Raw genomic sequence first — 63118 nt, forward strand, 5'->3', positions numbered from 1 at the left:
TTTAATACAGTGACTGTCCTCAGGCAGGATACATTATTGTTATATAATCCTTGTAAAGACCAGGTCTACTCCCATAATTTACATTTTAGGATAACAGAATTAGCCAGAAGGTTTAATCCAGAGACTGTCCTTAATCCAGAGACTGTCCTCAGGCAGGATACATTATTGTTATATAATCCTAAGGAATGTAGAGAAGGAAAAAAAGTTTGTCCTTTCTTCCTCCTTGAGAATTCCAGACCCCTCTCTCCTTTGGGGACCCCTAGATTCCTTATCAACCTGCCTAGGAAATGACTCTCTCAGTCCATACAGTCAAAGCTATGGTTTTTCCAGTAGTCATAAATGGATGTGAAAGTTGGACCATAAAGAAGGCTGAGCACCAAAGAATTGGTGCTTTCGATGCTGCAAAGACTCTTGGGAGTCCCTTGAATAGCAAGGAGATGAAACCAATCAATACTAAAGGAAATCAACCCTGAATATTCATTGGAATGAATGATGCTGAAGCTCTAATATTTTGGCCACCTGATGTGAAGAGATGACTCATTGGAAAAGACCCTGGTGCTAGGAAAGATTGAGGGCAGGAAGAAAGGGGTGACAGACGCCAAGATGGTTGGATGGCATCACCAACTCAATGGACATGAGTTTGAGCACATTCCGTGAGACAGCATGCCAGGGAAGCCCGGTATGCTGTAGTTCATGGGGTCACAAAGAGTCAGACACAACTTAGTAACTGAACAACCAGAGCATTTACCACATGTACTACAATGACTGGCTTCTCTCCCAGACTTTTACGTATTTGAACGTAGAACTGTCTAGTTCTTGTTAGCATTTCCAATATCTGATACAGTGTAGGCTCTCCATATGCATGTAAAATGTTTCTTCTAGTAAAACAAAGTTTTACTGAAGGGATTACAGATCAAGACTTTAATGAATGATATAATCTCTGGGTTATCATACAGGATTTATTTTTTATTTGGGGAGGGGCAGTTTATATTCACACATAGTTCAATATTCAAGGGGTACAAAAGGGCATGCAATGCAGAAATCTCTCCCCAGATCCTGCCCTCAGCCACCTAGTTTACCCAGAGAGGGACAATCAAAGGTATCAATTTTTAAAGTAAGCCTCAAAAGGTATTTTACATTTATGTTAATATAAATTCATTTTCTTCCTCATTCCTTTCTACAAAAATGTAGCACACGAGTCCAGCTGCTCTGGAACTTGAGTTGATCCCTAAACAAAGCATCTCAAAGTGATTCCTATGACTATGAGTTGTCTCAGTTGTTATGCTTTTTTTTCTGCGTTTTATTTTTAAAAGTTATATCACTTTCTAATGTAAAGATGTTTCATTGTTTATTTACACGGTCTCTACCATGGACATGAGAGTGTTTCTAACAAAGCTGCCTATTCTTTCTAGTAAAACTTACTGTTTGGGAGCAGATTTTAGAGGCCATTTTATTAACACTATTATGTAATATTTAGGTTGTATCCTTACTAAAATTGTACATACATATAATTAAAAAGCAACATTATTCCAGAAGGTTTCTTTTAATAAGAATTATAAATATGACAGAAATCAACATCAAAGTTACAGCTGTTCTCACAAAAGGAATCTAAGTCTTTTGAAAAAGAAACAATCCAATATATTTAAGGTTGGCATAAGGTTTCCTAAAGTACAAAAGTCCAGAGATGACAGAAGAAAAATGGTCAATATATTCCAGAGTAAATGATATTTAAACACATTCTGTCAAAATTTTTGAATTACCATAAAACATTTAAATCTAGGAAGAAAATATGTTCATAATAAAAGAAAAACCCAACCTAGACTTATAAGTCCCTGTGATATAAAATAGAAGTCATGAAAGCAGCATTTGAGAGCCAAAAGGCAAATTTTAATGGTATTAGAAATTGATTTTTATGAAATATAATGATTAAAAAAATGCAAAACTAATAACATATACTTTGGTGGCAGAAAACAGAAATCATTCTAGCTACCTTTAAGTAAAAAGAACTTCAATATAAGGAAATAGAGTCTTAAAAATCATTTCAAGAAATGCAGGTATGGGTTCCGTTGTCTGTAGTCTAAGAACAACACTCAGAATAAGCCTCTGTGGCAGGTAGAAACTTCATGTCCCTTCAGGACAGTTGTTACTAGGAAATGACTGTCCAGTAACCACATTTTCCAACTTCCTTGAGTGTAGATAAAGCCAGGTCACTTAATAGCCCTCACCAATGGAATACAGTCAGAAGGGATGTGTGTCATTCCAGGGCCAGAGATTTTAAGAGGAAAATGTACTTTTTCCACAAGTCCTTTTTCTTTCTGCTATTTGGACACAAAAGATGAGAAGACTAGAGGATTCCAGAGCCACAGAATGGAAGAAAAGTGTCAGCCAACCAGGAATACTGGCACTGAACTATTTGAAAACTATTAAAGTGTGTTAAAAAAAATTAGGTATAAAATAAACTACAAGGATATATTGGATGATGTGGGAAATATGGTTAATATTTTAGATTAACTATAAATGAACTATAACCTTTAAGATGTTTGAATCACTACATTAAACACCTGTAACATATAATATTGCACAGCAACTACACTTCAATTTAAAATTTTTAAAGTAATAATTTTTTAAAAACATAAGAAAGTGTTAAAACAGTGAAATTTTATTGTTTATTTGTTGCAATAACTGAATCATTTTAATTAATAAAAGAGCCAAATTTGTTTGACTACAGACTTAAAATAAGCATCACAACTGGGAAGCTGAAGAATCAAGAGAGTCTCTAGAATCACTGACATCCAAGGTTTTAGATGCTGTTGCTATCACTAAATTGCCCCAAGACACCCATGAAGCAAGCATGTGGACCCTGGAACGCAACTGCAGCAAAAACAGACAAGTCATCCCAGTAGCTGTGTTTCCTAATGGCAGGAGCAAAATACAAGAAAGAAAAGTACTGCCCAACTTAACCCCTGTAAAACTCACAAGAAGCATCTCATTGCCAAAACCTACTTACGTCCAGAATTTCTTCTACAAGAGCATCTAGAAAAATACACTCTTCTGTAGTAAAGCACACTGGAAGGAGGTGAGATCAGCTGCTGACTGACAATCCACCACAACCATCACTGCACTACGACTCCGATGTTTTTGCACAGAAAACACACATAGGTACGTGTAGGTCTAGAAGAAAATACACTAAAATGTTAAGAATACTTTCCCATGAAACAGGACAATATGGACAAATTTTATGTTTTTTTCCCCTTATCTTCCAAATTTTCTACAATGAATATGCATTACTTTTATCATGAAAACTTAAAAATAATTTTTAAAGTATAATGTACTGTTGCTGATAAAATATAATTTATTGTTAATGATACAATTCATCTCATTTTATTTTTAAAATGTAATATAATTCCATTCTTTACTTCGACCACCCAAAATTAGCCTCACACAAAGGTCTAGAAAAGTATTTAAAAAAAGAATTTCTGATAAATGTTAACCATTGTACACATTTTTCTTTTGCTATGATAGATGTCTGTATATGATTCATTTTCATAACTAAATTGGAAACTACCTTAAATACAGGAACCATTTTTTTACACACAAATAATCAAGTTAAGAAATGGATTATTGATTAAGCTAAGTAGATTTCCCCATGATTAGTAATGATATGAAAAGAACTTGTCAACAAAGGTTATTTAAGAAAAAAAAACAAAAAACTAAAGAATTAAGAAAATACGATGTTATTCTGATAACTCGTATAGGAGCAAAAAGAAAGAGAAACCAAAAAAATTATAGGACTTTGTCTGTGTATATCTCATTCACCTTAGAAAAGGGATTGGTTTAAACAGAAAATTCCAAAAGGGTAATAGTCTTACTGTTTTCTATTCAGTGGGCCAGAAGGGAAAAACATAAAAAATGAACAGCTGATGAGTAAGTGTGGCCAATTCTAGACTCTCAATTCAGTGAAGGGAATTGTGGTTTTTCAAGCAACATTCAGAATCCATTTTTCTGCCACCATTTGTCTCTATTCCATATCGAATGTTCTTTCTTTCTAGCCAGCCACTCTGATACAATGTAAGTAAAGAACCACCAGTGATGTTATAAATGAAGTACTTAGAAACTTGCAGTAATAGGAGATATTAGTAATAACCTTAATGAAAATTTGTAGCAACTCAATTCATCATTTGAAAAACTAGCAACAAATGGTAATTCGTGCTTTGTCAAGAGCTCAGGAAAAAAAAATCTATTAATTAAAAATGTGTAAGTACAAAGCTGCAGTACTGTAATCTCCGCTTAGTTGTATGAGTATTCTGTAAATTACCTCTCAGTGTTCCTAACCATTAATATTTCCTTAAATTTTCTTTTCCTAGGAATAGACACCTGTAAGACACTGTTTTTACTAAAAACCCTCCCAAACTGCCAGCAGCTACAACAACCAAGGCAGACTGTATTTCCCCAAATCTGCCATCTTCTGTTTTCTATAGTGTGACTTACTCCTCCTCCTCAAGCTATGGAGTTAATCCCCATGCCCTGGAACCTGGAAGGGCAGAGCCTGCTTCAACCAGTATCCTATGCATACTACAGAAGAAGTGACCACGTGGCTTCCTCAGGTTATTTTAAAAAGAGAAAAAAAGAAATTCTATTTCTGCTTTGGTCTCTTGGAATGCTTGCCCTACGGAATCTCTCTTGGGATTGTCATGCTTGAAACCCAGGTGCCATGAATAAAGAGGTCCAAACCAAAGTGAGACTGCTTATAGTATGATGGGTAACAGTTCCAGCTGAGCCAGGTCTTAGCCAGCTGAATCGAATCCTCATCTTTTACTATACATAAAAATCAACTCAAAATAAAGACTTAAAAATAACACCTGAAACCATAAAGAGAAGAAAGCTTAGTGGAAAATTTCCTTGACGTTAACCTTGGCAATTATTTTTAGGATATGCTACCAAAAGCTCAAGCAACAAAAGGAAAAGCCTCTACAAAGCAAAGTTAACAATCAACAAACTAAAAAGGCAACCTATGGAATGGGAGGAAATATTTGCAAGCCATACGTTGGACAAAGGGCTTCTTATATTATTATATATATTCAAATTATATAAGGAACTCATACAACTCAAGATCAAAAAAACCCAATATTTTTCCAGAGAAGATATACAGCTGACCAACAGATAAGTGAAAAGCTACTCAGCATCACTAACCATCAGGAAAATACAAATCAAAACCACAGTAAGGTATCACTTTACACCTGTTTGGGTGTCTATTATATAAAAAAACAATGTTATTAATAAAAAAACATTATTTTTTTAAAGCCTATTATTAAAAAAAAAGTGTGACCGAAGATGTGGAGAAAAAGGAACACTTGTACACTGTTAGTGCGAATGTAAATTGGTACAGCCATTATGGAAAATAGTATGACAGTTGCTCAAAAAACTGCAAATAGAACTACCATATGATCCAGCGATCTCTATTTTGGGTAGATACCAATCTCTCTCTTGAGTATATTTCTTCAGTACCTTTAAGAAATGTCTGCACTCCCATATTCATTGTGGTATTATCCACAATAGCCAAGATACAGAAAAACCTAGGTATCCATCAACAGATGAATGTATAAAGTAATCATGATATATATACATATACAATGGAACATCATTCAGCCTTAAAAAAGAAACTCCTTCCTTTTAAAACAATATGGATGAACCTGGAAGACATCATGCTAAGTAAGTCAGACAAAGAAAAAAAGCTACATGATCTCACTTATACATGGAACCTAAAAAGTCATATGTATCGAAGAAGAGAGTAGAATGGTAGTTAGCAGGGACAGGGAGGTAGGGAAAACAAGGAGATGTTGGCCAAAATGTACCAAGTTGCAGTTATGTAGAATGAATAAGTCCAGAGATCTAATATACAGAAATGTGACTACAGTTAATAATACTGTATTGAATACTGGAAATTTTCTAAGAAAGTAAACTGCAGGTGTTCTCATCACACAAAAAAATGTGTAACTCTGCATGAGGATAAGATATGCTAATTAGCTTGACTATAATAAGTTCTTTGCTAGGATAAGATACGTCAGTTAGCTGGACTGCAGTCAGCACTTCACTATGTACATGTGTGTCAAATGATGTCATATACCTTAAATATGATCAAACTTTTTTTTTTTTAAATAAAACAACCTTTTCACAAAGTCTCACATTCTTTGGATTGGTATACACTGTTCATGACTCCTTCAGCCTTCAGTTCAGTTCAGTCGCTCAGTTGTGTCCGACTCTTTGCGACCCCATGAATTGCAGCACGCCAGGCCTCCCTGTCCATCAACAACTCCCAGAGTTTACCCAAACTCATGTCCATCGAGTCAGTGATGCCATCCAGCCATCTCATCCTCTGTCATCCCCTTCTCCTCCTGCCCCCAATTCCTCCCAGCATCAGGGTCTTTTCCAATAAGTTGACTCTTTGCATGAGGTGGCCAAAATATAGGAGTTTCAGCTTTAGCATCAGTCCTTCCAATGAACACCCAGGACCAATCTCCTTTAGGATGGACTAGTTGGATCTCCTTGCAGTCCAAGGGACTCTCAAGAGTCTTCTCCAGCACCACAGTTCAAAAGCATCAGTGCTTCAGCGCTCAGCTTTCTTCAGCCTTATATCCTACCTCTTTCCACATTATACTTCATGCTCTTGTAGCACCAAATCTCACAGATTCACTGTCTCTCACCAACATTCACAACTTTGCACATATTGCCTTTGTCTCAATGTTCTCCTTTCACTTTTCCAGTCATTAAACATTCCTAATCCTTCAAGCAGCCACCCAGGTGGAGTGTCTCTCAACTTCCTTGATAAATTATGTCTATATTCACACCATATCTGACATATGTCTTTTTAACTCAAAAGCTTATCACAACATCTAGCACATAAAACTATGGACTCTGTGGATACTTGCTGGGTTACTGGATAAAGAACTGGATTAATGCGTGAACACATGGCTGGACAGAAGGATAATTGAATGGACTTTGGAAGATGATCAGAAAAGTTTTCTGAGAAGATATATTTTACTCTCAAAGACTGAAAGCACTGTAGTGAAGAAAGGAATACATTCCAGTTGGGTAGACTAATCAGAAAAAGAATGAAAGGAAGGTGAGAGAAAGCTTTGTGGAGACAGTGAGCTCATCTGGAGCAAAGTCCTTATATGCGAGAGTAGTAAAAGATAAGCTGGATACTAAAGTTGATGAAGTAACAAGGAGAGAAAAACACTAATGTCATATTTTAATACATTCAGGAAGAGGTGATGGAGCTCAGGGGAGAATAGCATTACACTGCAGGCAAAGTATGTCAAGAATGCAGAGGCATTTAATGGGTTTTATTTGCCTTTAAATTTGTATGGCCCAATTTATGGTCAACTTTGCCAAAGGCATGGGAAACTACTACACCTCCAGTTTTAAATACCAATGTAAAAACATTAAGTATTTAGTTTTGTTATTAAAAAAATCAGATCCAGTAGTGTATCCACTTCAAATGGATAAGTAAGGCAATATATTTAGGCAGGAATATAGATATATTTTACATAAATCTTCCGGAAGATCATTATTCATAATCCATTAAACTACAACATTATTTTGAAACACAAGGTAAGACAAAGTTTCAAATAAAAGTCTAAGAGGTTTCTGCAGACAACTAGAATAGCAACCAAACAAAAAGAACTATGAGCATCCTTCACTCTCACCTTTCACTTAGGGAGTGAATCTATTCAGTTCTGAAGGCTGAATTTTTTTATTCCCTTTGAATAGTGCAGTAAGTTTTTGAAGTTAGGCAACAGGGAAGCTGTTAGAGTGACAAGAACAAAAATGGCAAATTCTAAGTTTTTCAGAGCCATAAGGAAAACGAGAATTGAGATTGTTAACACACATTCAAGCAGCAGCAAGTAGTAGGAATATGAGACATTTAATAAATTCAAGAAGTTTGGAAGCAAGGTAGTAATGAAAGTTATCTAAGAATCTCCTAAGTATTAAAATTTGTGGCAGATTATAATTTCAATACAATTGCTGTTGTTCCAGAGACGGCAATGGCACCCCACTCCAGTACTTTGCCTGGAAAATCCCATGGATGGAGGAGCCTGGTAGGCTGCAGTCCATGGGGTCGCCAAGAGTCAGACACGACTGAGCGACTTCACTCTCACTTTCACTTTCATGCATTGGAGAAGGAAATGGCAACCCACTCCAGTGTTCTTGCCTGGAGAATCCCAGGGACGGGGGAGCCTGGTGGCTGCCGTCTATGGGGTCACACAGAGTCGGACACGACTAAAGTGACTTAGCAGCAGCAGCAGCTTTTGTTCAGTTGCTAAGTTGTGTCCAACTCTTTGCAACCCCCTGAACTGTAGCTCACCTGCCTCTTCTGTCCATTGGATTCTCCACAAGAAGTGCATTGCCATTTCCTTCTCTAGGGGATCTTCCCGACCCAGGGATCAAATCCAAGTCTCCTGCATTGGCAGGTGAGTTCTTTACCACTGTACCATCTAGGCAGCTCACCCAGTAAAATATTTTCCACTGGGCCTGGATATAAGGAGTATTGATGGGGATAAATGGGGACTAAATTACTTATAGTTGTAATTCACTAGTTACAGTTGTCACAGGGGCAATCTAGAGATTGGATTGGGACCAATCTTGAAAATAATAATGCAAATTACAACATACAGAACTTGATTCCAGGACAGTAAATATATAAGGGAGGTGATGACTTCAGCAGGTTTTGTCTGAAAGATAACCATGTCAATTTACAGTATTTTCAGGAAAAGATTCATGCTTTAAATGTGTTGGCTCTTTAAAATGTTTTCATTATTACTACTATAGCTTCAACACAAAAGAGAAAGCAAAAAGTTTTATCTATATAGATTAACAAAAAATGAACTCTGACATAATCCTCACAACCCAAAAATTAACTCAAAATGGATCACTTTTAAGTATAAGCCTATAAAATTTTTAGAAAAAAAAATCAGAAAATGTTCATGATTTAGGACTAGGCAAGAAGTTCTTAGATTTGACACCAAAACTTAATCCATGAAAGGAAAAATTGCTAAATTAGACTTCATCAAAATTTAAGATGTTTCCTTTCAAAAATACACTCTTAAAATGATGAAAAGACAAGCAATAGACTGGAAGAAAATATTTGCAAAACACATATCCACCAAAACATTAATATCTTGTCCTAGTATCTAGAACTCTAAAACTCACAGGATAAAAAGCAATCTAATCACCAAATGGGCTAAAGATATAAACAGACATTTCACCAAAGAGGATAAACAGATGGCAAATAAGCACATGGAAAGATGTTCAGTGCCATTATTAGTCAAATACAAATTAAAGCCCCAATGTAATATCCCTTACAAGTGTCAGAAGGGCTGAAATAGTGACATCATCAAATGCTGGAGAGGATGCTGAGAAACTAGACGGCTCCTATGTTACATGTGCAAATACAAAAGAGCAAAGCCACTCCAGAAAATAGTTGGCAGTTTCTTATAACTGACAGGCAATTATCAGACTACCCAGCAATACATTCTTCAGCATTTATCCTAGAAAAAGGAAAACTTACGTTCATGTAAAAATCTTACGTGAAAGTTCATAGCAGCTTTACTTAGAATAGCTAAAAACTGGAACCACCTCACATGCCCCTAAATAGATGAATGGTTAGACAAAGCGTCGTACCTCCAAACCAAGGAACAGTGCTCAGTAATAAAAAGAAATGAACTACTGAGGCACACAGCTTGGATCAATTGGCAGGAAATGGTGCTGAGTGAAAAAAGTCAATCCCCAAAGGTCAGAATATCATTCCATTTATATGATGTTTTGAAAAGACAAATTATACAACTGAAGAACAGATTCATGATTGATTACTGGGCGTGTGTGGGGTGGGTGAAGAAGCAAGAGGTTATTAGAAATTAGGAATGGATTGAAGGGGATGAAGGAAGAAAGGGGTACAGTCATCAAAGGAGAGCAATTAGAGATTCTTATTGTAATAGAATTATTCAGTAACTTGAAGGTGGTGAATATATGGACTCACGTATGTGATAAAATTGCACAGAACTTAAATACACACACGAGTAAAACCAGAGAAATAAGACTGACATTGGTATATTATAGTTTTGCAGGATTTTACCATTGGTGATACTGGGTAGAGTGTACACAGGACCTTTCTGTATTAGTTCCTACAACTCTACATGAATATAAAATTATCTCAAAATAAAAAATTAAAAAACTCTGACCTGTGAATTTAATGAATGCCTTTAGTTAGTAGGTTTTAAGATAAAAAGAACTCTAAATTCAGTTCAGTTGCTCAGTCATGTCCGATTCTTTGCGACCCCATAAATTGCAGCACGCCAGGCCTCCCTGTCCATCACCAACTCCCGGAGTCCACCCAAACTCATGTCCATTGAGTCGGTGATGCCATCCAACCATCTCATCCTCTGTCATCCCCTTCTCTTGTCCTCAATCTTTCCAAGCATCAGGGTCTTTTCAAATGAGTCAGCTCTTTGCATCAGGTGGCCAAAGTACTGGAGTTTTAGCTTCAACATCAGTCCTTCCAATGAACACTCAGGACTGATTTCCTTTAGGATGGACTGGATGGATCTCCTTGCAGTCCAAGGGACTCTCAAGAGTCTTCTCCAACACCACAGTTCAAAAGCATCAATTCTTTGGCACTCAGCTTTCTTCACAGTCCAATTCTCATATCCATACATGACCACTGGAAAAACCATAGCCTTGACTAGACAGACCTTTGTTGGCAAAGTAATGTCTCTGCTTTTGAATATGCTATCTAGTTTGGTCATAACTTTCCTTCCAAGGAGTAAGCATCTTTTAATTTCATGGCTGCAATCACCATCTGCAGTGATTTTGGAGCCCCCCAAAATAAAGTCAGACACTGTTTCCACTGTTTCCCCATCTATTTCCCATAAAGTGATGGGACTTAGAAAATCACAAAATTTTGTTTTCAACTAAATTAATTACTAATAATGCCTTAAAAGAGATCAACACAGGGTTTCTGAGGAGAAGTTAGTTGTAATTCTTATCTTTGTTCCTCTATAAGTAAGGTGTATTTTTCTTCTCGCTTGTTTTGTGATTTTTTTTCTGTTTTTACTTATAAACAAAATACAGAAAGACAAGTTGTAACTTTTTGGCATTTTTTCTGTTTGGTGTTCAAAGTTTCCTAGATCTGTAATTTGGTATCTGGAGGGAATTCTCAGTCACTATTGTTTCCAATATTCCTTCTGTTCCTTTTTCCCTTCCTTTTGTTATTCACATCACACAATGTCATATACCTTTTGTAACTATCCTACAGTTCTTGAGTATTCTGGGTTTTTTTAGTCTCTGTTTACTTCAGTTCTGGTTGTTTTTACCAAGATAGGACCTCTGAACGTGAGACTTTCCTCAGTCATGACCATTTGCTGAATATTTCAGATAACCTGGACTCCCCAGCAAAAAGAAGCCTGTCCCTCTTTTCTAAGCAGATGTTGAAACTGTGTTTTGACCTTTGTGAATATAAAAATCATGTCACAAAGTTGCCGCTTTCTACTTTGAACAGATTGATCTGAACTCAGAAATCTTCCTAATTTCATGAGGTATTTTCTTTTTAAAGACTCAGCATCATGCTATTTGAGAACTAGTCTTTTGTAGCTCAACTTTTTGTTTCTTTTTCTAGACGTTCATAACTTTGAGTTTCCCTTTGACAAACCAAAGAGTAGGACACGACTGAGCGGCTGAACTGAACTGATGTTGGTAGAGAGCCAGGCAAACAAATATACATGTTTAGTGTCACAAATTGAGTCACTATTGCTGGAGAGCAATCTGAAAATATACAGTAAACAGCAAAATCAGTTTCTTAAAAAAAATTAAATGCAGTATGAAATTACATACCAAATAAGTGGTTTCAAAATTAAAAGCAAGAGGACATCCAAAAGGCTAAATCAGTCGGGGGTGGCGGGGGTGACGCAGCAACTCTGAGAAGCAGTCATGTTGTTGCTAGGTATACTTAAGGTGTGTGGTGAAGAGACCTTGAAATGGGAGAAAAACATGAGGGCAGGCACAGAATAAAAAAGCACTAACTTTTCTCCCTGTGAACTTAAGATTTTCCTTGACTGTTCCGGCACAAATCTTTCATCATACTTAAGAATTTCACATGAGAAGATAATTCTTGTCATGAGAAAAAATTGAGGGGTCAAAAAACAAAAAAAGTCATACTACCTCCTGGAATTTTGCAGGTAGTGAAGTTTTGAGGAACTTGGAAAAAGTTTTCATTTATTATTAAAGTAAAGCTAAATTCATTACTGCCTCTCTAGAAATGCTAAAAACATTTTCAATATTTTCTAAGCAAAAATTATACATTCCCAAATGTAAAACAAATAATCAGAATGTTATCTTCTACTAAGACCAGAGAGACTCGGTGAACTCTGTGAAGGTCCCCCCTTTGATCTTTATTCTGCTATCGACCTTTCTTTGAGATAGTTTTGCTTTGGATGCTCCACTGCCAGGGGATTGGTGGCAGAACCTGAGTTCATATTGTTTCCCTATATTTTTAATTTTTAATGACAAGTCTCTGAGTTACCAGATTGTGTCAATTACCCATCCAAGAAATCTAATTTTGTTGATGAAATTAGTTGCTTGGAAGAGTCACATAAGCGTTAATTTCGGTTTAGCAGCGTCTCTTTGAGAGGTAGCAGGTGCTATTTAACTGAATTGCCAGCACTTGATAAAAGGGTTTATCAGGCCTTGTAGTCAGATCAAGTCTGTCCCAACAACTCTACAGCCAACAACATGGCACGTGGTCATAGCTCTAAAAAACAAAACTTTTCAAACTCCAAATAAGACACAGAATCATTTTTCTTAAAAGAATAATCATGAGGATTTTTACAATTAACCCAAAGCTAAAACTTATAAATACAAAAGAAAGTGAAAAGTTAACAAAATTGCCTATGGTGATTCAAAACCACAAAACATTTCTTTCTAGGAATATGCCTCTAAATAAGGCTAAACGATTTTTTTACTTGGATTATCAAGATGATTCCCTCTTTACCGTTTTATTTCACTTCTATAACAGAAAATTCTTGTTCTATCCATATTCTCCCTTGTTATGGCTTTCAATGCACGATGGGAGTGAGGACCTGTAATAATCATTCCTTACGGTAAAATCACAGGACAAATTTTTATTCATCCATTTATTCACCCATTTTTATTCCCAATTAATTTGAATATTATTTCCTTGACAAAAAAGTGCAAGAAAGTCCACAAGTCCACTTAAGTCAATATATTTATTTTTACCACCATATGGAAGTACTCTGAATTCTTAAAATAGAAAATAACAAATTTTAATTTAAGTCAAGAATTTCAACTAGCAGTGTTTTCCCCAGAGCCTGTTAAAAAGAGCATCTATTGAGCAACAAGAATTTAGTACGCATCTACTATATACAGGGCATTGCTCTAGGTTTCAAGGATAAGGCAAAGAATAAAAACAAAGTCTTACTTCTCTTGGAGCTGACATTCTGGTGAAAAGCTTACCAAATGTGGTCTCTACTCCAGAGGAGCTCTGACCCAGACCCTTACTAGAGCAGAGAAAGATTTCCAAAGGAGGCCTCCTTTTTCCGACACAAAGAATAAGCAAGAGGAAGGTGGGCATCACAGTTAGCAGGAAAATATAAAGGTTGTCAGAAAAGCTTTGCTGAGGAGGATATATTATTGAAATCGGTTCATCTGTCTGGCACACAGCAAGCCAAACGCTAAGAAGTCAAGGTTTGCATCAACCCACTGAAGTCTGAGGCCTACCTCTAGGAAGGTGAGGGGCATGCTGGGGATATTCACGAGAAAAAGAAGCAGGGTGGTCTGAGGTGTGAGAAGCATGAGAAGCTTAGAGAAAGGTGATTGGAAATAAGAAAAAGCCAAGGTACTATCATTCTGTGCAGGCATTACAAAGCTAAGGGCTTCTTCCCAGATGCTTGTTTAAAAATGGAGTCACTTACCATACTCAGCAGGGCTTCCCAGGTGGCTTAGCAGTAGAGAAACTGTTCGTAATGCAGGAGATGCAGATTCAATCCCTGGGTAGTGAAGATCCCTTGGAGAAGGAAATGGCAACCCATTCCGGCATTCTTGGTCCATAACAACTGCACTCAGAGGGCGGATCTTTCAGCCTTTTGACCTCAAAAGGTCACTGAGCAGCGCTAACACATGCGCAGTTGGAAGATGGGAGGGGCCTATCCAGCCTAAAGTGGTTCTGTTCTAACAAGACACAGCTGGCTAACTAGACACAGCTGACTCCAAGTTCCTGACTACCCTCTGTTTAGGTTACCTGCAGTTTGGAGGATAAGCAAAGTTTTTTTGGAGCAACAGCTAAAAGGACCTTGCGAGGTGAAGGCAGGTTACAGGTGTAGTTGATTTAACCTATGATTTTCCAGTTTCAGAGATGCCTGAGTAGGTCTTGCAAAATGAATATGATTCCAAAAAAGTGTATTCCAAAAGAAGAAAGAGGAAGTGCTAAAGGCAAGGAGGCATGACTAGCCTACTTCATTCTGGGACCTAAGTTGCTACTTGTTTAACAGGACGGGGGAGGAGCTGGATCTGAAAATATGAATGGGGCCTGACTCTGATGGCCTGTGGGTCAAGCTCCAGGGGTCTGGGGATTCTCTCCACAGCCTCTCTACTCATAAAAGGATTCTGATTAATGGAATAACTAAAAAAAGAGAAGGAAAGGCAGAAAAGCATTATGTAATCATATGATTAGATCATTGATTTCTGAAAAGTTTTCTGTACTTTGTGTAATTTTCACTGTATTTTTAAGGCAACTAGGAGAGTTTAATAGTTTTAAAATTACAACTTCAAAAATAATTATAATAACTAATATTTTATAACACTTGATAGCTCTCAAAAATACTTTCTCATGTATTCTTGTATTTGGTCATCTACATAATGCTGCAAGGTAGAAAAAGTATAATGAACTTCATTTTACACGTAAGGAAATAGGTCAAGAGGTGGTTTTCCCTGGGTCAGACTTCAAACAGTGCCCTTCCACCTCCAAATTCTGGGATCTTTCTACCACACTAGATCAAATTATATGCAAAATCGAGTTGCTTTATTCCAGTAAAAATTTCCTTTTAAAGTAAACCTTTCAAAACTGTAACCCTGAGCTCCTCTGCATTTGAATTATGGGTGTGCTAACAAGATGTGCGGTGTAGTCACTGTCAATAGTACCATGTCTCTACTCTGCAGCTGGCATTCCCCACAAGAGATTCTCCAGCAGCTTTGCACCACTGAGTTCCCTAGGCCTTTGCACCTACTTCCTGTACTGCTTTTCTGGCTCCAAAATTTCACTCTCATCCTTTTAAACAGTATCTTTCTTTCTTTCAATACTGACTGGGCAGGGTTGGATATTTATCACTCTGGCCTTCAGGATCTGCTTGAATAAAGATCTTCTTTGGTTTGTCCGAACTCTGCCCTCAAGAATTTACATTCTCTTAAGAAATAATTACCCACTTAAACAATGAAAAAATAATTCAAAATGGCAGGAAATAAATATTCTCTCCATTTATCTTGATTACACCTGACTTTTGAGGAGATCACTTTAGAGAACTTTAAACCTGTTTTCATTTTGCACTTAAAAATGTGCTCATCCATCCATGTACCTACCCAGGGATTTTCTATTTCCTGAACAGCTTTGTGTGTCAAGCAATACTAATACATTAGAAACATCTTTGCTACTAAGGGTTATAATATTGTTGACTTTCAAGGTAGCACTAGACATTTGAAGTAAAATGCTACATATTTTGGCTCAGGCGGTGAAGAATCTGCCCGCAATGCAAGAGACCTGGGTTTGATCCCTGGGTCAGGAAGATCCCATGGAGAAGAGAATGGCTACCCACTCCAGTATTCTTGCCTGGAGAATTCCATGGACAGAGGAGCCTGGTGGGCTACAGTTCATGGGGTTGCAAAGAGTTGGACACGACTGAACAACTAACACTTTGACTTTTTTTCACTTTCTATTTCTAGCCCTTTGAAATTATGAAATGTAAACATCGAATCATATTCTTATGAAAAGAATGACTCTCTTGTTACTATATGGGTATTCTCACAGTGATATATCACTGTGGTTATTCACCAACACCCACAAGGTGAATTTGGTGGGGAGGGGTATAGGAATCATTTTTTCAGTACTGAGCCATCCAGGGTAGGAGGTAGGTGCTTTGTTCTGCATCATCATCTATTCATGTCAGAATCCTGAGTCATCTCTTGTTCTTGGCATGCTTCAGAACTGGCTCTCTCTCTCAGTGAACTTCTACAAGTCCTTTTTGGAGTCATTCTGTCTTTCCTGCTTCATTCTGAGCCTGGAGAAAGCCAGCTAAGTTCCCCCAGACAGGGGGAACTTGTTTTCCTTTTCTGTGGGGCTTTCCCACATATAGTGGTCACTCAATTTTTCTTACACTCCAGTTAAATGCAAGAAACAATAAAAAAGCAATTGTGGATCCATCTGTCTACATACACTCTATAGATACACTAAGCCAGAAGTTCCTCTCTGAGTTGAACCCATTAAAAGTGTACTCTGCTCTTCAATCTTCAGATCTCCATCAGGCAGCTGTGGTTCCCCCCAGATCCTGTCAAAGATCACAGCATCTCCTCACTCCTGGTTTCCCTTCCACCTTTCCTCCACATCTCACTTTATGTCACAGATGTCTGTCAACACCAATGGCAGACAAATTGTGGCAGAATTTTATTGCTCTTTATGTCACTTTCATCATTTTGCATTATCCAAATTTTTTGTTCAGTTTCAGAGGCCTAGCCTCAAAACTTCAAAAATTAAGAATTAATGCCCTATTTTCTCTGCTTTCTTCTGTGTTTCTCTTTCCTGAGGCAATGGTCCAAAATGCCCAGCTAACTAGGGTTATTAGGTAAAATAAAGTATGAAAAAAAATAGCAATTATTATAATATCCCTTCATACTACGGGTAAAATGATACACAACTGTTTACCAATTCTAAGTATTCATGGGCTCAGTCACTCACTCTATGAGTATTTTCAAGGTCTTTAACTTTTATATTTACCATTTATATACCTTTCTTACAATTCTTTTTGATGATGTTAACTCATTCTGTACTAAAGGAGAAACTTTATAAGTAACAACTGTTAAATTTGGCCGAAGAGGTGGTGAAAGGGCAAGTTATGCATTGATTATTAGAAATGTTCCTATTTTCTTAAAGCTAAGAAATCTTCCTGGCTCTGTGTTCTGAAGGCAGGGCTCTGACGAGCAAGTTAAGGAACTTTTGCTTGCACTTTTCAATCTCCTCCTCCATCTCAAATTCTTCCCCACCTTCATTTTCTCTTTTTCTCTTTGTCCTACACTACTATATATAAAATAACTAATAAGGACCTGCTGTATAGTACAGGAACTCTTCTTAACTTTTTGTAATGAGCTATACAGGAAAAGAATTTTGAAGAGCATATATATATATATGTACATACATATATATGTAGAACTGATTCACTTTGTTATATAGAAGAAAATAACACAAAATTTTAAGTCAACTATACTCCAATAAAAATTTTAAAAAATAGATGTGAAAAAGAAGTACCTCTCCTCTTTGCCAAAGTGAATGCCTCTCTTCACTGGTACTTCGGATGGCCCCTAACCACCCTCCTCCAGGGGCTGAAATCACATTGCAGCAGGGAGCACGGAGTTTGCAATCCCACGTAGTCACCTAGCATGGCTCTACCCCTTTAATTGTAAGAACCTGCATAAGTTATTTAACATCACACAAACCCAGGTTCTGCCTTTGAAAAATGGAATCCTAACAGTGCCTGCCACATGGTAAGTTCTTAAAACTTGAGAGGCGTTCTATCATTGCCTCTTTTTCTTCTATCGTTGCCCCTTTTCCTTGCATCTTCAGTCTTTTCTCTTATCCAGATTCTGTTTCTTCTCCCACAAATCTGTTCAGTTCTCTCTGAATTTAAACAAAAATAACGCCTCAATCCAGTAGCATCTTGTGCTTTCCACCCCATGACTCTCACTTTACCACCAAGTTTTTGAAAGAGCAGCTATTTCCGTAGTCTTTTTCTGATGACCCCAAGTTTCTGAACTTTCATTACTGATGTTATTGAATTTGCTTATTCAAAGGTAGTATTGACCTTCTAATCACTGAGTCCTGTGTCTTTTCTCTGTTTTTAAACTCCTGAAACATCTGTGCATTAAACATTGTTGAATACCCCTTTATTTGAAATAAGTTATCCCATGGATAGAGGAGCCTGGTAGGCTGCTGTCTATGGGGTCGCATAGAGTTGAACACGACTGAGCGACTTCACTTTCACTTTTCACTTTCATGCATTGGAGAAGGAAATGGCAACCCACTCCAGTGTTCTTGCCTGAAGAATCACAGGGAGGGCGGAGCCTGGTGGGCTGCCGTCTGTGGGGTCGCACAGAGTCGGACACAACTGAAGCGCCTTAGCAGCAGCAGCAGCATCTATTATTGGGTCATATCTGTTTTTTGACATTCTCTTTGATCATTCTCTTTCTATTTATAGATGTAGCCATTCCTTAACTCCTTTGCTTAATCATTTCATTTAGATGTGCACAATCCTTCCTGAAATTTCATTGTCTAACACCCCTATCTGAATGAACCAAAGGGTCTAGCCTCCACACTAAACTAATAATCTCATTAATTATCTGCTTGGATATCTGCCAGACCTCTGAAGACCTAAGACAACATGAACCAAAGTCATCCTGCTTCCCCTAAACCAGCTCTTCTCTCTGTATTAAAGATACTGGCATTCTTCCTGGCAACCAGATTCAAAATCTTAAAACTACCTCCTTTCCTACCATCCATCTCCTATCACCAGTCATTCACCAATCCTATGAACTGTAGCTTCATAATATTTTCACATTTATCACTATCTTCCAGTTTGTCTCCTCCATGGTTTGGGATTTATTACATCTTACCTGAAGTACTATAATAATCTTGTAACTTGTTCTAACTCCTCTTAAGTCTCTCCCTTCAGCTCCCCCACCTTCCTTATTTTCAACTAATCAGTTGAAAATGCCAACTTTATCAATGCCAGATAAAGCCTCAGTTTAAGAAGTGTTATTGAATAAGAAAATTACAATAGAAAGAAAAGAACTAGCATTTTGGTACTGCAGTTGGGTGCTATGATATACATGTTACTTATCTTATTCAATATTAAATATTATTATTTAATATTAAATATTAAATTAATATTAATTGATTAATAAATTAATATTAAATAATATTAAATATTAATATAACACTATGCTATCTGATTTAATATTAAATGACATTATATTGTCTTATTTAATATTAAAAACAAATTGTGATGAACATACCTAGTTGCCCATGCAATATCCATTTCCCTTTCATTTTTCCAAATAGAACTCTGATTTTTTTTCAGATTTCTATCTTCATCTGTTCTAAAGGAAGATTCTAATTATTCTATGCTAATTTTCTGACTCTTGTGATTGGTCTAACGGTGGCTATGTGCCCTAAAATGATTCAGAAGGGTAAAAGGAAGAACTTGTATTTCATGATTAGCTAAGAATCTCTCTTTCTCATTTTAGGTAGGAAAAGGGAGCATCTTGCCCAAGTTGCCCCAGCCACTAACTTGGGACCATGAGAGGAGCCAGACTGAGAACAAAATTGACAGGGAGAGAAAGGCTGAAGCCAAAGAGTAGTAAGAAAATAGTTAAGTGACACACTGCACCTCCATCCCCTTGGACTGCAGGTTACACAAGGTAGAACTTCTTTCCTTATTCGTTAAGCCATTTCAAGTAGGACATTCTATTACTTGGAGGCTGAGTCTGCCTGCTGAGCAATTCTTTGATATGAAGGTGGGCTCAAAGAGGCCCAAGTTCACACAGCTGGTAGCAGCAGAGCCAAGATTTGAAGTCACATTCACTTGACTAAAAACCCCTTGCTTTTTCCATTCACTAGTATTAACTCCAGTACTCTTGCCTGGAAAATCCCATGGACAGAGGAACCTTGTAGGCTGCAGTCCATGGGGTCACTAGGAGTTGGACATGACTGAGCGACTTCACTTTCACGTTTCACTTGCATGCATTGGAGAAGGAAATGGCAACCAACTCCAGTATTTTTGCCTGGAGAATCCCAGGGACAGGGGAGCCTGGTGGGCTGCTGGCCATGGGGTTGCACAGAGTCGGACACAACTGAAACAACTTAGCAGCAGCAGCATGTTAACTGATTAGGACTCTAATCAGGTCAAAACCTATAAAAATATTTCAGACATCTATTGAGACATTACTTTGTATTGTGCAGGGTTATCAGTGCTTCACAGGTGCTAATGCATTAACACTTTGAAATAATCATATGAGATCCATACACTATCCTCATTTTACAAAGACTGAAGGAGGTTAAGTCATTTTCTGAGTCACATGGCAAGTAAATGATCAGAACATAGAATTGACCCAATGCATTGTGACTCTAGAACTGCAACTCTTGATTACTAGTCTTTTTCTTGATGTATACTTTGCATGTGTACAATGCTTCAAAAACAGGTTATGCTGCTTCCATGCACTATGTTTATGAGAAAATTGTAGGAGCCTGCTGCAAGAGAAAGTTGGCTTACAATAACTGCATATATCAGACAGAGGCTGGCAGGAGGATGGATGGAGGGGCTATCTGAATGGAAACAAAGAATCTGAAATGAAATAATCTTTGGCTAAAGAGGAGACAGCCCCCTCTCCACCCTCACATCTCTCACATCAGACACAAAGCTTGATAATGGTGCTGGCAGTAGAAGTTCTCACAAAAAAAAACACAAAACCTTCACATATGGCTTTAGTTTGAATCTGCAATGATATCCAGAGACCCACGCCAACTACTATAAGGAGTTCCACAGTACTGGAATTAATTCCAAACCCCTTAGCCTAACATTCATATTGTACTCCAATCTATCTCTCTAGTACCCCTAACCACTGCCCCATCCTTCTCTTTTTCATATGTCATTTCCTCTAATTGAATTTACATGATCAAAATCAGTGTACATTAGTTCTGATGATTCTTTCGTAAGAAAATTTAACTTGCATAAGGACAATTTTAAGAAATATAACTAGCATCTATTTACTAGAGACAGAAATAACCTCAGCAGTTGGATGTCTTTATAATAATGCAGCCGGACATATGGTGAGGGCAATGGTACAATCCTAGAAAATGAGGTTAGCTCAGTGGGAAACTCTGTTTTATATTCTCCAAAAAAAGCTCTGTTCAGCTTCTACTCAACTAACAAATGAAATAAGATCCTGTTTGTGCTATATCCAAGAAATGTGCACTATCTGTCCTTGCTCTTAAAGAGAAGTCACAGGCACAAATTAAATAGGCTTGGAAGAGCTTCATGCATCTGTAAGTTAATAAAATAAATAGAGAATAACAGTTTCGGGGTTTATACCTAACTCTCAATTAAAAAAAATAATAATTTCTCCCCTGTGGATATAAAGTAACCCCTTCCTCCAAAGTTTCTGTTAAAATGATGTCTTGAGAATAAGAGAAATGTCATTTATTATCTTCATTCAATAATGATAGATTATTAAGGTCCTGTTTGTCTCTGGACCAGTGGGCCTCATCAAAAGGTAATATTCTACTTTTCTTTTAATATTAGAAATATTCTATCTGAACAAGATGAATCATGGGCATTTGTCTTTCTTCTTCAACTGTCACAAAGATATTGAAGAGACCAGAAATAGTAAAGAGACACATTAACAATTTTGCACAGATAGCAATATAAGAAGTGAAAGAAACTTCATCAAGTCATTGCTAATCTGGTTTTTTTTCCTTTTCCACAATATCCAGATGCTTTAGAATCCCTCTAAAGACCACAAGGCACACCAGAGAGAGAATTCAAGGAGAAACAAAAACAAGATCTGGTATTCTCCAGAGATTTTGCATGTTACACTAAGTTCTCCTGGCTCCCCACAGAAAGGTAATTCACATTACATACAGCATTGCAGCAGGCTCAGTTTTATTAGTGAAAACATATTATCTATCCAGTTGGAGGAATGAAGAAGGAAAATAGGTCAAAATTTTTCTCTTAACTATTAATTAATGTGCCTCAGGTGGTCTCCTTCCTATTAATTTTATTATAATAAAAGAAAAATAGTAAGAGCAACTGAACTTGTGAAAGCAGAACTGCTTGCAAAATATTACAAGACAGAAACCTAACTGTGTCCCTCTAAATCAGTAATGATAACACCACCACCATCAGAGTAGAAACCATTCAACACAGCCCATGCCAGTGCATATTCTATGGCTAATTCTACTTAGATTGGTGTTTATTTTAAGGTAACCAAATCAGTAAAATGCCTTATAACCCAGCTGTGGTCTGTGCTAAAGTTGAAGCAACAAGAACAAAAACTGAACTTTGCAAATAGACTTTGAATTATATTGATTTTATTTGATTTGGGAAAATATAAACATGAGAAGGCAATGACAAGCCACTCCAGTATTCTTGCCTAGAAAATCCCATGGATGGAGGAGCCTGGTAGGCTGCAGTCCATGGGGTCGCTACGAGTCGGACGCAACTGAGCGACTTCACTTTCACTTTTCACTTGCATGCGTTGGAGAAGGAAATGGCAACCCACTCCAGTGTTCTTGCCTGGAGAATCCCAGGGACGGCAGAGCCTGGTGGGCTGCCATCTATGGGGTCACACAGAGTTGGACACGACTGAAGCGACTTAGCAGTAGCAGCAGCAAACATTATTGAATTTTTTAAACAAAAAATATTTACAACTTGCTTTACTAACCAGATATCACAAATGGGAATCGGAATCTCAAAAAGTCTTTTAAAAAAATAAAAGGAAAATATATTGGGACTTTCTCATAGAAAGTTACAGGAATACATTCTAGCTGACTTAAAGAGAGAATTTATTGCTCAAGTAATTGGGAAGGCAAGCGCTGGACCCAGCTTGAGGGATGAATGGGAAATTCTTTTCTGTACTTTTTTTTCTCTTCTCTTTTGTTCTCCTTCTCTGTTTCTAGCTTTTCCTGTGTGGTGGTTTCATTCTCTTCTTTTTTCCCCCAACTTTATTGAGGTGTAATTGACAAATATAAACATATATATTTAAAGTGTACAATGAGATTATTTGAATTATATACATTGTGGAATGATTACCAAGATAAAGAAGATAATTAACACATCTATCATCTTGCACAGTCAACTTCTTTTTCTTGGTGGTGAGAATATATAAGATCTACTCTTAGCAACTTTGACATAAACAATACCTTATGTTAAACTAAAGTCACCAAGCTGTACATTAGATCCTCAGAACTTACATAATTGAATGTTTTACCCTTTGACCAGGGCTTCCCTGGTGGCTCAGAGAGGAAAGAATCTTCCTGCAAAGCAGGAAACCCAGATTCAACCCCTGAGACGGGCAGATCCCCTGGAGAAGGAAATGGCAGCCCACTCTGGTATTCTTGCCCAGAGAATCCCATGGACAGAGGAGCCTGGTGGGCTACAGTCCATGGGATCGCAAAGAGTGGGACACGAATGAGTGACTAACACACACACACACCCTTTGACCAATATCGCCTATCCCACCCTGTCCCCAGCCCCTGACAGCCACCATTTTATTGTTTCTAAGAAAGTGGTTTTCTATATAGATGTATCTCTCCGTGTGTAATCATACATGAATGAACATAGGCAGAAAAACAAGAATAGAATGGCTGGAGTAAGAGAGAAGCAATTTCCCAAAGGATGTTGGCGGCACTGAAAGGGATGCTGTAACAAGAAAATAAAAAGTTGGATAGAAACTGAAAACAACAAAGGTCTTCTACATCAGTGTTTTCCAGTGTGGTCTTCCAGATATCCAGAACAGCACCAGTATCACCTGGGAGGCTATTAGAAGATAAAATATTTTCCAGCCTTACCCCAGACCTACCGAATCAAAAACTCTGAGAGTAGGACCCAGCAATCTGTTTCCATAGACTTTCTAAGTGACTCTTCTGTGTGTTAAGGTTTAGAAACACTGTCCTGCAGAAGAATTCCAGATTGTCATCATAAACATAGATCCTATATATGTCCAACTATCTAACCTTAACTCATGTAACTTAAATTTCAGTGATTTGACAGAGGTCACCATAAATCACCAAATTGCTCCTCCTCTACTATTTCTAGTCTCAGTTCAGTTCAGTCGCTCAGTCATGTCCGACTCTTTGCAACCCCATGAACTGCAGCACGCCAGGCCTCCCTGTCCGTCACCAATTCCCAGAGTTCACTCAAACTCACGTCCATCAAGTCAGTGATGCCATCCAGCCATCTCATCCTCTGTTGTCCCCTTCTCCTCCTGCCCCAATCCCTCCCAGCATCAGAGTCTTTTCCAATGAGTCAACTCTTCGCATGAGGTGGCCAAAGTACTGGAGTTTCAGCTTTAGCATCAGTCCTTCCAAAGAACACCCAGGACTGATCTTCTTTAGAATGGACTGGTTGGATCTCCTTGCAGTCCAAGGGACTCTCAAGAGTCTTCTCCAACACCACAGTTCAAAAGCATCAATTCTTCAGCACTCAGCTTTCTTCACAGTCCAACTCTCATATCCATACATGACTACTGGAAAAATCATAGCCTTGACTAGACGGACCTTTGTTGGCAAAGTAATGTCTCTGCTTTTGAATATGCTATCTAGGTTGGTCATAACTTTCCTTCCAAGGAGTAAGCGTCTTTTAATTTCATGGCTGCAATCACCATCTGCAGTGATTTTGGTAGTCTGTTAATGTCACCATAATCCATTTGGAAGCTTGAGGTTCATCCTTGAATTCTCCTTCTCCCAACCCCTACTTATAATAAATTAGGAAGTCCTGCCTGATTGACCTCCTTTATATGTATACTAGTTTCTTTACTTATCTCTCTTGCACCTATCTTTCCAATAACCTTAAATTCATTTCTTATCTTTAGACAAAGCAATATAATTAAAGTGTAAATCTGACGATGCTTTACGTCTAAACACTCTGAAGGCTTGAAAACAAAGCTTACAAAACACTGTGTACTCCTCATCAAGGTACCAACTCTATGTGCATATGTCTGCTTTGTTTTCCTCACATCAAAAGCTATTCTCTATCTTAGAGATATGTGAGCTCCATGCTGCTGCTGCTGCTAAGTCACTTCAGTTGTGTCCAACTCTGTGCAACCCTGTAGACGGCAGCCCACTAGGCTCCTCCGTCTCTGGGATTCTCCAGGCAAGAATACTGAAGTGGGTTGCCATTTCCTTCTCCAATGCATGAAAGTAAAAAGTGAAAGTGAAGTCGCTCAGTCGTGCCCGACTCTTAGCAACCCCATGGACTGCAGCCTACCAGGCTCCTCCGTCCATGGGATTTTCCAGGCAAGAATACTGGAGTGGAGTGCCATTGCCTTCTCCAGTGAACTCCATAGTATTCTATAAAAAAAAATCATGGTATGTTTATATGTACATTTTTCTAGGGAGTGAGTCCTCAGCTTTCATCAGATTCTTATTGACCCCAAAAGTTTAAGAAATATTGATACAGCTGGCAGAGGATAAAAGTAATTTGGATACATGTCAGATACATGTCAATGGGTTGTCAGATACATCTTTTGTCAGCCTGAAAAACAGTAGAGACCATTATAAAACATCATTCAATATGAAGCTATTCTTGTGCTTTTAAGAGTCTGACAATATGGATAAACTGCAATACAGATTCACTGTGCTGAACTAACTATAGTGAGAAAGATTTTTCACAAGGGTGAAAATATCCTACTTTTAATAATTAGACTCATGCTAGTGGAAACAGTGGATGACTTTATTTTGAGGGGCTCCAAAATCACTGCAGATGGTGACTGCAGCCATGAAATTAAAAGACACTTACTCCTTGGAAGGAAAGTTATGACCAACCTAGATAGCATATTCAAAAGCAGAGACATTACTTTGCCAACAAAGGTCCATCTAGTCAAGGCTATGGTTTTTCCAGTGGTCATGTATGGATGTGAGAGTTGGACTGTGAAGAAAGCTGAGCACCAAAGAATTGATGCTTTTGAACTGTGGTGTTAGAGAAGACTCTTGAGAGTCCCTTGGATTGCAAAGAGATCCAACCAGTCCATTCTGAAGGAGATCAGCCCTGGGTGTTCCTTGGAAGGACTGATGTTGAAGCTGAAACTCCAATACTTTGGCCATCTGATGCAAAGAACTGACTCATTTGAAAAAACCCTGATGCTGGGAAAGATTGAGGGCAGGAGGAGAAGGAGATGACAGAGGATGAGATGGTTGGATGGCATCACCAACACAATGGAAATGGGTTTGGGCAGATTCCTGGAGTTGGTGATGGACAGGGAGGCCTGGCGTGCTGTGGTTCATGGGGTTGCAAAGAGTCAGACACGACTGAGCAAATTATGTCCTAAAACACTTGATGATAGAACTGGCACACAAAGAAAAAGCAAAAACATGTTTTGAAAGAAGAATACACTTAATTTGAAAATAGATTTGGCAAGAAGATTGGGAAAAGATTGTGATAGTTATTTGGGTAGACTACCCAGCACATTTCCCATTAAATCTCATTATTTTTCTAGCATCCTACAGTAAGTTCTTTCCCATCCTTAGCAGTGGACTTATATCTCAAACATGATGACCAGTTAATGGGACCAGTTTCTCTATCACAGTGATTAACCCTGGGGTAAGCATTTAACAAATAAGCAAGACCAAACAAATGCCTTCTTAAATTGATAAATGGATATTGGAAAGACATTCTCTTACAGCTAGATGTACTAAGGAGGGGCCATCTAAAGCAAAGGCTACCAGTGGCAGCAGAGAAAACTTGTCAGAAGAAAATTGAGCAATAGTCAGGAAAAAGATAAAAAAGTAAAACAGAGAGATTGGCAAGGAGAAAAAACCCTGAAAAATTGTATGAACCCTTGAGCCCTTAGATTTATTTATGTACATTTAAGTCAGGTTCACAACTGAGCGACTGAACTGAACTGAACTGAAGTCAGGTTCATTTTGGCCTTGCTAGCTACATGGACGAATATATTTTCTTTTGTTGCTTAAACTACATTAAGGACTGTTCTATACATCAGTGTCTCTTTTGTGTCTCGTACACAGGGTTATTGTTACCATCTTTCTAAATTCCATATATATGTGTTAGTATACTGTATTGGTGTTTTTCCTTCTGGCTTACTTCACTCTGTATAATAGGCTCCAGTTTCATCCACCTCATTAGAATTGATTCAAATGTATTCTTTTTAATGGCTGAGTAATACTCCATTGTGTATATGTACCACAGCTTTCTTATCCATTCATCTGCTGATGGACATCTAGGTTGCTTCCATGTCCTGGCTATTATAAACAGTGCTGCGATGAACATTGGGGTAAAACATGTAAAATATCATGTATGAAACGAGATGCCAGGCCAGGTTCGATGCACGATACTGGATGCTTGGGGCTGGTGCACTGGGACGACCCAGAGGGATGGTATGAGGAGGGAGGTGGGAGGAGGGTTCAGGATGGGGAACACATGTATACCTGTGGCGGATTCATTTTGATGTTTGGCAAAACTAATACAATTATGTAAAGTTTAAAAATAAAATAAACTTAATTAAAAAAAAAAAAAACTACATTAAGGAGGATTTTATCATTTGCAACAGAAGTATACCTGCCTAATAAAGTAGAACTCTGACTCCATGCTCTGCTATCATTTCATTTGTCACTGGGACAGATACCAGATATGAACCCTGTCCAGGATCTCGTCCGACAGAAACTCAAACAATTACTAGTGATTAAAGGCACCAGGATGAGCAGCTTGACTGTTGACATTCTGTGATCATTTGCCACAAGTATGATTTTCTTGCTTGAATTTCAGAAAATAGAATGTGGTAAATGCTTTATCTGATCTACACACAAAGCATTATGGGAGCATGGAGTGATGGAGGTAGTATGAACAAACTGCCAGTCACCAGCTAAGTACATTTGGACAAGTTATTTAACCTGCTAAGCCTAGGATTCCTTGAGGTTAAATGGCTATGCTGCTGCTGCTGCTGCTGCTGCTAAGTCGTTTCAATCGTGTCTGACTTTGTGCGACCCCATAGACGGCAGACCACGAGACTCCCCCATCCCTGAGATTCTCCAGGAAAGAACACTGGAGTGGGTTGCCATGTCCTTCTCCAATGCATGAAAGTGAAAAGTGAAAGTGAAGATGCTCAGTCGTATCCGACTCTTAGCGACCCCATGGACTTCAGCCCACCAGGCTCCTCCGTCCATGGGATTTTCCAGGCAAGAGTACTGGAGTGGGTTGCCATTGCTTTCTATCTACCTTAAAAGATTATTTGGGTAAATGAGATAAATAATACAGGTTAAGACTGTGTCTGTCATGTACTTGCACTAATAAATAGTCTTTGCAACAGATGCATAAATACAAATAGAAGAGAAATCACCTGTCCTTGCTTGGGAAGCACTGTGAGTCCATATAGAACGTTTCTTATGGATTGAGCCTTAAAGAGAAAAGAGAATTTTGCAAGATAGAAAAGTAGGGAAGGGCATAACAGTTAGACTAGAACATATATGTGCTAACTAGTCTTCATTGGCCTCTTCAGATCTCTTCCTGCCCATCTCTATGTGACTTACAATAGTAACTCCTATGGACTACATTAACCAGGATTCCTTGCCCTTTGTTTTCTGTTAGGATCAGCCAGTGGCAGATGCCTGGAAGATAACAGAGGGTGGGAAGAAAGAGAATTCAGAATACTAATCTTGTTGGACTACATAATTCTGTTACAACTTTAGATCTAGGGGTGGTAAAACATTCTAATACCACAAGTCCCTGTATCTTTCAAGAGTCCAAATATTTAGCTCTCTCCAGTTAAATCCTTTAAGTGTGCATCTCTTTTCTGTTAATCCCCAGATATACACCAGGCTTCTCTGGTGGCTCAGCTGGTAAAGAATCTGCCTGCAATGTAGGAGACCTGGGTTCAATCCCTGGGTTGGAAAGATCCCCTGGAGAAGGGAACAGCTACCCACTCTAGTATTCTGGCTTGGAGAATTCCATAGACTGTATAATCCATGGGGTTGCAAAGAGTCAGACATAACTAAGTGACTTTCACTTTCACTCTCTAGATATACACAATATGCAAAACACAGTGAGTAAAACTTCATGGGTCTATTTCAGTTCAGTTCAGTCACTCAGTTGTGTCTGACTCTTTGTGACCCCTTGAACTGCAGCACACCAGGCATCCCTGTCCATCACGAACTTCCGGGGTCCACCAAACCCCACGTCCATCGAGTTGGTGATGCCATCCAACCATCTCCTCCTCCGTTGTCCCCTTCTGCTCCTGCCCTCAATCCCTCCCAGCATCAGGGTCTTTTCCAGTGAGTCAGCTCTTCACATGAGGTGGTCAAAGTACTGGAGTTTCATTTAACATCAGTCCTTCCAATGAACACCCAAGACTGATTTCCTTTAGGATGGACTGGTTGGATGTCCCTGCAGTCCAAAGGACTCTCAAGAGTCTTCTCCAACAACACAGTTCAAAAGCATCAATTCTTCGGTGTTCAGCTTTCTTTATAGTCCAACTCTCACATCCATACATGACACTGGAAAAACCATAGCTTTGACTAGATGGAACTTTGTTAACAAAGTAATGTCTCTGCTTTTTAATATGCTGTCTAGGTTAGTCTTAACTTTCCTTCCAAGGAGTAAGCATCTTTTAATTTCATGGCTGCAATCACCATCTGCAGTGACTTTGGAGCCCAAAGAAATAAAGTCTGACACTGTTTCCACTGTTTCCCCATCTATTTCCCATAAAGTGATGGGACCAGATGCCATGATCTTCGTTTTCTGAATGTTGAGCTTTAAGCCAACTTTTTCACTCTACTTTTTCACTTTCATCAAGAGGCTCTTTAGTTCTTCTTCACTTTCTGCCATAAGGGTAGTGTCATCTGCATATCTGAGGTTATTGATATTTCTCCCGACAATATTGATTCCAGCTTGTGCTTCTTCCAGCCCAGCGTTTCTCATGATGTACTCTGCATAGAAGTTAAATAAGCAGGGTGACAATATACAGCCTTGACGTACTCCTTTCCCTATTTGGAACCAGTCTGTTGTTATATGTCCAGTAACATGTCCAGTAATAACTGTTACTTCCTAACCTGCATACAGGTTTCTCAAGAGGCAGGTCAGGTGTTCTGGTATTCCCATCTCTTTCAGAACTTTACACAGTTTATTGTGATCCACACAGTCAAAGGCTTTGGCGTACTCAATAAAGCAGAAATACATGTTTTTTCTGGTACTCTCTTGCTTTTTCAATGATCCAGTGGATGTTGGCAATTTGATCTCTGGTTTCTCTATTTAGATAATGATGAATAGTTCATTTTACCTAGTTTTCAAAATACCAAAAATAATAAAATCCAAAAAACACCTTTGTAATATCTTCCTGGGACTATCACCCTTTCCCCCATTGTAGCCAAGCCTTGTAAATAAGTCGCATTGAATGCTCTTATTCTCATTCCTTTTTAGACAGGCTTTACCCCCTGCCCCAAGTCATTCCATGAAAATACTTTTCAAATGGCTGTAGCAAGTTTCTGAACTGCAGATATTCTTTGTTGGATTAAGAAAGTGACCTTAAATTTCTGGTTTGCTGAGAGTTTTTATCATAAATGGGTGTTGAATTTTATCAAGTATTTCTCTGCATCTCTTGAGACCATTATATACTATTAATGTGATGAATTATACTGATCAATTTTCAAACTTTAAACCATCCTTTCTTTCCTGGAATAAACTTTGCTTGGTCATTTTTCTTTCTATATATAACTGATTTCCAGTTATATATGACTCAACTCAGAATTTTTAGTCTGTGTTGATAAAGAACATTGACTGGCAATTTTATTTGTTATTGTCCTTTTCTAGCTTTGGTGTCAGGATTATTCTAAGCTGAAAAGTATATGTTCTTACATCATTCTATCTTAGTTTATTTCCTCCATATTTTTTTTATACTGTTGTTTCTTCTCAGCCATTTTTTCAACTTATAATTCTATGTTCATCCTTTATATTTTAGAATTTCCCTAGGTTCTACTTTTAATCTTGGTGTATGGGGAAGGGGGAGTGGTAAATAGATTGAATCCAGATTATAAAGAGATTTATATTAAGACCTTGTTGCTGCTGCTGCTAAGTTGCCTCAGTCGTGTCCGACTCTGTGCGACCCTGTAGACGGCAGCCCACCAGGCTCCCCCGTCCCTGGGATTCTCCAGGCAAGAACACTGGAGTGGGTTGCCATTTCCTTCTCCAGTGCATGAAAGTGAAAAGTGAAGTTGAATTCACTCAGTCTTGTCCGACTCTTAGAGACCCCATGGACTGCAGCCTACCAGGCTCCTCTGCCCACGGGATTTTCCAGGCAAGAGTACTGGAGTGGGGTGCCATTGCCTTCTCCGAAGACTTTATTACATTTCACCAAATAAAGAAATACCCATGGAATTCTATGTCATCTGCTGAAGTGTTTGTTTGAACTTCATCTTAAAAGTCATTGCCTAAAACACAATCCAATCTCTGTCAAAACCCTTTATAATCCCCCTACTTGCTGGCACTGGAGAAGGGAATGACCACGCACTCCAGTATTCTTGCCTGGAGGATCCCATGGACAGAGGAACCTGGTGGGCTATATAGTCCATGGGGTCGCAAAGAGTCGGACACGACTGAGCAACTGACACTACTACTACTTGCTGGCAAATTACAACTGCATTTGGTTCACGATTTTCCCTCCTTCTGACGTGCATTTCTCTGCTTTTAAAAACTTTTTTCTTCCAATGTTTATTTCAAAAATAGCTCCCTCCTTAAAGGCTTAATAACGCCCTCAATCCTAAATGAATGACATTTATTTGGGCTTGTTACATTATAGCACCATACTGATAGCTCCTTAACAAAACCCACTTACTCCTGCTTCCTACAACAGCTACGTATGCACAAGGTTTATTGCCTCCCCCAAACCCAACCAAAGTAAACTACTTAGGGGAAGAAGGATATCCCATATGTTTATTTCCTGCCCAATCCAATCCAATGTCTTATAATTTTTAGACCATTAGAAAACTATTTGTTAAAGTGAATTGAATTACAATTGGAAAAGACAATCTGGATGTCTGGCCATCTTAATCTATGTCTTGCGGAACAGTATGCCAACCGAAATCTCCTTTTAGGCAGAGCCCTTCTCAGTTCTCACTTTCCTATCCTAAGGCATTTTTAGTCCTACTGTTAAAGTAGATGAGTTAGGAAAACGTGTTTTTCATGAGTGAATGGAATGTAGATAAAATTCTTATAAAAATAAAGCACTGGATCTGAACACCCAGTTAGTAATTTCTAATAAATCCATGAATTTAAACAAAAGTTATCATTAAGTTCCATAAAAAATCACAAGGGGGATTTTTTCAACCTTTTATATATATTAAAAAAAAAAAAAAGCTTCATGGTTATTTTCTTTCCCCAGTTATTTTCTTTTCAAATGTTTGTTATCTATGCTGGATCTTGATGGAAGGAAGAAAGAAGAAAAATAAACAAACTCTGTCTTACAAAACTATTTTCAGCCTGTAGTTGGTAACCTGCAACAAAATGCACATATCTATATTGACTTTCTAGTCAGGAAAAAACGATAAACAAACAAACAGCAATAACCTTCTACCCCCAAGAGTGTTATTAAGGCTTTGTGCTGAAATATAGCACCCAGCATCCAGGCCATCAAAGCATAGCATGTAAAGTCTGAGAAAGCATGATATTTCTAAATCGATAAAACATCAAATTGGTCCTATTTTTTCTGGTAAATTCTAGCAGTTTAACTTAAAACAGAAATAAAAAAAAATAGATCACATTTTTACCCAATATTGTTTTTTTAGTTTTTTCCCCCAAAATAAGACTTATACACCTATGATAAAGTTACATATTGGAATGCATGTCAGAATTAGTAGTAGTGTTTTCTGAATGAAAGAGGCTCTCAGCTCAAGCTATTGTTGGCATCCTAGCCACAGTGGGAGACTGCTGCTAGTATGACTAAACATCTCTGCATGTTTGCTGATCTTTCTTCCACATAATGAAGTTAATCAGCCTTCTTCTAAATACATGTTTAGATCCTATCTGTAACTTTCCTTCTGGTATATACTCTGTTTTCCTAGTTTTCTTCTCCCCTATGCTGTTTCTAGAAAACTGTAATGGAACAACATATCAGTTCAGCCATATACGCACATATAAAAATCAAATAGCCTTTAAAATATAATTCAAATCACATCCAACTATCTACATATTCAGAAATATTTAAGAAAAAAATGAGCACCTAGAGATCACATTCTTGCTTTTTGTTTCTGCTTATGTACTTCAGATAAGAATTACTTTATATAAACAAATTGATTTATAAATTTACATTAAGGCTGGATAGGGTTCACTTTGATGACATTGGTCATGGAGAGAAGAGCATAAGAGCAGATGGCATTAGTCTCATGAAGGAGAAGGCAGAGAGGGATAGAGAGCTATGCAAGAAAAATAGCTACAAACAGGAAAGCGACAAGCAGGACAAGTAGGTCACTAGGACTGTAAAAATGAGAAAAATCAAACAGAAAGGAATTTGAAAAGATTTAGAGGGTTATTCAGTATAAGTAATTGGGGATAGCAATAATTAATGAATATTAATGTCAAATATCAAGGAAAAGAAACAAGCTCGAGAAAGTATGGATGTAATATTTTTTTTTCCAACATAGAATGTGATGATAATTCCACTTGCATTGTGGAATACATGAACAGTGAGTGTGCCTTGCACCATGAGTGTGACCATATGTGAGGGTCCTGGCTATCAAGAAAATGCTGCAATTTAACAGAGTATCTATCATTGGAGAATCTTTCGGAAAGTATTTTGTTTTCTATATCCAGCAAAAAGCATGGCCAACTAGAAAGACCCATCCTTAGATGTGTGAAGACCAAGCATACTATTATTCTTTTTAACTATGTGAAGTCACCATTATTAATTTTTTAACCTACAAAAAATGTCAATTTCATAGAGTTTAAATTACCAGTTGCATAATCTCGGCAAAGAAATTTTACCTTTGTAAAAGTTTCCTTAACTGTAAAATTAGAACTTTAGACCAGATTAGTGGGTGCCAACCATATTTTGGTGGCTCAGATGATAAAGACTCCACCTGCAATGCTAGGAGACCTGGTTTCGATCCCGGGGTCAGGAAGATCCCTTGGAAAAGGAAATGGGAACCCACTCCAGTATTCTTTCCTGGAGAATTCCATGAACAGAGGAGCCTGGTGGGCTACAGATTTTTTTGGTTGGTGTATAATGTAAATCATTGTGATTTAATTTGAATTTCCCTAATAATTTGTCATGTCAGCACCTTCTCATATACTTTTCACCATCATGTATCTTCCTTTGTGAGATATCTATTTAATTTCTTTACTCTTTTTTAAAGGGTTATTTAGCTTCTTAAGGCCTGAAGGAATTCTTTAAATATCCTGGATGTAATTTCTTTGTTGGATTTATGTATTATAAATATATTCTCAGTCCATAATTTGACTTTTCCCTCTTATTTGTGTATTTTAATAAGCAAAATACATTCATTTGGATGAAGTGTAATTTATGATTATTTTCTTTCATGTTTAGTGTATTTTTGCCTTAAGAAATCCTTACCTATGTTCTCAGGTCACAAAAATATTCTCCTGTACTTTCTTCTAAAAGATTTATGATTTTAGCATATGCATATAAGGAGTTATTGAAGCTTTTTGGTCCTGTAAGTTTATCTTGTTGAACAAATTTGGGGAATTTTTGGCCAATGCTAGAAAAAAATAATTATCTGTCCCCTTCTTTTTTTATACATTTATCTATTTTGAAGCTTATTATTGACCCTCTTGTGTTAGTTTTCAATTGGTGCCATAACAAATTACCACAAATTTAGAGGTTTAGACTCACATACATGTATTATCCTACAGGTCTATTCTGTAGGTCTAATATCTGACATGGGTTTCACCAGGCTGCAATCAACATGTCAGCAAAGCTGTATCCTTTTATGGAAGCTCTAGGTAAATCCATGTAAGTTATGAACAGAGTTCAGTTCCTTATGTTTCTAAAACTGAGGTCCCTGTCTTTTTGCAAACTGTCAGCTGAGGGTCATTCCCAGCTTTACAGGTTCCCTACCTGCCTTAGCATGTGATCTCCTTTCTCAATCTTCAAATCCATCAAAATTTGGTGATGTGTCTCTCACATTTCAAATCTTTCCTGTCTTCTTCCATTTTCTCAAGTCTATGACCTACTTCCACTTTTAAAGGCGCATACAGTTACATGGGGACCGTGTAGATAATTCAGGATGTCTGTTTTGAAGTTTGTAGTTGTAATTCCACATGCAAAAATCCTTTTGACATGAAAAGTTACTGTAAAGGAGAAACTCACTTCCTCCTGTGCGACTTCTTTAATATTACTCACACTCAATACTTCTGGTCACCAAATATGTTGGGAGGGTGAGGGGTGCCCCCCTTAGAGCTTCTACACACCAAGCAATTCTGTGACATTAGCCAGGTGTCCTACAATTTAACTCAATTCCGACATTACCTGCCTGGAGATAGTATCAGATTCCATAAGGGCTCAGTCCTCCAAGAATGCCCCCCGCCATTTCAAATGCCAACTGCAAGTGCAGATTTCTTGTTACCTATGGTTCTGACCAGCTAACTACAGTCCAAAGGTTCCCAGGACCTCAGGCTTGATTAGTTTGCTAGAGTGGCTCAAAAAACTCAGGAATATGTTTTACTTACTAGATTACAAAATTTTATTTTAAAAACATATTATAAAAAATATAACTCAGCCAGGTGGAAGAGATGCCTCAGGCAAGGTATGCGGGAAAGGATCAAGGAGCTTCCATGTCTTCTCTGGGCATACCACTCTCCTAGAACTTTCACGAGTTTACTTACCTGAAGATTCTCTGGACCTCATCCTTGTGGATTTTTCCAGAGCTTCCATCATGTATGCATGATGACTTAAATCATTGACTGTTGGGAGATTAACTCAGTCTCTAGCCCTTATCCCCTCCCAAGAGGTCAGACCCTCAGTTCAATTCAGTTCAGTCACTCAGTTGTGTCTGACTCTGTGATCCCATGGACTGCAGCACACAAGCCCTCCCTGTCCATCACCAACTCCCAGAGTTTACTCAAACTCATCTTCATTGAGTTGGTGATGTCATCCAACCATCTCATCCTCTGTCGTCTCCTTCTCCTCCCACCTTCAGTCTTTTACAGCATCAGGGTCTTTTCAAATGAGTCAGTTCTTTGCATCAGGTGGCCAAAGTACTGGAGTTTCAGCTTTAGCATCAGTCCTTCCAATGAACACCCAGGACTGATCTCCTTTAGGATGGACTGGTTGGATCTCCTTGCAGTCCAAGGGACTCTCAAGAGTCTTCTCCAACACCACAGTTCAAAAGTATCAATTTTTCAGTGCTCAGCCTTCTTTATAGTTCAACTCTCACATCTATACATGACTACTGGAAAAGCCATAGCTTTGACTAGATGGACCTTTGTTAGCAAAGTATATCTCTGCTTTTTAATATGCTGTCTAGGTTGGTCATAATTTTCCTTCCAAGAATTAAGCGTCTTTTAATTTCATGGCTGCAATCACCATCTGCAGTGATTTTGGAGCCCCCCAAAATAAAGTCTGACACTGTTTCCACTGTTTCCCCATCTATTTGCCATAAAGTGATGGGACCAGACGCCATGATCTTAGTTTTCTGAATGTTGAGTTTTAAGGTCAGACCCTAGGACCAAAAGTTTCAACTCTCTTATCAAGGTTGGTTCCCCTGGTAACCAGCCCCCATCCTTAGGTTACCAATGGACTTTTCTAAATTCACCTCAGTGATCTAAACTCAGGTGTGCTAGAAAGGGGTTGTTATGAATAATGAAAGATATCCATTTCACCCTTATCACTCTTATCATTTAGGAAATTCCAAGACTCTTAGGAGCTCTGAGTCAGAAACCGGGACAAAGTTCAAATATATAAATATATATTATAAATCATAATATCACAGTAAGATATTTATAGGCTCCTAGGTTCCAGGGATTAGAATGTGAACATCTCAAGAGAGCTTTTATTCTTCTTGTCAAAACGTTTAATCTGCTAACTCCAATCTTCTACTAAATTCAACAACAGAACCCTTTTATTTCAGATGCTAAATTTTTCATTTCTAGAAATTCTTCTTGATTTTTTATAGCTTTTATTTCTTTGCCAATAATTTCCAGCTGTTCACTCTCATTATGACCACCTTTTAAATTAAGTCCTTATCATAGATACTTAAATGTCTTTTACTGTTAATTGTTGACTAATTATCAGTGGTCTATTGATATTGATTGCTTTCATCCTTGACAATAACTCATATTTTCCTATATCTAATAAAATTTTTATTGCACATTTGTTGTGAATTGAAGCTCCAAATTCTGTTTTATTCCTATGAGAAGTGATGATTACATTTTCTAATAGTTAAATTACTGGCTGATCATCACATTGAATTCTTGAAGTGTTTGTTTTATATTTTGTCGGGACATATTTGTTTCCATGTTGCTCTCAGCACTTGGGCCAATCGGGGGAAAATAGTATTTGTATCTAATATGGGGAATTTCCTGAGTTTCAGTGGAAAGTCTGAGGTATTTATAAGAGCCCTTTTACTTGGCAGGACTCAGTAAAAGGATCAAGAAGCTAAAACCCATGTTTAACTTTTTCAGCCATCATGCTATTGATTTCGTCTGGACTTCTTAATGTAATGCTTTCTATATATGAATTTCAGGAAATTGTCCACAGGTTTGCTGGGAGTTTTGAAATCAACCCTGTCGCTTCTTTTCTGGGTTCTCTCCTGTTAATTTCCAGTCACTCTGATAGTTTCTACCTCTCATAAAATTACAAGTCAGTATAACAGTGGCTCCCGCTTAGTTTTATCCAACTGCACCACACATTAATTGAGTATTGCCCTGAGGAGAAGAGCCTTGTAAATGTGGCTGTTACGCAGTATGGTAACCTTCTTTCAAAGGTTAAATCCCTCTCAGCATCCGCCTACTTTGGATTATGCACCAGTGCTAATCCAGAATAGGCAGGCGCTGAGAGGGATTTAACTGCTTTTTAAAAAAATATTCTATCCAGGGTTAATAATTTCTATCTGCAGTAAGGTTAGTCCAGTACAAGCCACTCCACTACTATCTAAGCTGGAAATTTGACTCAAGTGTTTAAAGGATAAGGATACATTTTTAAAGGATAACTGTCTTCTGTGTTGAGAATATACACTGGGAGTTATTGGGAGGGAGTTATTGGGACTGGGAGGGAGACAAGGATAGAAACTGAAAGACAATAGGGAGTTTCTTGCAATGAAATGAGGTTAACTAGTCCTACAATCTGAGAAGGCATTGGCACCCCACTCCAGTACTCTTGCCTGGAAAATCCTATGGACGGAGGAGCCTGGTAGGCTGCAGTCCATGCGGCTGCGAAGAGTCGGACACGACTGAGTGACTTCCCTTTCACTTTTCACTTTCATGTGTTGGAGAAGGCAATGGCAACCCACTCCAGTGTTCTTGCATGGAGAATCCCAGGGACGGTGGAGCCTGGTGGGCTGCCGTCTATGGGGTCGCACAGAGTTGGACATGACTGCAGCAACTTAGCAGCAGCAGCAGCAGCAGTCCCAGAATGGTAGTAGTGAGTTGGTCAGAAGTGATCAACTCAGGATATAGTTTTTAAGTAGAGTCAAAGAATTCCCTAGTAGATTGCGGAAGGAGTATAAAAGACAGAAGTCAAGTATTTCGCTAAGACTTAATAACGAGCCTGAGAAACATAGCAACTGGTGCCAGAAAGTTATGTTGAACTTGGAGGGATGAGAGCAAAGAGCAGGAGTTTAGTTTTAAACATGTTGAGTTCAAGATGTCTGTTAGACATTTAGGTAGAGATAGCAAGTAGGCAGTTGGATATACAAGTCTGGAGTTCAAAGTAGAGGTCTGATTGGAGATAAATTCAGGGGTTGCATTAGTTATCTATTGCTATGTAACAAATTATCCCCAAATTTAGCATCCTAAAGCAAAATATCCTAAAGAAGATCAGTCCTGGGTGTTCATTGGAAGGACTGATGTTGAAGCTGAAACTCCAGTACTTTGGCCACCTGATGCGAAGAGCCGATTCATTTGAAAAGACCCTGATGATGGGAAAGATTGAGGGCAGAGGAGAAGGGGACAAAAAAAGATGAGATGGTTGGACTGCATCACCAACTCAATGGACATGAGTAAACTTTGGGAGTTGGTGATGGACAGGGAAGCCTGGTGTGCTGCAGTTCATGGGGTCGCAAAGAGTCGGATATGACTGAACAACTGAACTGAACTGAAGTGAACTGAAAGCAAAATAATAATAATAATAATCTCACACAGTTTCAATGGCACCCCACTCCAATACTTTTGCTTGGAAAATGCCATGGACGGAGGAGCCTGGTAGGCTGCAGTCCATGAGGTCGCTAAGAGTCAGACATGACTGAGTGACTTCACTTTCACTTTTCACTTCCATGCATTGGAGAAGGAAATGGCAACCCACTCCAGTGTTCTTGCCAGGAGAATCCCAGGGACAGGGGAGCCTGGTGGGCTGCCGTCTATGGGGTCGCACAGAGCTGGACATGACTGAAGCGACTTAGCAGCAGCAGCAGCACACAGTTTCTGAATGTTAGAAATTCAGACATGGCTTATTTAGTAATTCTTGCTCACAGTTCTTCATGAGGTTGTAGTCAAGTTGTCACTGAGGCTATATGCAGTCTCTCTGAAGACTTCATTGAGGCTGGAGACTCTGCATCCAAGTTTACTCCTGTGGCTGTTGGTAGGAGGCTTCAGTTCCTTACTATGTGGACCTCTATATAGGGCTTCCTAGGGCACGTCTTCACACAGCAATGGATGACTGAAAGAGGAAAAGAAAGGAAGAAATAGAGAGAGAGAGAACCCAAGATGAAAACCCTTATCTCAAAAGTGACATTCCATCACTTAGTGGTACTAGAAGAGAGTCACTGTGTACAATCCACACTCTGGACTCAGGGAAGTGGAGTTAAGCTCAGTCTTTTGGAGGGGTAATTATCACAGAATTTGAGAATATATCCTTGACATTAGCACAAAAATAATCAGTACACAGATAATATTTAAAGTCATAGGACTGGATAAGGTCTTCAAGGGAAATTGTGAGATAAAGAAATCCAAAATTTGACCTCTGGATACTACCAACAGAAAAAGAAGAGAAAAAACAAATAAATGAGGTTTTAAAACAGAAATCAGTGAGATAGTAGGAAAAAAATAGATTGCAAGGGTCTTGAAGCTAGAAAAATAAAAGTGCATTGTGTTCTGAACCCTGTAATAGATACAATAAGATCTGCTTTCTACTTTTTTACACTTAGTTTACAGACATTAATTGCACTTAACATGAACTGCATAATTATTACATGTGGTAGATAATGTCTGGACATTTTAAAATATGTTATTTCATCCTCATAACAAATCAATGAGGAAAGCTTTACTATTCAGCATTTTATATATGAGAAATGGATGGTTCATAGAGTTAAATAACTTTTTCAGATTCACATGAGTGAGTTGCAAAGCTCATAACTGAATTATTGTCACCCTCATCCAAAACCCAAGTTCTAGTACCAGGTTGCAAAATATTTACTAAATTATTAGAACCTTAAAATGGCTATCTCTTTCATATACCATTATTTAGTTAATTATTTTAGCCATAGAAATAAAGTTAGTATTAATTAAAAATTGACCATAATCTTAAGAAGCTGAAATAACATTTTTATAAATGAAGGCATTTACTCCAATATGGAAAGTATATATAACTGGACATGTTAACTGAATACATAACTGTCATGTTAACTTTCCAAAACACAAATATCATCCTGGCTTATTATTACTCAGAAAATGTCAATAACTAAATGAAGTCCAAATCTGTGATTCTGGTGTTCTTTTCTAATCTCATCCTCTTAGTCCAGGCTCCAGTGCATCCAAGCTATAAATATTTTATGTAGTCCTATCTCCATTTCTTTTTTTCTTTCCCTTCCTGAAATGCTTACTATCTCCTCCAATCTTCTTGCAATGTAATGAATCACTATATACCTTGCCTCGGGCCACAAGAATCTCTCCATTCTCTGAGCTCCTGATGTCACCACATTTTTACCACGCGGTGTTTGTACATTTCTTTACCACTGATATGCAAGCTACTTTTGGGGGAAAAAATAAACCCACTGTGTCTACTGTATTTGTCCATCTTACATCTTATACTATGATGGCCTCTTATGCATAATAGGGCTTCCCAAGTGGCGCTAGTGGTAAAGAACCCATCTGCCAGCACAGGATATGTAAGAGACCTTGGTTCAATCCCTGGGTCAGGAAGATCACTTGGATGAGGGCATGGCAACCCCCTCCAGCATTCTAGCCTGAGAAATTCCATGGACAGAGGAGCCTGGTGGGGTACTGTCCATAGGGTTGCAAAGAGTTGGACATGACTGAAGCATCTAAGCATGCACACAACTAATATATACATCCTTAACTTGACAGTAAGTATTCTATAAACAATAATAGTAAATGCAGAGAGCTTACTCTGTACCTATTCCTTTTTGAAGAGTTTTATGTATATTAACTCACAAACATTTTCCTTTAATTTCCTAAAACTTTGCCCAAAATCTCTAAAATTCACTTTTGGGAAAAAGAACTGTTGAATGTGCTAATGTGTGTTTTAAACAATTTGTGTGACATACCCATACGTATCATGTTTATATAAGAAAAGTGCTGTCCTGTGCTTTTGCATCCCCATCAGAGTACAGATGGTAATGTAGAAGTGAGTGTGCCAAGTTATCACTCTTTTTTAGTAGCACCTCATTTGTGTATAAATCGTCATCCTTATCCCATCTACTTTAAATAAACATAACCATTGACTTACGTTTCAATGTATATTTAGCTTTATTAGATAACTCTATTAAAAAGCACTACTTTACATTGTGAATATAGGCCTAATTTAGTCAAATCATGTCTTGTATAGTGCAAAGTGACCCCCAGTGTCTAAATCAATACAAAGAAAAACATATTTTGTTGATTGTAGTACCTGAACTTGGAATAATGTTCTAACTCTTTGTGACCCCATGGACAATAGCCTGCCAAGCTCCTCCGTCCGTGGGATTTTTCAGGCAAGAATACTGGAGTGGGTTGCCATTTCCTTCTCCGGGGGATCTTGCAGACCCAGGGATTGAACCCAGGTCTCCTTCATTGCAGGCAGACTCTTTACCGTCTGAGCCACCAGGGAAGAATCTACTATAGACACAGAAAGGATCAAATAACATAATAACTATGCTATGGGGTTTGATTCTCTGAAGTTTGTTTTTTATTCACACAGACTCAAAGAAGAAAGATCTAACACTGACTTTTTCTTGATGAACAAAGCTATATTGATAGCTGAGAAAAAAAAAATCAACCTATTTATTTTTACAGTCAGCAAATTGTAATCTATGGTCTTCCTTTTATCCGTTGCCCCCAAAAGGCTACTAATTTCTGTGGATCTAGCAGTTTCAGAAATGGAACATTTTATAAGTGATATCAAAGTAATACAAAAGTCCCAAAGTAAGATACCTGGAATTGAAAACCCTGATAAAGTAGAAACTACTTTGCAATTTCCTCAAGGTGCTCATTTAATATTGTTTCCTAGTGCTTGGCAGATTCTCATTCTCATCTCTGTCTCACTGCACCTGCATGCAAAGATAAATGGACCCATAACATACCCCTCTGAAAAAGAAAGAGAGAGAAATGACATTTCCAGACTCAGCAAAGAATTGAGGCAGGAAGATTTGGTGGGCTCCCCAAAACCCAGTCATGATGTTTCCTCTGGTGTGAATTTAATCAGAAGTGTATACGGAGTTTTAATTAAGAAAAAAAAAACAACTATTACTTTCTTGAGCTGTTATAAAGGAATGATTATCTAGCAGTATATTGTTCCCAACAAACCAGATGAAACTTTAGTACATCCTTCCAAATCCCCTGATTTAATCTTGAAGTGAGCAACACAGAACAAAAGAACCAATTTGCTTTCTAAGAAACAAATGTTTAATCATCACACTGGACCCAAGCCAAACTGTGAAATCCTCAGGACTGGCAAAACACAAAAATAAAAACAAAAGACACATTTTTTTTTTTTTCAAAGACACTGCTAGCACTATCTAGTATTATTAAGTCTGTCTGGTTTGTCTTTAGCAAATCTAATTGCCCTATTTCTCTATCCATTTTCCACTCCAGTATCTCACCTTAGCTTCCTAGAGCTTTCAGATCTATCCCTGAGCCTCAATTTAAGTATGTAGAGAAATAAGCAAAAAAAAAAGCATTAAAACATTGTTTGAGAAGTATCAAAGGTATTACTTTTTTTTTTCTCCAGGGTTTTTGTATTTTAAATTTAATAATAATACAAAAAATATCCTGAGCTTCCATTCTGTTCCAGATTCTGGAAAAAGAGTGAAGAAGAGGCCTGGACCCTGCATCTGGGTTTTCGGTCTAGCAGGGGAGACAGAATTGTAACAGATGAGCAACCCACACTGAATGAAGGTGAAGACAGAACAGTGTTAAAGTTACAGAGAAAAATGAGAAAGTTTACTATTTTGGATGTCATAGATGCCTTGGAAGAAGTACTGAGGGTGAGGTATTTGTGGGACTATAATCTGGAGATACCCGGGAGGAGTTGAGTATTTGATTCTGGGACTCTGTAAAATACCAGGACTGAGGATATTAACTTGGAAAGCATCCGTGTCATCCGTTCTGAGATACGAGAGAAACTTGTAAATGAATAGTTTGCAAAGTCTATAACTTGGACTAATCTCATGAGATACTCTGGAGAAAACAGGGCTCCAGAATCAAGTAAGATTAAGGAATACCTCATGTTTTACCCCTCCTTTAGAGATTTGTAAGTGATGGTGAACGTTTTAAACGAACTGACAAGTCCTCAATTCCTCAAGATGTAGGAAGAGAACCAGAGGAAGCCAAAAGAATAAGACATTTCAAGCAGATAAATATGATTATTTGTATAAATCTTAGAAGAAATCCCTAAAGTTAAGAATTGGCAGGGAGAATGTCTTATTCAGTTTGTTGTTCCATGACTCAGCAGAGACTGTGGCATAGATTATGTACTCCATGAATATTCAGCAGATTACTCAGTGAATAAAGAAATGCAGCAGCAAAAGCAATAATTCCTCTACAATTCCATTCAACATTCTACTAAATGCCTATAAAGACCAAGAAAAAGTCTGGCAGAAGTTCAAAAAATTTCAAATAAAAGAACATCATTCAGTTTTGGAGAAAACTTCCTAAAATACAGAGCATTTAGTATGGGTTTAGAAGTATATTCTTGGTTTTCAATGGGAAGGAGGGAAGGCAATTTTGCTTCCCACCAAGTATTTAGCAACAACTGGAGACATTTTTGATGATCATAATTTGGGCAGGGTATGGCTACTTATATCTACTGATAGAGACCAGGGAAACTGCTAACCACACTACAACATACAGGACAGCCCCCACAGCAATGAATTATCTAGTCCAAAATCGCCAATGGCACCACTGTTGAGAAATACTAAGACATAACATATGATTCAGAAACACATACGAAGCAACAAGGATAAGTCCAAATCAGGGGTAGGAAAAGGCTTCGATTAACCCTCCCCCATTTGCCTGACACTCTGGCCACAAAAATTATTCAGAGCAGAAACACATGTGACTGTTTTTGTCAAAGAATCATTTGTTAAGCCAGCCAGAGTCTGCCCACATAGCCATTCAGGGTCGTTTACCCTAAAGCCATCAGAGATGTATGTTGGCAAACACTGGCTGAGATGCCTTTCCTCTCAAGGAAAGAACTACTAGGTCTATTCTTTCTGAACTAGTCATTCTTACAGACAAACCTCCTAAGATCCGTGCATATCAATCCGCCTTTGGTTCTAGAGCCAAAACATGGCAGTGGCTATAACTGGAAGAAGAGCATCCCAGGCTAACATCTTTTAGGAAAGGCCAGATCTGGATGAGTCTCCATCTGTGTAAGAATGAACAAGCAGAAAAGAAAAGGAAACATTTAGTAAACTATGCTTGATGTCTTTAAAAACATGTAAGAAGGAATAAGAGAGAGAAAACTAAAGAGTATCAGATAAAGGCAGAGATACAGAGAATTCTGAGTAAAATAATGAGGGAATGCATGAAACACCAGAGCAAAAGCAGATCTGGAATTCCCATTAGAGATGATAAAAAGGAATGCGACCAGATCAAACTGGTAATAAAGATAGCAGATTTGAGAAGACAAGTCAAACGTAAAGAACAGATGTGAAAGTAACAGGGAAATTTATAGACATGGAAGAAAGTCCTTTCTGACATAACTAAAGGAATAGTAGAATGCAGAAAAATTTGCCTACAGGTCAAAAGAAATCCAGATTTAAAGATTTAATAATCAGGCTAAAATAATAAATAAGACCTGTTCTGGAAACTGTGGAAATCTGGAATTGTAGAATATTATATGAATATTAAAAATATAAAAGAAGAAGGGTGGTTTGCCTACAACTGGATAAAAGTCAGGCTGACATTAAACTTCCACAATCCTGAATAACACTAAATACCAATGGAAAACAGAGCAGGCTATCTAGTACATATCCTGTGAAATATAAATAAAAACTGAAAAATAATAAGAGAAAAATTACAAATGATAATTCTGGTGAGAAACTTGACTATCAGTTCAGTTCAGTCGCTCAATCATGTCCAACTCATTGTGATCCCATGGATGGCAGCACACCAGGCTTCCCTGTTCATCAACAACTCCCGGAGCTTGCTCACTCATGTCCATCAAGTCGGTGATGCCATCAAACCATCTCATCCTCTGTTGACCCCCTCTTCACCCACCTTCAATCTTTCCCAGCATCAGAGTGTTTTCCAATGAGTCAGTTTTTGCCATCAGATGGCCAAAGTACTGGAGTTTCAGCCTCAGCATCAGTCCTTCCAATGAATATTCAGGACTGATTTCCTTTAGGATTGACTAGCTGGATCTCCTTGCAGTCCAATACACTCTCAAAAGTCTTCTCCAAAACCACAGTTCAAAAGCATCAATTCTTCAGAGCTCAGCTTTCTTTATGGTCCAATTCTCACATCCATACATGACTACTGGAAACACCATAGCTTTGACTAGATGGACCTTTGTTAGCAAAGTAATGTCTCTGCTTTTTAGTATGATGTCTAGGTTTGTCAAAGTTTTTCTTCCAAGGAGCAAGTGTCTTTAATTTCATGGCTGCAGTCATCATCTACAGTGATTTTGGAGCCCCCCAAAATAAACTCTGTTACTATTTCCATTGTCTCTCCATCTATTTGCCATGAAGAGATGGGACTGGATGCCATTATCTTAGTTTTTTGAATGCTGAGTTTTAAGCCAGCTTTTTCACTCTCCTCTTTCTCTTTCATCAAGAGGCTCTTTTGTTCTTCTTCACTTTCTGCAATAAGGGTGGTGCGATCTGCACATCTGAGGTTATTGATATTTCTCCTGGCAATCTTGATTCCAGGTTATGCTTCATCCAGTCCAGCATCTCCCATGATGTACTCTGCATAAAAAGCAGGGTGACAATATACAGCCTTGATGTACTCCTTTCCCAATATGGAACCAGTCTGTTGTTCCATGTCCAGTTCTAACTGTTGCTTACTGACCTGCATACAGATTTCTCAGGAGGCAGGTAAGGTGGTCTGGTATTCCCGTCTCTTGAACAATCTTCCACAGTTTATTGTGATCCACACAAAGGCTTTGGCATAGTCAATAAACCAGATGTTTTTATAACTCTTGCTTTTTTGATGATCCAACAGATGTTGGTAATTGGAACTCTGGTTCCTCAGTCTTTTCTAAATCCAGCTTGAACATCTGGACATTCATGGCTCACATACTATTGAAGCCTGGCTTGGAGCATTTTGAGCATTACTTTGCTAGCGTGTGAGATGAGTGCAATTGTGCGGTAGTTTGAGCATTCTTGGACGTTGCTCTTCTTTGGGATTGCAAGGAAAACTGACCTTTTCCAGTTCTGTGGCTACTGTTGAGTTTTACAAATTTGCTGACATATTGAGTGCAGCACTTTCACAGAATCATCTTTTAGGATTCAAAATAGCTCAACTGTAATTCTGTCATCTCCACTACCCTTTTTTGTAGTGATTCTTCCTAAGGCCTACTTGGTTTCACATTCCAGGATGTCTGGTTCTAAGTGAGTGATCACACCATCATGGTTATTGGGTCATGAAGATCTTTTTTGTATACTTCTTTTGTGTATTCTTGCCACCTTTTCTTAATATCTTCTGCTTCTGTTAGGTCCATATCATTTCTGTCCTTTATTATGCCCATCTTTGCATGAATTTTTTTTCCCTAGCATCTCTAATTTTTCTGAAGAGATCTCTAGTCTTTCCCATTCTATTATTTTCCTCCATTTCTTTGCAATGATAACTGAGAAAGGCTTTCTTATCTCTCCTTGCTATTCTTTGGAACTTTGTATTCTATTGGGTATATCTTTGCTTTTCTCTTTTGCCTTTCATTTCTCTTCTTTTCTCAGCTATTTGAAAGGCCTCCTCAGACAACCATTTTGCCTTTTTGCATTCCTTTTTCTTGGGGATGGTTTTGATCACTGCCTCCTGTATGATATCATGAACCTCCCTCCACAGTTCTTCAAGCACTCTATCAGATCTAATCCCTTGAATCTATTTGTCACTTCCACTGTAAAATTGTAAGGGATTTGATTCAGGTCACACCTGAATTGTCTAGTGGTTTCCCTACTTTCTTCAATTTATGTCTGAATTTGGCAATACAGAGTTCATGATATGAGCCACAGTCAGCTCCCGGTCTTGTTTTTGCTGACTGTTTAGAGCTTCTCCATCTTTGGCAGCTGCAAAGGATATAATCAATCTTATTATGTGTAGAGTCTTCTCTTGTGTTGTTGGAAGAGGGTGTTTGCTATGACCAGTGTGTTCTCTTGACAAAACTCTGTTAGCCTTTGCCCTGCTTCATTTTGTACTCCAAGGCCAAATTTGCCTATTATTCCAGGTATCTCTTGACTTCCTACTTTTGCATTCCAGTCCCCTATGATGAAAAGGACATCTTTTTTGGGTGTTAGTTCTAGTAGGTCTTGTAGGTCCTCATGGAACCGTTCAGCTTCTTTGGCATTACTGGTTGGGGCATAGACCTGGATTACTGTGATACTTAATGGCTTGCCTTTGAAACAAACAAAGATCATTCTGTTGTTTTGAGATTGCACCCAAGTACTGCATTTCGGTCTCTTTTTTGACTATGAGGGCTACTCCATTTCTTCCAAGGGATTCTTGCCCACAGTAGTAGATATAATGGTCATCTGGATTAAATTCACCCATTCAGGTCGATTTTAGTTCACTGATTCCTAAAATGTTGATGTTCACTCTTGCCATCACCTGTTTGACCACTTCTAATTTACCTTGATTCATGGATGCAACATTCCAAGTTCCTATGCTTTGTTCTTTACAGAATATTGTTCTTTACAGAATCAGACTTTACTTCCATCACCAGTCACATCCACAACTGGGCATTGTTTATGCTTTGGTTCCATTTCTTCATTCTGTCTGGAGTTACTTTTCCACTCTTCTCCAGTAACATATTGGGCACCTATAGACCGGGGGAGTTCATCTTTCAGTGTCATCTTTTTGCCTTTTCATATTGTTCATAGGGTTTTCAAGGCAAGAATACTGAAGTGGTTTGCCATTCCCTTCTCCAGTGGACTACATTTTGTCAGAACTCTCCATTGTGACCTGTCCATCTTGGGTGGCCCTACATGGCATGGCTCATAGTTTCACTGAGTTAGATAAGGCTGTGGTCCATGTGATCAGTTTGATTAGTTTTCTGTCATTGTGGTTTTCATTCTATCAGCCCTCTGAGGGATAAGGATAAGAGGCTTCTGGAAGCTTCCTGATGGGAGAGACTGAATATAGGGGAAACTGGATCTTGCTCTGATGGGCAGGGCCATGCTCAAATTCCAGTTCCAGTCAGTCACTCAGTCATGTCCAACTCTCTGTGACCCCATGAATCACAGCATGCCAGGCCTCCCTGTCCATCACCAACTTCTGGAGTTTACTCAAACTCATGTCCATCGAGTCTGTGATGCCATCCAACCATCTCATCCTCTGTCGTCCCCTTCTCCTCCTGCCCCCAATCCCTCCCAGCATCATGGTCTTTTCCAATGAGTCAACTCTTCGCATGAGGTGGCCAAAGTATTGGAGTTTCAGCTTTAGCATCATTCCTTCCAATGAACACCCAGGACCGCACTCCTTTAGAATGGACTGGTTGGATCTCCCTGCAGTCCAAGGGACTCTCAAGAGTCTTCTCCAACACCACAGTTCAAAAGCATCAATTCTTCGGCACTCAGCTTTCTTCACAGTCCAACTCTCACATCCATACATGACCACTGGAAAAACCATAGCCTTGACTAGATGGACCTTTGTTGGCAAAGTAATGTCTCTGCTTTTCAATATGCTATTTAGGTTGGTCATAACTTTCCTTCCAAGGAGTATTTCAGTTCAGTTCAGTTCAGTTGGCTGCAGTCACCATCTGCAGTGATTTTGGAGCCCAGAAAAATAAAGTCTGACACTGTTTCCACTGTTTCGCTAACTATTTGCCATGAAGTAATGGGACCAGATGCCATGATCTTCGTCTTCTGAATATTGAGCTTTAAGCCAACTTTTTCACTCTCCTCTTTCACTTTCATCAAGAGTCTCTTTAGTTCCTTGCCATGCTCAGTAAATCTTTAGCCCAATTTTCTGTTGCTTGGCGGGGCTGTGTTCTCTCCCTGTTGTTTGACCTGAGACCAAACTATGGAGGAGGTAATGAAGATGATGGTGACCTCCTTCAAAAGGTCCCATGCATGCCCTGCACACTCATTGCCCCTGACCCTGGAGATCAGGCCACCACCAATCCACACCTGCTCTGGAGAATCCTGGACACTCACAGGCAAGTCTGGGTCAGTCTCTTGTGGGGTCACTGCTCCCTGTCCTGGGTCCTGGTGCACACAGGGTTTTGTTTATTCCCTCCAAGAGTCTGTTTCCTCAGTACTGTGTAGGTTCTGGTGGCTCTATGGCAGGTTAATGGCCACCTCCTCCAAGAGGGCTTATGCCACACCCAGGTCTGCTGAGGCCTGCTGACCCGTACCTCCACAGGAGACACTCAAACACTCAAAGGCAGGTCTGGCTCAGTTTCTGTGGGGTCTCCTTGTGTGCACAGGTTTTGTTTGAGCCCTCTGAGTGTCTCTGGAAGATATGGGGTTTGATTCTAAATGTGATTTCACCCCTCCTACCATCTTGCTTTGCTTCAGTTAGACTTCGTTTGTATTCATATTCCCAACACGAAGCACATTGACCTTGAAAACCCAAACCACCACCAGCAGTGATAACATGGGTGTATGTGGCACTTGACCAAATTACTAAAGCTCTGCTCAAAACAATGTCAATGAACTTATAGAGAAATATTTTGTTTGCTGTATTCTACTTAGTATTTTGCATCAGTGTTCATGAGTGACTGATCTTTAATACTCTTCGCTTGTACTATCTTTAACTGGTTTCTATATTAGTGTCAAACTTGTCTCATATTTAAAAAAAATCAGAAAGTTTTGCTTCCCATTCCATATTTTAGAACAGGTGTCAGTACATTTTTTCTATAATGAGTTGGTAGTAAATGGTAGCAAATATTTTAGGCAATGTGGTCCCTATGGTCTCTGTGTTGCCACTACAATCATACTTCAGTATCCTCAGGGAATTTGTTTCAAGATCCCCACAAAGACCAAAATCAAAGGATGTTCAAGTCCTTTATATAAAATGGCATGGACCAATTGTACCCCAGCCTGTATCCATGCATTCTGCACCCATGGATACAGGTGGCTGCGTGTACTCAACTTTGCCATAAAGCAGCCATAAACAATAAGGAAACAAGTGGGAGTGACTATGTTCCAATTAAATTTTAGGGGTTCCAATTAATAATAAGTGGCAAACAGTCAGATTTAATCTCTTGGCCTTTATTTGTGGACTTTTTCTCTGGAATACTTCATAGAGCAAGAGGACCATGTTCTATGTGGTCTTTGATGGTTTGCGAGAAATGTCCCTGTGCCTCATCTTAGTGAAAAAGATGCTGGTGTTTCCCACTAAATAAGATCACAAGACGTTATGGGCTCATATTGTATCTTCCTTGCCTCAATTCTGGAACGGCCCACTTCTCCAAGGAGCCAGTACCATACTGTTTTAGGTATAGAGGCTTTATAGTATGTTAAATGTCTGATAGAGTTAATTTTCCTTTGCAGTTATACTTTAATCATATTTTGTGACTGGATCTACCTGGTTCACCTAACTACAGAAAAACAGAGACTAGGAGGGTACATGACCCAGAGGCAGACTTGCTCACAGGGACAGGGTCTGCGAGGAGGAAGCCCAGGTCAGCAGGCTCCCCCGTCCCTGAGATTCTCCAGGCAAGAACACTGGAGTGGGTTGCCATTTCCTTCTCCCGTGCATGAAAGTGAAAAGTGAAAGTGAAGTCGCTCAGTCATGTCCTACTCTTAGCAACCCCATGGACCACAGCCCACCAGGCTCCTCCGTTCATGGGATTTTCCAGGCAAGAGTACTGGAGTGGGGTGCCACTGCCTTCTGACACCCAATTAAAAACAATGGAGGGACTTTCCTAGGTCCAGTGGTTAAGACTCCATGCTTCCATTGGGGGGACAGGTTTGATTCCTGGTTGGAGAACTAAGATCCCACATGTCTTGTGGCATAGCCAAAAAAAAGGAGCAATGAAAACTCATGTTTCATTAACACATTTTATATGCCATATGTGATTTACACATTTACATACATTAAGGGGAAAGAAACTAATGTTTTTTGTTACCTGCTGCTGCTGCTAAGTTGCTTCAGTCGTATCCGACTCTGTGCGACCCCATGGACTGCAGCCCACCAGGCTTCTCCATCCATGGGATTCTCCAGGCAAGAACACTGGAGTGGGTTGCCATTTCCTTCTCCAATGCATTAAAGTGGAAAGTGAAAGTGAAGTCGCTCAGTTGTGTCTGACTCTTAGCGATCCCATGGACTGCAGCCTACCAGGCTCCTCCATCGGTGGGATTTTCCGGGCAACAGTACTTGAGTGGGGTAATGTTTAACAACCAGCTGTCTTCAGGGGGGAAAAAATCTGATTTTTAGAATTTGCCAATATCTGAGGTGAAAATATTCCCACTATGGTTTCAAGTTATCACCATGTATTCACTGAATTCAGGGTTGGGAAGACATGCACAGTGAAACACCATCATATAGTGTTTTCATCCTACAGATGCAATAGAGTCAAATAGGCTCAGATTATAAATAATAATAAAATGTAATGAACTGATTAGAAAGTGATGTTATGAGTATATACGTACTATATTTGTTTTTAATATAACTTATTTATATAAGTATATATATATAGTTTTCAAATGACTGTGTTGAACAACTGGCTCTCAAAATTTTTGATAATCTATCAATCAGTCCTTATTAGCTGATAAGGGCCAGCTGCAGCATACTACTGATTATGACCTGCTGTCTACTAGAGGCCATGATTGTCACTGTAGTTTTATTATTTCATTAATCCTCATTGTGACTTTCTGAAATAAGAATTGTTTTTCTGATGAATAAAAGGATCTCAGAAAGGTTAAATAACCTATCTGGGACCACACAGCTGCTATGGTTATGTGACCTTCACCCTCCAAATCCCCAAATTCTATTATCTCATGCTGTCTCTCATAGAGCAAAATTTTTATTTTAAACAGTTTTATTCTTTAAGTGAGTAAACTATGTTCCAGGTAAAGCCAAAGCCCTCTGATTTCAGTGACTGTGTGACCACTGATGTGTGTTTGAGGTCACTGCCACTGAATCAGTTTGGTGTCAGAAAGGGTCATTAAGCTACATAAGATGCCACTGTGAGGCAGGACTTGACTGTACAGTTTTCTAGATGAGCACACAGGAGAGCACCGCTTACCCAGTAATAAGTCTCCACCCAGAAACACTGGGAATCACCCCAAGTTCCCCTCTCATTTTCCTTTCTTTTCCCTAAAGTAATTCCAACTCAATAAAGCTAATTCCTTTTTAATCAAGTCAATATTTTATACAATGAACCTCAACTATTCAATTCAACGAATTGAATTTCAATGAAATTCATTGAAACTGAATTGAATTTCAGTTGAAATTCAATGAATTTCAACTATTGTGGCATGCACTGCCACACTCAGTACGTCCAACCCTGCAGCAGGGCACCACCAACCCACGCCTCCACTGGAGACTCCTGGACACTCACAGGCAAGTCTGGGTCAGTGTCTTGTGGGGTCGCTGCTCCCTTCTCCTGGGTCCTGGCGCATACAAGGTTTTGTTTGTGCCCTCCAAGAGTCTGTTTCCCCAGTCCTCTGTAAGTTCTGTAATCAAAATCCACTGGCCTCCAAAGTCAAATTTTCTGGAAGTTCTCAGTCTCTTTGCCAGATCCCCAGGTTGGGAAATCTGGTGTGAGTCCTAGAACTTTCTTAACAGTGTGAGAACTTCTTTGGTATAATTGTTCTGTACTTAACCTATCAGTCTGTGGCAAATTAAGGATAGAAAAGGATTAGAATTTGATTCCAATTGATCAAAATACAATTTTCATATTTTAATAAATATAGTGGAATTGATGCTACATGTCAAAAAAGAATAAATCTTTTTCAACATCAAATATTACTGATATTTTATATATATTATATGTTAATCATACTGTTTTGTCGCTCCTTCTTGCAATGACTCCACATCCTCCTCTTTTTTCAGCTTAAATGCCATGTTGTCTCAGTAAATCAGTTCTCTGAGAAAAAAGAAAAAAGGTCCTGATTTGAAGTAGTCACCAATTTCCATAGGGTTGATATTCCCACCATGGCCAATTTTAAGGTGCAAAAGGTTTAGCAACCAGCTGTCAAGATCCCTGAATGTTTAATGACAGAGCTAGTAAGATCCAACTCCATCACACCACTGAGAATTTTACCTTCTCTGGTGAAGCAGTTCCTCACTTACTACATTTCATTAAGGTTAGCTGTTTGCATTCATGTTTTTTATCACCAGACTGGGAATCACTGGAGAGCAGGGACTATAACAGCAACAATAACAATAATAATAATGTCATCACTTATTTGTTAAAGAGAAAGTTGGCTGAGAATATTGAATGCTTGACAGACAAAAGGCTACTGGCACTACAGATGGAAAAGACTATTTGAAAAGGCCAACAAATAGATGCATTTTATTACTGGAGTTTGGCCCCAAAACTTGGAAAGGAATCCTAAGCTTCAGTGAGCTAGAACAGACCCCAGATGAGTCACAAAAACTCAGTGTGAGTCCCTCGCCTACCTGAAGATGTGTCAGGTATTTATATTTGCTCCTTTTCCCTAAACATGCATTAAGTCTAGTATCTTTCCACGTTAATAGTATGATGAAACCATGAAAGATAATTTCAGCACCTAGAGCAGTAAGCACTCCAGTACCTGGCTGTGGAATCCATCCTGATTACCAATGGGCTATCTGAGGAAGTTAGAAAAAAGATATAATTCTCAAAAGAGAGAAGGCTTTGGATCCCTGTATGACAATGACATAAGACAGAAGCCAAACTCCCAACAGAATCCAAAGTTCATTCTGTGAATACCTGGCATTTTGACTTCTTTGCTCATCCCACCCTGAGCTCTACCCTCCAGAGCCTGGGAAGATCGTCCCTGATCTGAAGCAGAGTCAGATCTCTAGGTGGGAAGGAGGGACAGCTGTTATTGTGAGTGGAAAAGAGCCTTGAACTCTCACTGGATGGGGTGGTAACTCTGGCAAGGGTCAGCAAACAGTTTCTTAAAGTGAAAGTGTTCGTTGCTCAGTCCTGTCTGAGTTTTTCAGGACCCCATGGACTATAGCTTGCTAGGCTCCTCTGTCCATGGGATTCTCTAGGCAAAAATACTGGAATGGGTAGCCATTTCCTTCTCCAGGGGATCTTCCTGATCCAGGGATAGAACCCAGGTCTCCTCACTGCAGGCAGATTCTTTACCATCTAAGCCACCAAGGAAGCCCTTTTCTTAAAGGAGCAGGTAAAAATATTTTAGCCTTACAGACAAAACAATCTCTGTTGGCAGAAATTGAGGCTGCATAGTGCCCAATTCATAACAAATAAATTCTCTAAATTCTTAGTAGCACAAAGTCACAAAAGAGGAAACATTAATAATGATACAGAATAGAACTTAAGTATTATGATAATTTAACCAAAATTTTAAAATTGAATAAAAACAACATAATTGCAAGAGTCAACATCATCTTCAGCATTGAAGGACAGCAATATTTACTAATGCCTCATTTTTAGTCTAGCAGTTTCTTATTTATATGAGAACCTTACATTATGTTCCACATGAACTTTTACTTTTAATGTACAATCTGTAAGAACAAGAATCACTCAAATTCAACTTTATTTTGAACACAGGTTTGACATTTAGATGACCATTTGAGAATGTGAGGCATTTTATACATATTTCAAAAGTCCTTCTCTGATGCCAGGTCTGTACAGCTAACAATTTTAACAGTCAATCCAGTGTTTGTAGCTGTCTTACAACCAAATCAGATTGCTACATGGTCAATCAGTTGATCAATGCATAATTGATTGTGAAGATAGCCAGAAATATCAGCACATTTATTAACTGTGTGGAGATACAGACAAAACCAATGAGCAAATTGAAGCAAGGAAATTAAAAGAAAGTAATCAAAATTGTTTTGATCAAAGAGACTATTCAGATGAATGAGACCTAAATTTTATCTAAGTTTTTTCTCTTGGAAAATCTCAAATATTTCATACTTAGAATTCTTGGCATGTATTTATTTATTACCTACCTCCAGCAGTCTCTCACATGGAAGGTGCTTGAAAATGCTCTTTCTTGGTCCTCCACCAATATTACCAATTTACATCTATTAAAATAAAAACAAAAGTATAAAATAGTATGTTTTTTGAAATAGAGACAGCAAGATTACTTAACCAATTATTTTATAAGCATGACACAACAAAGCAAAGGGAGGAGAAAGAAATAGAAGAAGGTGAATTAAAATCAGATTTTAAGAAAAAAACATTTAAAAAGTAGATAAAAGTTAAGTTTTAACAACTCATTTAATTTTGTATATAATGTTTTATATATGTATCTAACACATATACAAACTTAAATGACTTTATAATTGTGTATATGTATTTTATTTTATAAATGTTATTTAATTTTAAACAGGCAGGTTATTACCTCTTGAAGATAAAGCATACAGATACTCTGGCACTGATCTTTTTAGTACTTTACACTCAAAATATCTGTGACCATGTATATGCAAATGGGCTTCCCAGGCAGCACAAGTGGTAAAGAACCCACCTGCCAATGTAGGAGATGCAAGAGATGTGAGTTCGATCCCTGGCTCAGGAAGATCCCCTGGAGGAGGGTATGGCAACCCACTCCAGTATTCTTGCCTGGAGAATTCCATGGACAGAGGAGCCTGGCAGGCTACAGTCCACTGGGTTGCAAAGAGTCAGACACAACTGAAGCAACTTAGCACACGTACATGCATCTGCAAACAGATAATATAAAACTATAAAATTTTTATGGAGTTAATATTAAAGTATTAACAGAAAATGAGCTTTATAGGGCATTTGAACACATTCATAATTTCATTTGAGCCTCACATTTGAGCCTTCTTGATTGACCACATTCTGTAGGTCAATCAAGAACTAGCATCAGTCATATTTCAGGGATGAGGTACCTGGAGGTCAGATGAATGAGGCGACTTTGCCGAGGTCGCACTAATGTTAAAGGGTGAAACAGATATATGATCAAGGTGTTCTGACCTTTTTCATTGAATGATTCTGCTTTCTACAACATCAGCACTGAGATGTGAATTAAGTTCTTTATTTTACAAAAAATCATTTTCCATGAAACTTGGTAAGAACCTGTGCAAATGTTATATACAGTGCACATGTTTATCAAGAAGAGTCAGAATAAGTTAAGCCACCCCAGCGAATTAACTGTGTTTGGTTGTAGAACAAAATGAAAACACACCCAGCCTCAGCCTCATTTGGGTGCATATTTTAAGAATTTAATCTTCTATTTGTCCAGACACTCTGTGCTAACCACAGGGGAAGGAAAACAGACTTGCTTCTGTTTCAGACTGGCTGGTACTGGAGCAATAATTCCTTGTTGTTTTAAAACTGTAATGTAAAATTATCAATACTTAATGGGTGAGATGGATTGGTACATATACTATCTTCAAACTAGATTTTTCTCTTCTCTTCTTCTCTAGCTATGTCCTGTCAAAAAAGACAGTAACAAATAAAAATTTTAAAACACAGGCACAGCAACATCTAGATATTTACCACCAGTGGGGTTTGTAGTCAATCAGCATGTACAATGAGAAATAACTGAGGGAGACTTCCTAGTGTCTTCAGAAAATGTGGTAAGTTAAATATTCTTCTAAAGCCTGTGGTTTTGCTTCTACATCAGAATAGTGTTGGAATCATGATTCTAGAAAAGAACCCAACTGGTTTTGGTTCCACTGAGAAAGAAAGACACTTTCTAATTCTCCACCCTCTATATATCCTTTACTAATTCCCTTCAAATGCAGCTCATTTCCCATCTGTCTAAATTGTATGTTAGATTTTTGTCAATAGTTAATCACTGATGTGTGTAAAATTCTACAAAATTGTAAAGGCCTATATAAAGTTAAGCTATTATTATTGCTTTCCTTACTAATGTTTTTCTTGATGCCAAATATCTGATCCAAAGAATTCAGTCAAAGTGAGTATGTATTTGTAATTATTATCTTAAGCATCCACTTGAAAATAACTGCTTAAGGCCAGTTTATAAAAAATGAAGAAACAACTTTACTTTGAATGTCTTTTTATTTAGAACTCTACACAAATCAGCTTTAATTGTTCTTCCTTTTCTAAAAAGGTATAGTCTCTTTAAATATCCATTGCTAGCATGTAACATTTTTCAAAATGTTCTAATTAAAATTGACAAGATTCTTCTTGCAAAACCTATTCCAATAGTCCTTTTCTGACACCCACAGCCTTCAAAACAACTTCAGTGGAGAGATAGGAAAGTCAGATTAACAGCAGTATACTAGGAATATTTTGCCCCAAATACTTCCAATCCCAGAATTCTTTCATTAGATTTTGACTACATTTTTGTCTGAATTGGATACACAGAGAATCAGTTAAAGAAGTGTAGAGACAAAAAAAAGACCAAGTCTCACTGTGTTAAATTAATAAGAAAACCTTCATTCCATCTACCCCAGATTTCTCAGACCACTTATGAACCAGGGATCATGGACTAGGCTGCACGTAGTATTACTCTCAAAACTAGAGGAGAAGAAATTGTTTTTTTGACAAATTAATTTTCAATTTCAAATGGCCTAAAGCAGCCCTGAAACCCTGTTACACTTTTAATTTATATTAAATTAGTAGATGCAGGTCTTGATGAAGTGGGGGCCTTCTCTATAGTCACAGTTAAGAAGGAAACTATTACCTTTCTCTGGGTCAGTGTTCCCATTTTGCTTTAATAAAATTGCCTTATAAAGATACTGAGCCTGTTTTCTCCTGTTGCAGTTAATCAATGGTTTCACAACAGCTTAAACTAAAATGAAATGGCCCCACCCAAGAGCTCTACCCATTCCAGTAGTTAGAAGATTTTCCACCTATTTAGGTAAGCAATGAGATTTTACTCCTTCAAAATCTCACATTTTTACTGAGATGTTTTAAATTGTTCATTTTTGTTTCCATAACAGAGGTATATCAGCAGTCCCAAGTCACTTCTTCATGAAGTATCTGGCAGAGAATCTAAAGATCTCAGCTAAATACACATTCAACTTCTTACAAGACAATGATTATTTTTAAATGGGCTATTCTCATCATCCCCACAGCCCACCTCCATTCAGTTGGAAGAATCCTGAAGCTGAGCAGAAATTCAGATCAAGCTCTTACCTATTCACAGGAGCATGGGTCTGTGGTCTGTGCAGCTGGCATCTTAAGAACACAGTTTTCCTTAATTCAACAACACAGTGTCCTGGCCTTTAGGGCACTCATCAGAGAATTTTCCTCAGACCTGACTTCCTTCCAGCCTTTGCCAAAGACCCACTTAAGACAATGGATGTTTGATACAAATGGGATAAGTGACATTTTAATTATCCATGAATCCTGGATACTGTAAACACAATACTGTTATCATCATCCACCCAGATGCTTATCATGAGTTTACAGAAACAAACACTTTCATGTTTTCTTGTTGGAAGTAAAAACTTACTCAAACTTTCTCTTGGGCATTTAACAATATCAACAAAAATTGAAAATGCATATTTGATTTGACTTAAAAACTGCACATTTAAGTATTCATTCTAAGAAAATGATTAGACTTTACACAAAATTGAATGGATGCTAACTGAAACATTTTTATAGTGCAGATAAATTAGAAATAAATACTCATACATATAAGATTAATTAAGTATGATATAGCAATATAGTGGCTTCTCTGGTGGCTTAGACAGTAAAGAATATCTGCAATGTGGCAGACCAGAGTTCAATCCCTGTGTTAGGAAGATCCCCTGGAGGAGGGCATGGCAACCTATTCCAGTATTCTTGCCTGGAGAATCTCCACGGACACAGAAGCCTGGCAGGCTACAATCCATGAGGTCGCAAAGAGCTGGACATGACCAAGCGACTAAACACACAGCACAGAGTGCAATATAGTAGAATACCATAGAGCCATTAAAAAGACTAAGGTAGCTTTCTCTATATATAGATCTGCAAAGATTTATCATTAAGATAAAAAATGTGGGAAAGCAAATATAATTTGATTTTTTGTTCATATGTTTATAAGCACACATCTGTGTTTAAAAAAGTATAGAACTATAAATACAGTTATTCAATGGTGGTATAAACTTCATTTGAGACATTATACATATTTATATTTTAACTTATCACAATAAGCCTACATTGTTTTCTTATTTCAGGAAAATATTCTTAATGAAACCAGAGTACACCATATTATCTTAGTTTCCATTTAACTTGTACAGTTTAAATTTAATGTTAAATGCCAAGATTTATAGAAAAATGATATAATAAAATTTGAATAATATTTCTGAGCTAAACCATAGTAAATCCCAATAACTGTTGCTGAAATCTAGGACTATGCTAACTGCTTTCCTTTTTTTTAAATATTCATAACTACCTAAAAGATATATTTCTATTAAAATACTACTAACAAAGGGGTCACGAACAGTCGGACATGACTGAGTGACTGAACTGAACTGAACTGAAAAAAGTTACTGTTAAAATCCATATCTTACAAAGAGACAAATAAGAATTCAGGTATATTGAAAAACTTTGCTGGTTGGTAGTAGAATTGAAAAACTAAACTAAATATGTCTACCTCAACAGCCATAGCGTTCAACACAATGCCAGACTATTTTACTATTTTATTGCATGAAGGTCATGACCAGGAGAGCTACATCCACTCTATGCATTCTAGATACCACATATTTAATACAGGAATTCAAGGCTTTAAAAAATTTGAAAAATCTATAGAGAAGAAGTTCAGCAAAGTCTCCACAAATTCCTAAGTCAGAGGCAGTTAGTTCTTAATAGCTCACAGAAGCTTTTGCACTTCTCAAAATTCTCTGGAAAGTGTGCTTCAACTATTTCAGCCTATGGTAAGTTGTTGCTTCTCAAGAACTTGTTGGGAAGCCTCCATGACATGTCAGGACTGTTCATGCATCTGGCTACAACTGCATGTGCAGGGAAAAACTGGCTTCTTCTGCCCCCACCATCAGTCTCACCAAGTGCCTCTCTTTGGCAAACTCTAAGCTGAAACACCTTCTTCCAACAACACAAGAGAAGACTCCACACATGGACATCACCAGATGGTCAACACTGAAATCAGATTGATTATATTCTTTGCGGCCAAACATGGAGAAGCTCTATACAGTCAGCAAAAACAAGACCAGGAGCTGACTGTGCTCAGATCATGAACTCCTTATTGCCAACTTAAATTGAAGAAAGTAGGGAAAACCACTAGACCATTCAGGTATGACCTAAATCAAATCCTTTATGATTATACAGTAGAAGTGAGAAATAGATTTAAGGGACTAGATCTGATAGACAGAGTGCCTGAAGAACTATGGACGGAGGTTCGTGACATTGTACAGGAGACAGGGATCAAGTCCATCCCCATGGAAAAGAAATGCAAAAAAACAAAACGGCTGTCTGAGGAGGCCTTACAAATAGCTGTGAAAAGAAGAGAAGCAAAAAGCAAAGGAAAAAAGGAAAGATATAAGCATCTGAATACAGACTTCCAAAGAATAGCAAGGAGAGAAAGAAAGTCTTCCTCAGTGACCAATGCAAGGAAATAGAGGAAAACAATAGAATGGGAAAGACTAGAGATCTCTTCAAGAAAATTAGAGATACCAAGGGAACATTTGATGCAAAGATGGGCTCAATAAAGGACAGAAATGGTATGGACCTAACAGAAGCAGAAGATATTAAGAAGAGGTAGCAAGAATACACAGAAGAACTGTACAAAAAAGATCTTCACAATCCAGATAATCACGATGGTGTGATCACTGACCTAGAGCCAGACATCCTGGAATGTGAAGTCAAGTGGGCCTTAGAAAGCATCACTACGAACAAAGCTAGTGGAGGTGATGGAACTCCTGCTGCTGCTGCTGCAAAGTCGCTTCAGTCGTGTCCGACTCTGTGTGATCCTATAGATGGTAGCCTACCAGACTCCTCCGTCCTTGGGATTCTCCAGGCAAGAACCCTGGAGTGGGTTGCCATTTCCTTCTCCAGTGCATGAAAGTGAAAAGTGAAAGTGAAGTCGCTCAGTTGTGTCCAACCCTCAGCGATCCCATGGACTGCAGCCTTCTAGGCTCCTCCGTCCATGGGATTTTCCAGGCAAGAATACTGGAGTGGGGTGCCATTGCCTTCTCCGGATGGAACTCCAGTTGAGCTCTTTCAAATCCTGAAAGATGATGCTATGAAAGTGCTGCACTCAATATGCCAGCAAATGCAGAAAACTCAGCAGTGGCCACAGGACTGGAAAAGGTCAGTTTTCATTCCAATCCCAAAGAAAGGCAATGCCAAAGAATGCTCAAACTACCGCACAATTGCACTCATCTCACACACTAGTAAAGTAATGCTCAAAATTCTCCAAGCCAGGCTTCAGCAATACATGAACCGTGAACTTCCAGTTGTTCAAGCTGGTTTTAGAAAAGGCAGATGAACCAGAGATCAAATTGCCAACATCTGCTGGATCATGGAAAAAGCAAAAGAGCTCCAGAAAGACATCTATTTCTGCTTTATCGACTATGCCAAAGCCTTTGACTGTGTGGATCACAATAAACTGTGGGAAATTCTGAGAGATGGGAATACCAGACCACCTGACCTGCCTCTTGAGAAAACTGTATGCAGGTCAGAAAGCAACAGTTAGAACTGGACATGGAACAACAGACTGGTTCCAAATAGGAAAAGGAGTACATTAAGGCTGCATATTGTCACCCTGCTTATTTAACTTCTATGCAGAGTACATCATGAGAAACGCTGGGCTGGAAGAAGCACAAGCTGGAATCAAGATTGCCGGGAGAAATATCAATAACCTCAGATATGCAGATGACACCACCCTTATGGCAGAAAGTGAAGAGGAAATAAAAAGCCTCTTGATGAAAGTGAAAGAAGAGAATGAAAATGTTGGTTTAAAGTTCAACATTCAGAAAACTAAGATCATGGTATCCAGTCCCATCATTTCATGGGAAATAGATGGGGAAACAGTGGAAACGGTGTCAGACTTTATTTTGGGGGGCTCCAAAATCACTGCAGATGGTGATTGCAACCATGAAATTAAAAGAAGCTTACTCCTTGGAAGGAAAGTTATGACCAACCTAGATAGCGTATTCAAAAGCAGAGACATTACTTTGCCAACAAAGGTCCATCTAGTCAAGTCTTTGGTTTTTCCAGTGGTCATGTATGGATGTGAGAGTTGGACTGTGAAGAAAGCTGAGCTCTGAAGAATTGATGCTTTTGAACTGTGGTGTTGGAGAAGACT

General features: G+C 38.4%; 1 long non-coding RNA gene across 1 annotated transcript; it reads right to left on the reverse strand.

The window, feature by feature from the left end:
- Window positions 1–22343: 22343 nt before the first annotated feature.
- LOC104969525 (uncharacterized) lies at window positions 22344–59215 on the reverse strand. Its single transcript, XR_808712.4, has 5 exons — window positions 59008–59215; window positions 56405–56597; window positions 55887–55961; window positions 53761–53844; window positions 22344–39873 (listed from the first exon to the last, which is right to left on the reverse strand). It is a non-coding gene; the product is annotated as an uncharacterized lncRNA (long non-coding RNA).
- Between the last annotated feature and the right edge of the window lie 3903 nt (window positions 59216–63118).

The sequence above is a fragment of the Bos taurus genome, chromosome 9 (genome assembly GCF_002263795.3).
Source record: "Bos taurus isolate L1 Dominette 01449 registration number 42190680 breed Hereford chromosome 9, ARS-UCD2.0, whole genome shotgun sequence".
NCBI classification, from domain to species: domain Eukaryota; kingdom Metazoa; phylum Chordata; class Mammalia; order Artiodactyla; family Bovidae; genus Bos; species Bos taurus.